The 61,797-nt window shown below is 56.0% G+C and overlaps 1 protein-coding gene across 2 annotated transcripts; it reads right to left on the bottom strand.

The window, feature by feature from the left end:
- Nucleotides 1–25,491: 25,491 nt before the first annotated feature.
- On the bottom strand, nt 25,492–59,101 carry GRM2 (glutamate metabotropic receptor 2). Of its 2 annotated transcripts, XM_063952327.1 has the most exons (7): nt 58,931–59,101; nt 49,758–49,903; nt 45,536–46,133; nt 32,823–33,660; nt 30,129–31,192; nt 28,092–28,260; nt 25,492–26,282 (listed from the first exon to the last, which is right to left on the bottom strand). In XM_063952327.1, exons 3-7 carry the CDS (start codon nt 45,983–45,985, stop codon nt 26,209–26,211), a joined length of 2,595 nt encoding a protein of 864 aa, XP_063808397.1. In that variant the 5' UTR covers nt 45,986–46,133; nt 49,758–49,903; nt 58,931–59,101; the 3' UTR covers nt 25,492–26,208. The 2 variants fall into 2 exon arrangements, with proteins under 2 accessions (XP_063808397.1, XP_063808398.1); XM_063952328.1 differs by lacking the exon at nt 49,758–49,903.
- Between the last annotated feature and the right edge of the window lie 2,696 nt (nt 59,102–61,797).

Raw genomic sequence — 61,797 nt, 5'->3', positions numbered from 1 at the left:
TCGCTGCTGGGCTCTATAATGTGGGGGGGGTGCTGTCGCTGCTGGGGTCTATAATGTGGGGGGGCACTGTCGCTGCTTGGCTCTATAATGTGGGGGGGGCTGTCGCTGCTGGGCTCTATAATGTGGGGGGGCGCTGTTGCTGCTGGGCTCTATAATGTGGGGGGGTGCTGTCGCTGCTGGGCTCTATAATGTGGGGGGGGCACTGTCGCTGCTGGGCTCTATAATGTGGGGGGGCGCTGTCGCTTCTGGGATCTATAATGTGGGGGGGGCGCTGTTGCTGCTGGGCTCTATAATGTGGGGGGGTGCTGTTGCTGCTGGGCTCTATAATGTGGGGGGGGGGCACTGTCGCTGCTGGGCTCTATAATGTGGGGGGGCGCTGTCGCTTCTGGGATCTATAATGTGGGGGGGGCGCTGTTGCTGCTGGGCTCTATAATGTGGGGGGGCACTGTCGCTGCTGGGCTCTATAATGTGGGGGGGCGCTGTCGCTGCTGGGCTCTATAATGTGGGGGGGCGCTGTCGCTGCTGGGCTCTATAATGTGGGAGGGGCACTGTCGCTGCTGGGCTCTATAATGTGGGGGGGGCACTGTCGCTGCTGGGCTCTATAATGTGGGGGGGCGCTGTCGCTGCTGGGATCTATAATGTGGGGGGGCGCTGTTGCTGCTGGGCTCTATAATGTGGGAGGGGCAGTGTCGCTGCTGGGGTCTATAATGTGGGGGGTCGCTGTTGGGGTCTATAATGTGGGGGGGCGCTGTCGCTGCTGGGGTCTATAATGTGGGGGGGCACTGTCGCTGCTTGGCTCTATAATGTGGGGGGGCGCTGTCGCTGCTGGGCTCTATAATGTGGGGGGGGTGCTGTCGCTGCTGGGCTCTATAATGTGGGGGGGGTGCTGTCGCTGCTGGGGTCTATAATGTGGGGGGGCACTGTCGCTGCTTGGCTCTATAATGTGGGGGGGGCTGTCGCTGCTGGGCTCTATAATGTGGGGGGGCGCTGTTGCTGCTGGGCTCTATAATGTGGGGGGGTGCTGTCGCTGCTGGGCTCTATAATGTGGGGGGGGCACTGTCGCTGCTGGGCTCTATAATGTGGGGGGGGCGCTGTCGCTTCTGGGATCTATAATGTGGGGGGGGCGCTGTTGCTGCTGGGCTCTATAATGTGGGGGGGGTGCTGTTGCTGCTGGGCTCTATAATGTGGGGGGGGGGCACTGTCGCTGCTGGGCTCTATAATGTGGGGGGGCGCTGTCGCTTCTGGGATCTATAATGTGGGGGGGGCGCTGTTGCTGCTGGGCTCTATAATGTGGGGGGGCACTGTCGCTGCTGGGCTCTATAATGTGGGGGGGCGCTGTCGCTGCTGGGCTCTATAATGTGGGAGGGGCGCTGTCGCTGCTGGGGTCTATAATGTGGGGGGGCACTGTCGCTGCTGGGCTCTATAATGTGGGGGGGCGCTGTCGCTGCTGGGGTCTATAATGTGGGAGGGGCGCTGTCGCTGCTGGGGTCTATAATGTGGGGGGGCACTGTCGCTGCTGGGCTCTATAATGTGGGGGGGCGCTGTCGCTGCTGGGCTCTATAATGTGGGGGGGCACTGTCGCTGCTGGGCTCTATAATGTGGGGGGGCACTGTCGCTGCTGGGCTCTATAATGTGGGGGGGCACTGTCGCTGCTGGGCTCTATAATGTGGGGGGGGCTGTCGCTGCTGGGCTCTATAATGTGGGGGGGGCGCTGTCGCTGCTGGGGTCTATAATGTGGGGAGGGCGCTGTCGCTGCTGGGATCTATAATGTGGGGAGGGCGCTGTCGCTGCTGGGATCTATAATGTGGGGAGGGCGCTGTCGCTGCTGGGCTCTATAATGTGGGGGGGCGCTGTCGCTGCTGGGATCTATAATGTGGGGAGGGCGCTGTCGCTGCTGGGATCTATAATGTGGGGGGGCGCTGTCGCTGCTGGGATCTATAATGTGGGGGGGCGCTGTCGCTGCTGGGCTCTATAATGTGGGGGGGCGCTGTCGCTTCTGGGATCTATAATGTGGGGGGTCGCTGTCGCTGCTGGGCTCTATAATGTGGGGGTCGCTGTCGCTGCTGGGCTCTATAATGTGGGGGGTCGCTGTCGCTGCTGGGCTCTATAATGTGGGGGTCGCTGTCGCTGCTGGGCTCTATAATGTGGGGGGGGCGCTGTCGCTGCTGGGCTCTATAATGTGGGGGGGGGCGCTGTCGCTGCTGGGATCTATAATGTGGGGGGGGGCGCTGTCGCTGCTGGGCTCTATAATGTGGGGGGGGGCGCTGTCGCTGCTGGGGTCTATAATGTGGGGAGGGCACTGTCGCTGCTGGGCTCTATAATGTGGGGGGGGCGCTGTTGCTGCTGGGCTCTATAATGTGGGGGGGGGCGCTGTCGCTGCTGGGCTCTATAATGTGGGGGTCGCTGTCGCTGCTGGGCTCTATAATGTGGGGGGTCGCTGTCGCTGCTGGGCTCTATAATGTGGGGGTCGCTGTCGCTGCTGGGCTCTATAATGTGGGGGGGGCGCTGTCGCTGCTGGGCTCTATAATGTGGGGGGGGCGCTGTCGCTGCTGGGATCTATAATGTGGGGGGGCGCTGTTGCTGCTGGGCTCTATAATGTGGGAGGGGCGCTGTCGCTGCTAGGCTCTATAATGTGGGAGGGGCGCTGTCGCTGCTGGGGTCTATAATGTGGGGGGGGCGCTGTTGCTGCTGGGCTCTATAATGTGGGGGGGCGCTGTCGCTGCTGGGCTCTATAATGTGGGAGGGGCGCTGTCGCTGCTGGGCTCTATAATGTGGGGGGGGGGGGCTGTCGCTGCTGGGCTCTATAATGTGGGGGGGGCGCTGTCGCTGCTGGGCTCTATAATGTGGGGGGGGGGTCGCTGTCGCTGCTGGGCTCTATAATGTGGGGGGGGCGCTGTCGCTGCTGGGCTCTATAATGTGGGGGGGGGGTCGCTGTCGCTGCTGGGCTCTATAATGTGGGGGGGGCGCTGTCGCTGCAGGGATCTATAATGTGGGAGGGCGCTGTCGCTGCTGGGATCTATAATGTGGGAGGGGCTGTGTCGCTGCTGGGATCTATAATGTGGGGGGGGGCACTGTCGCTGCTGGGATCTATAATGTGGGGGGGCGCTGTCACTGCTGGGATCTATAATGTGGGGGGGGGGGTCGCTGTCGCTGCTGGGCTCTATAATGTGGGGGGTCGCTGTCGCTGCTGGGCTCTATAATGTGGGGGGGCGCTGTCGCTGCTGGGCTCTATAATGTGGGGGGGGCGCTGTCGCTGCTGGGCTCTATAATGTGGGGGGGGCGCTGTCGCTGCTTGGCTCTATAATGTGGGGGGGGGCTGTCGCTGCTGGGCTCTATAATGTGGGGGGGTCGCTGTTGCTGCTGGGCTCTATAATGTGGGGGGGCGCTGTCGCTGCTGGGATCTATAATGTGGGGGGGGGCGCTGTCGCTGCTGGGCTCTATAAAGTGGGGGGGGGGCGCTGTCGCTGCTGGGGTCTATAATGTGGGGGGGGGCGCTGTCGCTGCTGGTGTCTATAATGTGGGGGGGGGCACTGTCGCTGCTGGGATCTATAATGTGGGGGGGGCACTGTCGCTGCTGGGATCTATAATGTGGGGGGGGCACTGTCGCTGCTGGGATCTATAATTTGGGGGGGCACTGTCGCTGCTGGGATCTATAATGTGGGGGGGGCACTGTCGCTGCTGGGATCTATAATGTGGAGGGGCGCTGTCGCTGTTGGGCTCTATAATGTGGGGGGGGTGCTGTCGCTGCTGGGATCTATAATGTGGGGGGGCACTGTCGCTGCTGGGCTCTATAATGTGGGGGGGGGCTGTCGCTGCTGGGCTCTATAATGTGGGGGGGGCGCTGTCGCTGCTGGGCTCTATAATGTGGGGGGGGGCGCTGTTGCTGCTGGGCTCTATAATGTGGGGGGGTGCTGTCGCTGCTGGGCTCTATAATGTGGGGGGGCACTGTCGCTGCTGGGCTCTATAATGTGGGGGGGCGCTGTCGCTTCTGGGATCTATAATGTGGGGGGGGCGCTGTTGCTGCTGGGCTCTATAATGTGGGGGGGGCGCTGTCGCTGCTGGGGTCTATAATGTGGGGGGGCGCTGTCGCTGCTGGGCTCTATAATGTGGGGGTCGCTGCTGGGCTCTATAATGTGGGGGGGGCACTGTCGCTGCTGGGCTCTATAATGTGGGGGGGCGCTGTCGCTGCTGGGGTCTATAATGTGGGGGGGCGCTGTCGCTGCTGGGCTCTATAATGTGGGGGTCGCTGCTGGGCTCTATAATGTGGGGGGGGGCGCTGTCGCTGCTGGGCTCTATAATGTGGGGGGGGGGCTGTCGCTGCTGGGCTCTATAATGTGGGGGTCGCTGTCGCTGCTGGGCTCTATAATGTGGGGAGGGCACTGTCGCTGCTGGGCTCTATAATGTGGGGGGGGCACTGTCGCTGCTGGGCTCTATAATGTGGGAGGGGCAGTGTCGCTGCTGGGCTCTATAATGTGGGGGGGGCACTGTCGCTGCTGGGCTCTATAATGTGGGAGGGGCAGTGTCACTGCTGGGCTCTATAATGTGGGGGGGCGCTGTCGCTGCTGGGATCTATAATGTGGAGGGGCGCTGTCGCTGCTGGGCTCTATAATGTGGGGGGGGGGTGCTGTCGCTGCTGGGCTCTATAATGTGGGGGGGCACTGTCGCTGCTTGGCTCTATAATGTGGGGGGGCGCTGTCGCTTCTGGGATCTATAATGTGGGGGGGCGCTGTTGCTGCTGGGCTCTATAATGTGGGGGGGGGCACTGTCGCTGCTGGGCTCTATAATGTGGGGGGGTCGCTGTCGCTGCTGGGCTCTATAATGTGGGGGGGGCTGTCGCTGCTGGGCTCTATAATGTGGGGGGGCGCTGTCGCTGCTGGGGTCTATAATGTGGGGAGGGCGCTGTCGCTGCTGGGATCTATAATGTGGGGAGGGCGCTGTCGCTGCTGGGCTCTAAAATGTGGGGAGGGCGCTGTCGCTGCTGGGATCTATAATGTGGGGAGGGCGCTGTCGCTACTGGGCTCTATAATGTGGGGAGGGCGCTGTCGCTGCTGGGATCTATAATGTGGGGAGGGCGCTGTCGCTGCTGGGCTCTATAATGTGGGGAGGGCGCTGTCGCTGCTGGGATCTATAATGTGGGGGGGCGCTGTCGCTGCTGGGATCTATAATGTGGGGGGGCGCTGTCGCTGCTGGGCTCTATAATTTGGGGAGGGCGCTGTCGCTGCTGGGATCTATAATGTGGGGGGGCGCTGTCGCTGCTGGGATCTATAATGTGGGGAGGGCGCTGTCGCTGCTGGGATCTATAATGTGGGGGGGCGCTGTCGCTGCTGGGATCTATAATGTGGGGGGGCGCTGTCGCTGCTGGGATCTATAATGTGGGGGGGCGCTGTCGCTGCTGGGCTCTATAATGTGGGGAGGGCGCTGTCGCTGCTGGGATCTATAATGTGGGGGGGCGCTGTCGCTGCTGGGCTCTATAATGTGGGGGGGGGGGCACTGTCGCTGCTGGGCTCTATAATGTGGGGGGGGGGCACTGTCGCTGCTGGGCTCTATAATGTGGGGGGGGGGGGCACTGTCGCTGCTGGGATCTATAATGTGGGGGGGGGTCGCTGTCGCTTCTGGGATCTATAATGTGGGGGGGGGCGCTGTTGCTGCTGGACTCTATAATGTGGGGGGGCACTGTCGCTGCTGGGCTCTATAATGTGGGGGGGCACTGTCGCTGCTGGGCTCTATAATGTGGGGGTCGCTGTCGCTGCTGGGCTCTATAATGTGGGGGGGGCGCTGTCGCTGCTGGGCTCTATAATGTGGAGGGGCAGTGTCGCTGCTGGGCTCTATAATGTGGAGGGGCAGTGTCGCTGCTGGGATCTATAATGTGGGGGGGGCGCTGTCGCTGCTGGGCTCTATAATGTGGAGGGGCAGTGTCGCTGCTGGGATCTATAATGTGGGGGGGGCGCTGTCGCTGCTGGGCTCTATAATGTGGGGGGGCACTGTCGCTGCTGGGCTCTATAATGTGGGGGGGGGGGCGCTGTCGCTGCTGGGCTCTATAATGTGGGGGTCGCTGTCGCTGCTGGGCTCTATAATGTGGGGGGGGCGCTGTCGCTGCTGGGGTCTATAATGTGGGGGGGTCGCTGTCGCTGCTGGGCTCTATAATGTGGGGGGGCGCTGTCGCTGCTGGGCTCTATAATGTGGGGGGGCGCTGTCGCTGCTGGGCTCTATAATGTGGGGGGGTCGCTGTCGCTGCTGGGCTCTATAATGTGGGGGGGCGCTGTCGCTGCTGGGCTCTATAATGTGGGGGGGCGCTGTCGCTGCTGGGCTCTATAATGTGGGGGGGCGCTGTCGCTGCTGGGCTCTATAATGTGGGGGGGCGCTGTCGCTGCTGGGCTCTATAATGTGGGGGGGCGCTGTCGCTGCTGGGCTCTATAATGTGGGGGGGGGGCACTGTCGCTGCTGGGCTCTATAATGTGGGGGGGGGGCACTGTCGCTGCTGGGATCTATAATGTGGGGGGGCACTGTCGCTGCTGGGGTCTATAATGTGGGGGTCGCTGTCGCTGCTGGGCTCTATAATGTGGGAGGGGCGTTGTCGCTGCTGGGCTCTATAATGTGGGGGGGGGCGCTGTTGCTGCTGGGATCTATAATGTGGGGGGGGGGCACTGTCGCTGCTGGGCTCTATAATGTGGGAGGGGCACTGTCGCTGCTGGGCTCTATAATGTGGGGGGGGGCACTGTCGCTGCTGGGATCTATAATGTGGGGGGGCACTGTCGCTGCTGGGCTCTATAATGTGGGGGGGGGGGCACTGTCGCTGCTGGGCTCTATAATGTGGGGGGGGGGGCACTGTCGCTGCTGGGATCTATAATGTGGGGGGTCGCTGTCGCTGCTGGGCTCTATAATGTGGGAGGGGCGTTGTCGCTGCTGGGCTCTATAATGTGGGGGGGCGCTGTCGCTGCTGGGGTCTATAATGTGGGGGGGCACTGTCGCTGCTGGGCTCTATAATGTGGGGGGTCGCTGTCGCTGCTGGGGTCTATAATGTGGGGGGCGCTGTTGCTGCTGGGATCTATAATGTGGGGGGGCACTGTCGCTGCTGGGATCTATAATGTGGGGGGGGCACTGTCGCTGCTGGGCTCTATAATGTGGGGGGGGGGCACTGTCGCTGCTGGGCTCTATAATGTGGGGGGGGCGCTGTTGCTGCTGGGATCTATAATGTGGGGGGGGCACTGTCGCTGCTGGGCTCTATAATGTGGGGGGGGGCACTGTCGCTGCTGGGCTCTATAATGTGGGGGGGCGCTGTTGCTGCTGGGATCTATAATGTGGGGGGGCACTGTCGCTGCTGGGCTCTATAATGTGGGGGGGGGCACTGTCGCTGCTGGGCTCTATAATGTGGGGGGGCGCTGTTGCTGCTGGGATCTATAATGTGGGGGGTCGCTGTCGCTGCTGGGCTCTATAATGTGGGGGGGGGGGTCGCTGTCGCTGCTGGGATCTATAATGTGGGAGGGGCTGTGTCGCTGCTGGGCTCTATAATGTGGGGGGGTCGCTGTCGCTGCTGGGCTCTATAATGTGGGGGGGGGCGCTGTCGCTGCTGGGCTCTATAATGTGGGAGGGGGGTCGCTGTCGCTGCTGGGCTCTATAATGTGGGGGGGGGCAGTGTCGCTGCTGGGCTCTATAATGTGGGGGGGGGGTCGCTGTCGCTGCTGGGCTCTATAATGTGGGGGGGCGCTGTTGCTGCTGGGATCTATAATGTGGGGGGGCGCTGTTGCTGCTGGGCTCTATAATGTGGGGGGGGGGGTCGCTGTCGCTGCTGGGATCTATAATGTGGGGGGGGCGCTGTTGCTGCTGGGATCTATAATGTGGGGGGGCACTGTTGCTGCTGGGATCTATAATGTGGGGGGGCACTGTCGCTGCTGGGATCTATAATGTGGGGGGGGCGCTGTCGCTGCTGGGCTCTATAATGTGGGGGGGGGGCACTGTCGCTGCTGGGATCTATAATGTGGGGGGGGCACTGTCGCTGCTGGGCTCTATAATGTGGGGGGGGGGGGCGCTGTCGCTGCTGGGCTCTATAATGTGGGGGGCGCTGTCGCTGCTGGGCTCTATAATGTGGGGGGGCACTGTCGCTGCTGGGATCTATAATGTGGGGGGGGCACTGTCGCTGCTGGGCTCTATAATGGGGAGGGCGCTGTCGCTGCTGGGCTCTATAATGTGGGGGGGGGGGCGCTGTCGCTGCTGGGCTCTATAATGTGGGGGGGGGCGCGCTGTCGCTGCTGGGCTCTATAATGTGGGGGGGGGGGCGCTGTCGCTGCTGGGCTCTATAATGTGGGGGTCGCTGCTGGGGTCTATAATGTGGGGAGGGCGCTGTCGCTGCTGGGCTCTATAATGTGGGGGGGGGGCGCTGTCGCTGCTGGGCTCTATAATGTGGGGGGGGGCGCGCTGTCGCTGCTGGGCTCTATAATGTGGGGGGGGGGCGCTGTCGCTGCTGGGCTCTATAATGTGGGGGTCGCTGCTGGGGTCTATAATGTGGGGGGGGGCACTGTCGCTGCTGGGATCTATAATGTGGGGGGGCGCTGTCGCTTCTGGGATCTATAATGTGGGGGGGGGGCGCTGTTGCTGCTGGGCTCTATAATGTGGGGGTCGCTGTCGGGCTCTATATTGTGGGGGGGGCGCTGTCGCGTCTGGGATCTATAATGTGGGGGGGGGGCTGTTGCTACTGGGGTCTATAATGTGGGGAGGGCGCTGTCACTGCTGGGGTCTATAATGTGGGGGGTCGCTGTCGCTGCTGGGCTCTATAATGTGGGGGGGGCGCTGTTGCTGCTGGGATCTATAATGTGGGGGGGGCTGTTGCTACTGGGGTCTATAATGTGGGGGGGCGCTGTCGCTGCTGGGCTCTATAATGTGGGGGGGCGCTGTTGCTGCTGGGATCTATAATGTGGGGGGGCGCTGTCGCTGCTGGGATCTATAATGTGGGGGGTCGCTGTGTCGCTGCTGGGCTCTATAATGTGGGGGGGGCGCTGTCGCTGCTGGGCTCTATAATGTGGGAGGGGCGCTGTCGCTGCTGGGATCTATAATGTGGGGGGGTGCTGTTGCTGCTGGGCTCTATAATGTGGAGGGGCGCTGTCGCTGCTGGGCTCTATAATGGGGGGGGCGCTGTCGCTGCTGGGCTCTATAATGGGGGGGGCGCTGTCGCTGCTGGGCTCTATAATGTGGGGAGGGCGCTGTCGCTGCTGGGATCTATAATGTGGGTAGGGCGCTGTCGCTGCTGGGCTCTATAATGTGGGGAGGGCGCTGTCGCTGCTGGGCTCTATAATGTGGGGGGGGGCGCTGTCGCTGCTGGGCTCTATAATGTGGGGAGGGCGCTGTCGCTTCTGGGATCTATAATGTGGGGGGGGCGCTGTCGCTGCTGGGCTCTATAATGTGGGGGGGGGGGCGCTGTCGCTGCTGGGATCTATAATGTGGGGGGGGGCGCTGTCGCTGCTGGGATCTATAATGTGGGGAGGGCGCTGTCGCTGCTGGGATCTATAATGTGGGGGGGGGGCGCTGTCGCTGCTGGGCTCTATAATGTGGGGAGGGCGCTGTCGCTTCTGGGATCTATAATGTGGGGGGGGGGCGCTGTCGCTGCTGGGATCTATAATGTGGGGGGGGGGGCGCTGTCGCTGCTGGGATCTATAATGTGGGGAGGGCGCTGTCGCTTCTGGGATCTATAATGTGGGGAGGGCGCTGTCGCTTCTGGGATCTATAATGTGGGAGGGGCGCTGTCGCTTCTGGGATCTATAATGTGGGGGGGCGCTGTCGCTGCTGGGATCTATAATGTGGGGAGGGGCGCTGTCGCTGCTGGGATCTATAATGTGGGGAGGGCGCTGTCGCTGCTGGGATCTATAATGTGGGGGGGGGGCGCTGTCGCTGCTGGGCTCTATAATGTGGGGAGGGCGCTGTCGCTTCTGGGATCTATAATGTGGGGGGGGGCGCTGTCGCTGCTGGGATCTATAATGTGGGGGGGGGGCGCTGTCGCTGCTGGGATCTATAATGTGGGGAGGGCGCTGTCGCTTCTGGGATCTATAATGTGGGAGGGGCGCTGTCGCTTCTGGGATCTATAATGTGGGAGGGGCGCTGTCGCTTCTGGGATCTATAATGTGGGGGGGCGCTGTCGCTGCTGGGATCTATAATGTGGGGAGGGGCGCTGTCGCTTCTGGGATCTATAATGTGGGGGGGGCTGTGTCGCTGCTGGGATCTATAATGTGGGGAGGGCGCTGTCGCTGCTGGGATCTATAATGTGGGGGGGGGGCGCTGTCGCTGCTGGGGTCTATAATGTGGGGGGGCAGTGTCGCTGCTGGGATCTATAATGTGGGGGGGGGCGCTGTCGCTGCTGGGATCTATAATGTGGGGGGGGGCGCTGTCGCTTCTGGGATCTATAATGTGGGGGGTCGCTGTCGCTGCTGGGGTCTATAATGTGGGGGGTCGCTGTCGCTGCTGGGATCTATAATGTGGGGGGGTCGCTGTCGCTGCTGGGCTCTATAATGTGGGGGGGGCGCTGTCGCTGCTGGGCTCTATAATGTGGGGGGGGCGCTGTCGCTGCTGGGGTCTATAATGTGGGGGGTCGCTGTCGCTTCTGGGATCTATAATGTGGGGGGGGCGCTGTCGCTGCTGGGATCTATAATGTGGGGGGGGCGCTGTCGCTGCAGGGATCTATAATGTGGGGGGGTCGCTGTCGCTGCTGGGATCTATAATGTGGGGAGGGGCGCTGTCGCTTCTGGGATCTATAATGTGGGGGGGCGCTGTCGCTGCTGGGCTCTATAATGTGGGGGGGGGCACTGTCGCTGCTGGGATCTATAATGTGGGGGGGGCGCTGTCGCTTCTGGGATCTATAATGTGGGGGGGGCGCTGTCGCTGCTGGGCTCTATAATGTGGGGGGGCGCTGTTGCTGCTGGGCTCTATAATGTGGGGAGGGCGCTGTTGCTGCTGGGGTCTATAATGTGGGGGGGCACTGTCGCTGCTGGGCTCTATAATGTGGGGGGGGGGCAGTTGCTGCTGGGATCTATAATGTGGGGGGGGCTGTCGCTGCTGGGCTCTATAATGTGGGGGGGGGGCAGTTGCTGCTGGGGTCTATAATGTGGGGAGGGCGCTGTCGCTGCTGGGCTCTATAATGTGGGGGGGCGCTGTTGCTGCTGGGCTCTATAATGTGGGGAGGCGCTGTCGCTGCTGGGCTCTATAATGTGGGGGGGGCAGTTGCTGCTGGGGTCTATAATGTGGGGGGGGGCTGTCGCTGCTGGGCTCTATAATGTGGGGGGGGTCGCTGTCGCTGCTGGGATCTATAATGTGGGGGGGGGCTGTCGCTGCTGGGCTCTATAATGTGGGGGGGTCGCTGTCGCTGCTGGGATCTATAATGTGGGGGGGCGCTGTCGCTGCTGGGCTCTATAATGTGGGGGGGGCGCTGTCGCTGCTGGGATCTATAATGTGGGGAGGGCGCTGTCGCTGCTGGGATCTATAATGTGGGGGGGGGCTGTCGCTGCTGGGCTCTATAATGTGGGGGGGGTCGCTGTCGCTGCTGGGATCTATAATGTGGGGGGGCGCTGTCGCTGCTGGGATCTATAATGTGGGGGGGTCGCTGTGTCGCTGCTGGGCTCTATAATGTGGGGGGGGCAGTTGCTGCTGGGATCTATAATGTGGGGGGGCGCTGTTGCTGCTGGGATCTATAATGTGGGGGGGCGCTGTTGCTGCTGGGATCTATAATGTGGGGGGGGCGCTGTTGCTGCTGGGATCTATAATGTGGGGGGGGGGCACTGTCGCTGCTGGGCTCTATAATGTGGGGGGGCGCTGTCGCTGCTGGGCTCTATAATGTGGGGGGGCGCTGTCGCTGCTGGGCTCTATAATGTGGGGGGGCGCTGTCGCTGCTGGGCTCTATAATGTGGGGGGGCGCTGTCGCTGCTGGGATCTATAATGTGGGGGGGCGCTGTCGCTGCTGGGATCTATAATGTGGGGGGGCGCTGTCGCTGCTGGGGTCTATAATGTGGGAGGGGCACTGTCGCTGCTGGGCTCTATAATGTGGGAGGGGCGCTGTCGCTGCTGGGGTCTATAATGTGGGGGGGGCGCTGTCGCTGCTGGGATCTATAATGTGGGGAGGGCACTGTCGCTGCTGGGCTCTATAATGTGGGGAGGGCACTGTCGCTGCTGGGCTCTATAATGTGGGGGGGCACTGTCGCTGCTGGGCTCTATAATGTGGGGGGGCGCTGTCGCTGCTGGGCTCTATAATGTGGGGAGGGTGCTGTCGCTGCTGGGATCTATAATGTGGGGGGGGCGCTGTCGCTGCTGGGCTCTATAATGTGGGGGGGCGCTGTCGCTGCTGGGCTCTATAATGTGGGGGGGCGCTGTCGCTGCTGGGCTCTATAATGTGGGAGGGCGCTGTCGCTGCTGGGCTCTATAATGTGGGGAGGGGCGCTGTCGCTGCTGGGATCTATAATGTGGGGGGGGCGCTGTAGCTGCTGGGATCTATAATGTGGGAGGGGCGCTGTCGCTGCTGGGCTCTATAATGTGGGGGGGCACTGTCGCTGCTGGGCTCTATAATGTGGGGAGGGGCGCTGTCGCTGCTGGGGTCTATAATGTGGGGGGTCGCTGTCGCTGCTGGGATCTATAATGTGGGGGGGGGGCGCTGTCGCTGCTGGGCTCTATAATGTGGGGAGGGTGCTGTCGCTGCTGGGATCTATAATGTGGGGGGGCGCTGTCGCTGCTGGGCTCTATAATGTGGGAGGGGCGCTGTTGCTACTGGGGTCTATAATGTGGGGGGGCACTGTCGCTGCTGGGGTCTATAATGTGGGGAGGGCGCTGTCGCTGCTGGGCTCTATAATGTGGGGGGGGCGCTGTCGCTGCTGGGCTCTATAATGTGGGGGGGGGGCGCTGTCGCTGCTGGGCTCTATAATGTGGGAGGGGCAGTGTCGCTGCTGGGCTCTATAATGTGGGGAGGGCGCTGTCGCTGCTGGGGTCTATAATGTGGGGAGGGCGCTGTCGCTGCTGGGCTCTATAATGTGGGAGGGGCGCTGTCGGTGCTGGGCTCTATAATGTGGGGGGTCGCTGTGTCGCTGCTGGGCTCTATAATGTGGGGAGGGCGCTGTCGCTGCTGGGCTCTATAATGTGGGGGGGGCGCTGTCGCTGCTGGGCTCTATAATGTGGGGGGGGGGCGCTGTCGCTGCTGGGCTCTATAATGTGTGGGAGGGGCTGTGTCGCTGCTGGGGTCTATAAAATGGGGGGGGGGGCCGCTGTCGCTTCTGGGATCTATAATGTGGGGAGGGCGCTGTCGCTGCTGGGCTCTATAATGTGGGGAGGGCGCTGTCGCTGCTGGGCTCTATAATGTGGGGGGGGGGCGCTGTCGCTGCTGGGATCTATAATGTGGGGGGGGCGCTGTCGCTTCTGGGATCTATAATGTGGGGGGGGGCGCTGTCGCTGCTGGGCTCTATAATGTGGGGGGGGGCGCTGTCGCTGCTGGGATCTATAATGTGGGGGGGGCGCTGTCGCTGCTGGGATCTATAATGTGGGGGGGGCGCTGTCGCTTCTGGGATCTATAATGTGGGGGGGGCACTGTCGCTGCTGGGATCTATAATGTGGGGGGGGGCGCTGTCGCTGCTGGGATCTATAATGTGGGGGGGGGCGCTGTCGCTGCTGGGATCTATAATGTGGGGAGGGGCGCTGTCGCTGCTGGGCTCTATAATGTGGGGAGGGCGCTGTCGCTGCTGGGCTCTATAATGTGGGGAGGGCGCTGTCGCTGCTTGGCTCTATAATGTGGGGGGGGCGCTGTTGCTGCTGGGATCTATAATGTGGGGGGGGCACTGTCGCTGCTGGGGTCTATAATGTGGGGGGGGCGCTGTCGCTGCTGGGATCTATAATGTGGGGAGGGGCGCTGTCGCTGCTGGGCTCTATAATGTGGGGAGGGCGCTGTCGCTGCTGGGCTCTATAATGTGGGGGGGGCGCTGTCGCTGCTGGGCTCTATAATGTGGGGAGGGCGCTGTCGCTGCTGGGCTCTATAATGTGGGGGGGGCGCTGTCGCTGCTGGGATCTATAATGTGGGGGGGGGCACTGTCGCTGCTGGGATCTATAATGGGGGGGGGGGCGCTGTCGCTGCTGGGCTCTATAATGTGGGGGGGGCGCTGTCGCTTCTGGGATCTATAATGTGGGGGGGCGCTGTCGCTGCTGGGCTCTATAATGTGGGGGGGGCGCTGTCGCTGCTGGGCTCTATAATGTGGGGGGGCGCTGTCGCTGCTGGGCTCTATAATGTGGGGGGGGCACTGTCGCTGCTGGGATCTATAATGTGGGGGGGCGCTGTCGCTGCTTGGCTCTATAATGTGGGGGGGGGGCACTGTCGCTGCTGGGCTCTATAATGTGGGGGCGCTGTCGCTTCTGGGATCTATAATGTGGGGAGGGCGCTGTCGCTGCTGGGCTCTATAATGTGGGGGGGCGCTGTCGCTGCTGGGCTCTATAATGTGGGGGGGGGCACTGTCGCTGCTGGGCTCTATAATGTGGGGGGGGCGCTGTCGCTTCTGGGGTCTATAATGTGGGGGGGCGCTGTCGCTGCTGGGGTCTATAATGTGGGAGGGGCACTGTCGCTGCTGGGCTCTATAATGTGGGGGGGGGCGCTGTCGCTTCTGGGATCTATAATGTGGGGGGGGGGGCTGTCGGTGCTGGGCTCTATAATGTGGGGGGGGCACTGTCGCTGCTGGGCTCTATAATGTGGGAGGGCGCTGTTGCTGCTGGGATCTATAATGTGTGGGAGGGGCTGTGTCGCTGCTGGGGTCTATAATGTGGGAGGGGCTGTGTCACTGCTGGGCTCTATAATGTGGGAGGGGCACTGTCGCTGCTGGGATCTATAATGTGGAGGGGCTGTGTCGCTGCTGGGGTCTATAATGTGGGAGGGGCTGTGTCGCTGCTGGGCTCTATAATGTGGGAGGGGCTGTGTCGCTGCTGGGCTCTATAATGTGGGAGGGCGCTGTCGCTGCTGGGATCTATAATGTGTGGGAGGGGCTGTGTCGCTGCTGGGGTCTATAATGTGGGGAGGGGCTGTGTCGCTGCTGGGCTCTATAATGTGGGAGGGCTGTGTCGCTGCTGGGATCTATAATGTGGGGGGGCGCTGTCGCTGCTGGGCTCTATAATGTGGGGGGGCGCTGTCGCTGCTGGGCTCTATAATGTGGGGAGGGCGCTGTCGCTGCTGGGCTCTATAATGTGGGGAGGGCGCTGTCGCTGCTGGGCTCTATAATGTGGGGGGGCGCTGTCGCTGCTGGGCTCTATAATGTGGGGAGGGCGCTGTCGCTGCTGGGCTCTATAATGTGGGGAGGGCGCTGTCGCTGCTGGGCTCTATAATGTGGGGAGGGCGCTGTCGCTGCTGGGGTCTATAATGTGGCGAGGGCGCTGTCGCTGCTGGGGTCTATAATGTGGGGGGGCGCTGTCGCTGCTGGGCTCTATAATGTGGGGGGGGGGCGCCGTCGCTGCTGGGATCTATAATGTGGGGGGGGCACTGTCGCTGCTGGGATCTATAATGTGGGGGGGGCACTGTCGCTGCTGGGCTCTATAATGTGGGGGGGTCGCTGTCGCTGCTGGGCTCTATAATGTGGGGGGGCACTGTCGCTGCTGGGATCTATAATGTGGGGGGGGGGGGGCACTGTCGCTGCTGGGCTCTAATGTGGGGGGGGGGCACTGTCGCTGCTGGGCTCTAATGTGGGGGGGGGGCACTGTCGCTGCTGGGCTCTAATGTGGGGGGGGCAGTGTCGCTGCTGGGCTCTATAATGTGGGAGGGGCTGTGTCGCTGCTGGGCTCTATAATGTGGGAGGGGCTGTGTCGCTGCTGGGATCTATAATGTGGGGGGGCGCTGTCGCTGCTGGGCTCTATAATGTGGGGGGTCGCTGTCGCTGCTGTGCTCTATAATGTGGGGGTCGCTGCTGGGCTCTATAATGTGGGGGGGGGGGGCCGTCGCTGCTGGGATCTATAATGTGGGGGGGGGGCACTGTCGCTGCTGGGGTCTATAATGTGGGAGGGGCAGTGTCGCTGCTGGGGTCTATAATGTGGGGGGGGGCAGTGTCGCTGCTGGGGTCTATAATGTGGGAGGGGCAGTGTCGCTGCTGGGGTCTATAATGTGGGAGGGGCTGTGTCGCTGCTGGGGTCTATAATGTGGGAGGGGCTGTGTCGCTGCTGGGGTCTATAATGTGGGAGGGGCAGTGTCGCTGCTGGGGTCTATAATGTGGGAGGGGCAGTGTCGCTGCTGGGGTCTATAATGTGGGAGGGGCAGTGTCGCTGCTGGGGTCTATAATGTGGGAGGGGCTGTGTCGCTGCTGGGGTCTATAATGTGGGAGGGGCTGTGTCGCTGCTGGGGTCTATAATGTGGGAGGGGCTGTGTCGCTGCTGGGGTCTATAATGTGGGAGGGTCGCTGTCGCTGCTGGGGTCTATAATGTGGGGGGGCGCTGTCGCTGCTGGGGTCTATAATGTGGGGGGGCGCTGTCGCTGCTGGGATCTATAATGTGGGGGGGCGCTGTCGCTGCTGGGCTCTATAATGTGGGGAGGGCACTGTCGCTGCTGGGGTCTATAATGTGGGGGGGGGCGCTGTCGCTGCTGGGATCTATAATGTGGGGGGGCACTGTCGCTGCTGGGATCTATAATGTGGGGGGGCGCTGTCGCTGCTGGGCTCTATAATGTGGGGGGGCACTGTCGCTGCTGGGATCTATAATGTGGGGGGGGCGCTGTCGCTGCTGGGCTCTATAATGTGGGGAGGGCACTATCGCTGCTGGGCTCTATAATGTGGGGGGCGCTGTCGCTGCTGGGCTCTATAATGTGGGGGGGGGGGCGCTGTCGCTGCTGGGCTCTATAATGGGGGGGGGGGGCGCTGTCGCTGCTGGGCTCTATAATGTGGGGGGGCGCTGTCGCTGCTGGGCTCTATAATGTGGGGGGGTCGCTGTCGCTGCTGGGCTCTATAATGTGGGGGGGCGCTGTCGCTGCTGGGCTCTATAATGTGGGAGTGTCGCTGCTGGGCTCTATAATGTGGGGGGGCGCTGTCGCTGCTGGGCTCTATAATGTGGGAGTGTCGCTGCTGGGCTCTATAATGTGGGGGGGCGCTGTCGCTGCTGGGCTCTATAATGTGGGGGGGCGCTGTTGCTGCTGGGATCTATAATGTGGGGGGGGCACTGTCACTGCTGGGCTCTATAATGTGGGGGGGCGCTGTCGCTGCTGGGCTCTATAATGTGGGGGGGCGCTGTCGCTGCTGGGCTCTATAATGTGGGGGGGGCGCTGTCGCTGCTGGGCTCTATAATGTGGGGGGGGCGCTGTCGCTGCTGGGATCTATAATGTGGGGGGGGGGGCACTGTCGCTGCTGGGCTCTAATGTGGGGGGGGGGGTCGCTGTCGCTGCTGGGCTCTATAATGTGGGGGGGGGGGCACTGTCACTGCTGGGCTCTATAATGTGGGGGGGCGCTGTCGCTGCTGGGCTCTATAATGTGGGGGGCGCTGTTGCTGCTGGGATCTATAATGTGGGGGGGGCGCTGTCGCTGCTGGGCTCTATAATGTGTGGGGGCGCTGTCGCTGCTGGGGTCTATAATGTGGGGGGCGCTGTCGCTGCTGGGGTCTATAATGTGGGGGGGGGGCGCTGTCGCTGCTGGGATCTATAATGTGGGGGGGGGCACTGTCGCTGCTGGGCTCTAATGTGGGGGGGGGGGTCGCTGTCGCTGCTGGGCTCTATAATGTGGGGGGGGGCACTGTCGCTGCTGGGCTCTAATGTGGGGGGGGGGGGGGGCACTGTCGCTGCTGGGCTCTAATGTGGGGGGGGGCACTGTCGCTGCTGGGCTCTATAATGTGGGAGGGGCAGTGTCGCTGCTGGGCTCTATAATGTGGGAGGGGCTGTGTCGCTGCTGGGATCTATAATGTGGGGGGGCGCTGTCGCTGCTGGGCTCTATAATGTGGGGGTCGCTGTCGCTGCTGGGCTCTATAATGTGGGGGGTCGCTGCTGGGGTCTATAATGTGGGGGGGGCGCTGTCGCTGCTGGGCTCTATAATGTGGGGGGGGCGCTGTCGCTGCTGGGGTCTATAATGTGGCGAGGGCGCTGTCGCTGCTGGGGTCTATAATGTGGGGGGGGCGCTGTCGCTGCTGGGCTCTATAATGTGGGGGGGCAGTGTCGCTGCTGGGGTCTATAATGTGGGAGGGGCAGTGTCGCTGCTGGGGTCTATAATGTGGGAGGGGCTGTGTCACTGCTGGGGTCTATAATGTGGGGGGGGCACTGTCGCTGCTGGGATCTATAATGTGGGGGGGGCACTGTCGCTGCTGGGCTCTATAATGTGGGGGGGGCAGTGTCGCTGCTGGGGTCTATAATGTGGGAGGGGCAGTGTCGCTGCTGGGGTCTATAATGTGGGAGGGGCTGTGTCACTGCTGGGGTCTATAATGTGGGAGGGGCTGTGTCGCTGCTGGGGTCTATAATGTGGGAGGGGCTGTGTCGCTGCTGGGGTCTATAATGTGGGAGGGGCAGTGTCGCTGCTGGGGTCTATAATGTGGGAGGGGCAGTGTCGCTGCTGGGGTCTATAATGTGGGAGGGGCTGTGTCGCTGCTGGGGTCTATAATGTGGGAGGGGCTGTGTCGCTGCTGGGGTCTATAATGTGGGAGGGGCAGTGTCGCTGCTGGGGTCTATAATGTGGGAGGGGCAGTGTCGCTGCTGGGGTCTATAATGTGGGAGGGGCAGTGTCGCTGCTGGGGTCTATAATGTGGGAGGGGCTGTGTCGCTGCTGGGGTCTATAATGTGGGAGGGGCTGTGTCGCTGCTGGGGTCTATAATGTGGGGAGGGCACTGTCGCTGCTGGGGTCTATAATGTGGGAGGGGCTGTGTCGCTGCTGGGGTCTATAATGTGGGAGGGGCAGTGTCGCTGCTGGGCTCTATAATGTGGGGAGGGCACTGTCGCTGCTGGGGTCTATAATGTGGGAGGGGCTGTGTCGCTGCTGGGGTCTATAATGTGGGAGGGGCACTGTCGCTGCTGGGCTCTATAATGTGGGGGGGGGGCACTGTCGCTGCTGGGGTCTATAATGTGGGAGGGGCGCTGTCGCTGCTGGGCTCTATAATGTGGGAGGGCGCTGTCGCTGCTGGGCTCTATAATGTGGGAGGGGCGCTGTCGCTGCTGGGCTCTATAATGTGGGAGGGGCACTGTTGCTGCCGGGCTCTATAATGTGGGGGGGGGGGGGCGCTTTCGCTGCTGGGATCTATAATGTGGGGGGGGGGGTCGCTGTCGCTGCTGGGCTCTATAATGTGGGGGGGGGGGCACTGTCGCTGCTGGGCTCTATAATGTGGGAGGGGCGCTGTCGCTGCTGGGCTCTATAATGTGGGGAGGGCGCTGTCGCTGCTGGGCTCTATAATGTGGGGGGGGGGCGCTGTCGCTGCTGGGCTCTATAATGTGGGGAGGGCGCTGTTGCTGCTGGGATCTATAATGTGGGGGGGGCGCTGTTGCTGCTGGGATCTATAATGTGGGAGGGCGCTGTCGCTGCTGGGCTCTATAATGTGGGGAGGGCACTGTCGCTGCTGGGCTCTATAATGTGGGGGGGGGGCACTGTCGCTGCTGGGCTCTATAATGTGGGAGGGCACTGTCGCTGCTGGGCTCTATAATGTGGGGGGGGGGCACTGTCGCTGCTGGGCTCTATAATGTGGGAGGGCGCTGTCGCTGCTGGGCTCTATAATGTGGGGAGGGCGCTGTCGCTGCTGGGGTCTATAATGTGGGGAGGGCACTGTCGCTGCTGGGCTCTATAATGTGGGGGGGGCACTGTCGCTGCTGGGCTCTATAATGTGGGAGGGGCGCTGTCGCTGCTGGGGTCTATAATGTGGGAGGTGCACTGTCGCTGCTGGGCTCTATAATGTGGGAGGGGCGCTGTCGCTGCTGGGGTCTATAATGTGGGGAGGGCAGTGTCGCTGCTGGGCTCTATAATGTGGGGGGGGCACTGTCGCTGCTGGACTCTATAATGTGGGGGGTCGCTGTCGCTGCTGGGCTCTATAATGTGGGGGGGCGCTGTCGCTGCTGGACTCTATAATGTGGGGGGTCGCTGTCGCTGCTGGGCTCTATAATGTGGGGAGGGCGCTGTCGCTGCTGGGCTCTATAATGTGGGGAGGGCACTGTCGCTGCTGGGGTCTATAATGTGGGGGTCGCTGCTGGGGTCTATAATGTGGGGGGGGGGCGCTGTCGCTGCTGGGCTCTATAATGTGGGGAGGGCGCTGTCGCTGCTGGGCTCTATAATGTGGGGAGGGCACTGTCGCTGCTGGGCTCTATAATGTGGGGAGGGCACTGTCGCTGCTGGGGTCTATAATGTGGGGGTCGCTGCTGGGGTCTATAATGTGGGGGGGGCGCTGTCGCTGCTGGGCTCTATAATGTGGGGAGGGCGCTGTCGCTGCTGGGCTCTATAATGTGGGGAGGGCGCTGTCGCTGCTGGGCTCTATAATGTGGGGGGGGTGCAGTGTCACTGCTGGGGTCTATAATGTGGGAGGGGCACTGTTGCTGCTGGGCTCTATAATGTGGGGGGGCACTGTTGCTGCTGGAGTCTATAATGTGGGGGGGTGCAGTGTTGCTGTCGGGCTCTATAATGTGGGGGGGCACTGTTGCTGCTGGGCTCTATAATGTGGGGAGGGCGCTGTCGCTGCTGGGGTCTATAATGTGGGGGGGCGCTGTCGCTGCTGGGCTCTATAATGTGGGGGTCGCTGCTGGGCTCTATAATGTGGGGAGGGCACTGTCGCTGCTGGGCTCTATAATGTGGGGGGGGGCACTGTTGCTGCTGGGCTCTATAATGTGGGGGGGGGGGCACTGTCGCTGCTGGGGTCTATAATGTGGGGAGGGCAGTGTCGCTGCTGGGCTCTATAATGTGGGGAGGGCACTGTCGCTGCTGGGGTCTATAATGTGGGAGGGGCGCTGTCGCTGCTGGGCTCTATAATGTGGGGAGGGCACTGTCGCTGCTGGGCTCTATAATGTGGGGGGGGGCACTGTCGCTGCTGGGGTCTATAATGTGGGGAGGGCAGTGTCGCTGCTGGGATCTATAATGTGGGGGGGGTGCAGTGTCGCTGCTGGGGTCTATAATGTGGGGGGGGTGCAGTGTCGCTGCTGGGGTCTATAATGTGGGGGGGGTGCAGTGTCGCTGCTGGGCTCTATAATGTGGGGGGGGTGCAGTGTCGCTGCTGGGGTCTATAATGTGGGGGTCGCTGTTGCTGCTGGGGTCTATAATGTGGGGGGGTCGCTGTCGGGCTCTATAATGTGGGGAGGGCACTGTCGCTGCTGGGCTCTATAATGTGGGGGGGGGCACTGTCGCTGCTGGGGTCTATAATGTGGGGAGGGCAGTGTCGCTGCTGGGATCTATAATGTGGGGGGGGTGCAGTGTCGCTGCTGGGGTCTATAATGTGGGGGGGGTGCAGTGTCGCTGCTGGGGTCTATAATGTGGGGGGGGTGCAGTGTCGCTGCTGGGCTCTATAATGTGGGGGGGGGGTGCAGTGTCGCTGCTGGGGTCTATAATGTGGGGGTCGCTGTTGCTGCTGGGGTCTATAATGTGGGGGGGTCGCTGTCGGGCTCTATAATGTGGGGGGGTGCAGTGTCGCTGCTGGGCTCTATAATGTGGGGGCGCTGTTGCTGCTGGGCTCTATAATGTGGGGAGGGCGCTGTCGCTGCTGGGATCTATAATGTGGGGGGGCACTGTCGCTGCTGGGCTCTAATGTGGGGGGGCGCTGTCGCTGCTGGGATCTATAATGTGGGGGGGCACTGTCGCTGCTGGGCTCTATAATGTGGGGAGGGCGCTGTTGCTGCTGGGCTCTATAATGTGGGGAGGGCGCTGTCGCTGCTGGGATCTATAATGTGGGGGGGCACTGTCGCTGCTGGGCTCTATAATGTGGGGGGGGTGCAGTGTCACTGCTGGGGTCTATAATGTGGGGGGGCACTGTTGCTGCTGGAGTCTATAATGTGGGGGGGTGCAGTGTTGCTGTCGGGCTCTATAATGTGGGGGGGCACTGTTGCTGCTGGGCTCTATAATGTGGGGGGGCGCTGTCGCTGCTGGGCTCTATAATGTGGGGGGGCGCTGTCGCTGCTGGGCTCTATAATGTGGGGAGGGCGCTGTCGCTGCTGGGATCTATAATGTGGGGGGGCACTGTCGCTGCTGGGCTCTATAATGTGGGGGGGGTGCAGTGTCACTGCTGGGGTCTATAATGTGGGGGGGCACTGTTGCTGCTGGAGTCTATAATGTGGGGGGGCACTGTTGCTGCTGGGCTCTATAATGTGGGGGGGGGTGCTGTCGCTGCTGGGCTCTATAATGTGGGGAGGGCACTGTCGCTGCTGGGCTCTATAATGTGGGGAGGGCACTGTCGCTGCTGGGGTCTATAATGTGGGGGGGGCACTGTCGCTGCTGGGGTCTATAATGTGGGGAGGGCGCTGTCGCTGCTGGGGTCTATAATGTGGGGGGGGCGCTGTCGCTGCTGGGGTCTATAATGTGGAAGGGGCAGTGTCGCTGCTGGGCTCTATAATGTGGGGAGGGCGCTGTCGCTGCTGGGGTCTATAATGTGGGGGTCGCTGTCGGGCTCTATAATGTGGGGAGGGCACTGTCGCTGCTGGGATCTATAATGTGGGGGGGGGCGCTGTCGCTGCTGGGGTCTATAATGTGGGGGTCGCTGTCGGGCTCTATAATGTGGGGAGGGCACTGTCGCTGCTGGGATCTATAATGTGGGGGGGGGGCGCTGTCGCTGCTGGGGTCTATAATGTGGGGGGGGCGCTGTCGCTGCTGGGGTCTATAATGTGGGGAGGGCGCTGTCGCTGCTGGGGTCTATAATGTGGGGAGGGCGCTGTCGCTGCTGGGATCTATAATGTGGGGGGGGGCGCTGTCGCTGCTGGGGTCTATAATGTGGGGAGGGCGCTGTCGCTGCTGGGGTCTATAATGTGGGGGGGGGCGCTGTCGCTGCTGGGGTCTATAATGTGGGGAGGGCGCTGTCGCTGCTGGGATCTATAATGTGGGGGGGTCGCTGTCGCTGCTGGGGTCTATAATGTGGGGAGGGCGCTGTCGCTGCTGGGCTCTATAATGTGGGGGGGGTGCAGTGTCGCTGCTGGGCTCTATAATGTGGGGAGGGCACTGTCGCTGCTGGGCTCTATAATGTGGGGAGGGCGCTGTCGCTGCTGGGGTCTATAATGTGGGGGGGGGGTGCAGTGTCGCTGCTGGGCTCTATAATGTGGGGGGTCGCTGTCGGGCTCTATAATGTGGGGAGGGCGCTGTCGCTGCTGGGATCTATAATGGGGGGGGGGGGGGCGCTGTCGCTGCTATGATCTATAATGTGGGGGGTCGCTGTCGGGCTCTATAATGTGGGGGGGGCGCTGTCGGCACTGGTCTCTATAATGTGGGGGGGGGCGCTGTCGGCACTGGTCTCTATAATGTGGGAGGGGGACTGTCGGCACTGGTCTCTATAATGTGGGGAGGGCGCTGTCGCTGCTGGGCTCTATAATGTGGGGGGGGCGCTGTCGCTGCTGGGGTCTATAATGTGGGGGGGCGCTGTCGCTGCTGGGCTCTATAATGTGGGGGGGTGCTGTCGCTGCTGGGGTCTATAATGTGGGGGGGCGCTGTCGCTGCTGGGGTCTATAATGTGGGGGGGGGGCGCTGTCGCTGCTGGGGTCTATAATGTGGGGGGGGGGCACTGTCGCTGCTGGGGTCTATAATGTGGGGGGGGCGCTGTCGCTGCTGGGGTCTATAATGTGGGGAGGGCGCTGTCGCTGCTGGGGTCTATAATGTGGGGGGGGCACTGTCGCTGCTGGGCTCTATAATGTGGGAGGGGCGCTGTCGCTGCTGGGGTCTATAATGTGGGGGGGCGCTGTCGCTGCTGGGGTCTATAATGTGGGGAGGGCGCTGTCGCTGCTGGGGTCTATAATGTGGGGAGGGCGCTGTCGCTGCTGGGATCTATAATGTGGGGGGGGCGCTGTCGCTGCTGGGCTCTATAATGTGGGAGGGGCGCTGTCGCTGGGGTCTATAATGTGGGGAGGGCGCTGTCGCTGCTGGGATCTATAATGTGGGGGGGGCGCTGTCGCTGCTGGGGTCTATAATGTGGGGAGGGCGCTGTCGCTGCTGGGATCTATAATGTGGGGGGGGCGCTGTCGCTGCTGGGGTCTATAATGTGGGGAGGGCGCTGTCGCTGCTGGGATCTATAATGTGGGGGGGGCGCTGTCGCTGCTGGGGTCTATAATGTGGGGGGGGCGCTGTCGCTGCTGGGGTCTATAATGTGGGGGGGGGGGCGCTGTCGCTGCTGGGGTCTATAATGTGGGGGGGACACGCTCTGTCACTGCTGGGCTCTATAATGTAGGGGGGGGGTCGCTGTTGCTGCTGGGGTCTATAATGTGGTGGGGTCCCTGTTGCTGCTGGGCTGTATAATGTGGGGGGGGGGGCTGTCGCTGCCGGGCTCTATAATGTGGGAGGGGGGGGGGGGGGGGCGCTGTCGCTGCTGGGCTCTAAAATGTGGGGGGGAGGTCGCTGTCGCTGCTGGGCTCTATAATGTGGGGGGGGGGGGCGCTGTCGCTGCTGGGCTCTAAAATGTGGGGGGGAGGTCGCTGTCGCTGCTGGGCTCTATTATGGGAAGGGGGGGCTCTGTCGCTGCTTGGCTCTATAATGATGGAGGGGCAGTGTCGCTGCTGGGCTCTATAATGTGGGAGGGGCACTGTCGGCGCTGGGCTGTAATGTGGGAGGGGCACTGTCGGCGCTGGGCTGTAATGTGGGAGGGGGACTTTTGGCACTGGGCTCTATAATGTGGGAGGGGGGCTGTCGGCGCTGGGCTCTATAATGTGGGAGGGGGACTGTCGGCGCTGGGCTGCAATGTAGGACAGGGGGGACTGTCTGCGCTGGGCTGTAATGTGGGAAAGATGGAATGTCGGCGCTGGGCTGTAATGTGGGAGATGGGGGACTGTCGGCGCTGGGCTGTAATGTGGGAGAGGAGGCTGTAATGTGGGAGAGGGGGAATGTCGGCGCTGGGCTGTAATGTTGGAGGGGCACTGTCGGCGCTGGGCTGTAATGTTGGAGGGGCACTGTCGGCGCTGGGCTGTAATGTTGGAGGGGCACTGTCGGCGCTGGGCTGTAATGGGGAGAGGGGGACTGTCGGCGCTGCGCTGTAATGGGGGAGAGGGGGACTGTCGGCGCTGGGCTGTAATGGGGGAGAGGGGGAATGTCGGCGCTGCGCTGTAATGGAGGAGAGGGGGAATGTCGGCGCTGGACTGTAATGGGGGAGGGGTACTGTCGGCGCTGGGCTGGAATGGGGGAAGAGCTGGCAGTTATGAATCCTAACACCCTCCTGTGTCGGCCTTTGCATGCAGTGTCTCCATTTTGAACTGGTGCAGTTCCAGGCTGGTGCCCGCTCACAGTGCGGTTATAATCTACCGCTGCCATGCGTCACGCGTGGGCCAGACCTTGTGCTGGAGTATAGATGGCAGGGCCTGCTCGCGCCCAGCGTTCCTCAGAACACCCTTTAGGTTTTATATAACGGCCAGCACCGAACGTAGGGGGTGGAGTAAGCTTACACCGTGACCACTCAAACTACAAACAGCTATTTTATTTACATAATACTAATATTAACAGCCTTTACCATAGAAATAAAAGTGCTTACATATTGGATTTGTTCGTACAGGTAACACTGTATCCGGGCTGCTAAATACTGCGCCTTTGGCGTGACAGAAACCTATTACCCACAATAATACTGGTTGCAGCATCTCCCTGTAGTCACCGTAGGTTCTCGCATCGCGTCCCTGCTGATTTTAGTGCAAATAAGTGAGACGGGAAGAAGGCTGTCACATTTCTCTATAGAAAATGCCCCTTATAACGCGTTTCGGCTTCTGCAATAGTCAGCGACAGCCGTGCGGCCCCCTCCCGTTACAGATCACACGGAGGTACATGTCCAACAATCCTACAATCGCGGTCGTGGCTGCGTCCTCTGCAGGTTTCAGCCACAGTCCTGCGTGGGCCGTAAATCCCTCCATTGTGCTTTTGGCAGTGAGACGCCTGTCGCCCCTGGGTGGGTGGGAATAACACCCGTCAGCCGCAGGGCCTGGAGCGTTTTAGGAGACACTGCAGCTGTCCCGTGCAATTAAATAAAAGTGGGCCATTTTGTTGAAGACTTGGGTCCATTCCTGATATTTCTGGGCAGATAATGTGGTCACGGTGCACTCTCCAGGCACGGCTCGTGGTATCCTGATGGGGTCTGTGCTTTTCAGCATCGCCTTCGCATCCCACCCACTGTCTGCTAGGCACATCACAGGGATGAGGTTGTAGAATCAACCACTTCTCGCCCATTGCACACAGTCGGGACATACTGCACGGTGGAACCTGCAAATACATGATTACAATGAATGTACAGATCAGAGCATGGTCCCCTGTAGGGGAAGGATGAGGGGGGGGGGGAGAGGTGTCTGTAGGTTGACTAAGGATTATGTTCTTAAAGGGCCACCATTAATCAGAAGCTGGCGCTCCTATAGTCCTTTGGAATCCGGCGTGTCACCGCTTTAGTGCAACTGTAGGGGGTAGTATTAATGAGCAGTTCGTTTAACTGCCTCGTTAGTGAGGATGCAGAGTCTTTGCAGGTTAATGGGCAGCCAGGGGTTCCTGTGAGGACAGGAATATTAAATCAACCCATTAAAAGTGTCCCTGGGGCAGTACGGTGGGGTGAAGATGAAATGACAAGGGGGGGGGGGGGGATTTTTATACTGTATTCTTCCCATCCGCAGCCAGTAACGTCTGTCATATCCCCCGTCCCCTTCCTCCCGCTGATAGCCCCCCCCCCCCCCCCCCCCCCCCCCGATGTGACACTGCCGCTCTGCCTGTTCCTCAGCACTTGCTGTTACTTTCCTCCTAGATGCTTCTGACTCATTATAACAAGCGTAGGTAGCCTGTGCTATGCTGGGATTTGTGGTTCCATAACAGCTGGAGAGAGAGATGTTGCCCCGGTTGTGCATTATAGACAGACAGGAGTAACGGTGACCAGCTCACACCCTGGCGCCTTTATTGTGCACCTCAGAGGCCGCACACGCTCTGATGAAAGCGATGATTAAAGACTCTACGACATGGTTTATTTATGAAGCAGTGAAAAGTGTGGAGTAGTGAGCCAGTGGAGAAGTTGCCCATAGCAACCAATCAGCTGAGAATTAAAGCTTGAGAGAGAGAATGTACCAAACAATCAGCTTCTAATTGTCAGTTTACAGACTGTGGGGGAGATTGGTTGCCATGGGCAACTTCTCCACTGGTTCACTTCTCTGCTCTTTTCACTGCATAGTTAGTACATCTCCCCCAGTATCTCTTATCCAGTATAACTTGCAGTGCAGGTTTAGCGTCTGTCTCTAGCTGTGCTGCTGACGATGATCGCAGAGCACCCACATCCTATAGGGAATGCCCAGTATGTCTCCTGTAGATGGCACGGAATGCGTCACAGCTCTCTTCCCTCTGCAGCAATTATCAGCATCAGCTCACACTGGCCTCTGTGCATGCCACACTGTCTTCCTGATCGACGCCACCGTCTCCAGCTCTGCATCTCGCTAGCCAACACTCAGTACTCCCTTACTGTCAGATGGGTACACTGCCTATGGGTAACTCTCACCACCTGGCTGGGAGCCATTATAACAATTATTTGTAGAGCAGAAAGTACTGAAATTATTGCCTGGGAGGTTCCGATCTCTACTATTACAGTCCAGGTTTTAAGGATAGCCACACTTGAGTCCAGATGGTTAAATCAAACTGACTGGGGTATTAATTAAGTCACCTGTGCTTAAGCATGGCTATCAATAAAACCTGGACTGTAATAGAGGAGTGTTTCCCAACGCCAGTCCTGAGGGACTCCCTATCAGTGCATGCTTTCCAGATCTCCCCAGTGACGCAACTGAAACAATTTGCACCACCTGTGGATCTTTACAAATGCGTCAGCCAGTAATGACTACCCCTGTGCACCAACTAGGAAATCTGGAAAACACCGTCATGAGTCCCTGAGGACTGGAGCTGGGAAATACGGTAACCAATAAGCTTCTACAGGTGGAGCTAATTATTCCTGTGAGGAGATCTGGAAAACATGTACTGTTAGGGGTCCTGAGGACCGAGCTTGAGAACCTGTGATATAGAGATAGATAGATAGAAAACGTGGTTACTCACTGTGTGAGCCGCCGGCTCCGGTGCCGCTGAATCGGTTGGTGGCTGTGCGGTGGCTGGTGACATTTTTCTGTGGTTGGAACATGATAATGTGAAGTTTTGGGGTGAAGAGGCAGCCGAGGACCACCGAGCCACTGAGACTGACAGAGACGCACAAGGTGGTGGTCTGTACCTGAGATAGAGAAACAGTGCATGAGACAGACATAGCTGGATATGGGGTCTATATACTAAGCCTTGGAGAGAGATAAAGTGGACGGAGCTAAAGTACTAACCAACTTCTGTGATTTTCAACGGTTCTACGGCCACAAACATGGAAAGATCGCAGAATATGGGATTTAAAGTTTGCCGCTCGCAATTCACCAGGATCACAGTCGCTGGCCATGCCAAAATTAGAGTTCTCACCTATCCCAATGTGCTTAATTCTGAATGGACTGGTGTCCGGAGTGATACAAAAAAATATAATAAGTTTCACTATTATTAATCTCCTGCTTTCAGGCAGTTTAGCACCTAATACAAAGAACAGAATGAGTAAGCATACTGCAGATAGTACTAGTTACCCATTACATGTCAGGTTGCATACTGACTATACACAATTTAGTTTAGTCATGTTTTTAACTTCATTTGATTATTATATGAGTGCTTTATTTTATATCTTTAGATATAAATATTTAATATAGGGGGATTATATATATATTTATTATAAACTGATGTGTTTCTCTGTGTCAGTGTTTCTGGCACAGGTATATTTTACAAGCAAGGGCAACGTCCATTGTCTGGTTATATGAGACCAAAACAAGACAAGTGTTTGGAGTTGGACATATGTCAACATTAGAATGTTTACGTCTTTATCGTAGGACATTGGCGTTTCTCCTTGTGTGTTAATCTATAAAATCTATGTTAAATATTGTATGTATGCTCTTTCTAACACTCAAAATTGAGGCAACACTGCCCCTACTGTTTCTTAGCAGTTATGTATATTTCCTAATTTGACCCTTGTACCCATGAAATTGCTTATTCAGGAGTTTTCCAGCCTATATAAGATAGAAATTGTCAATGTTAAATCAGCCCTGATCTGCCAGGATGAAACATTGACTGCAGAAGTGCCAGGATGATCTGAATATAACTCAGCCTCTAGACGCAGAGGGCGGGGCTCCTGAGTATGCTGTTGTGATTGCTGCATTGAATATCTGCTGAATTGATCAATAACCTCAGCAAAGTATACAATAAATTCATATTTATATATTCAAGTTATTTGTTGAAGTACTTTTCCGGGAATCCACCCATCTGGGTCTCCTCGAATTTAACCTACCTGTAACAACTGGTGTGAAATCTGGTAAACATGTTTTATTGAATTTTGTTTGAGAAGAGAGATGCGGCCATCACTAGTGCGCAGATATAGCTTAGCTGCCTCTAATAAGCTACACATCTACATGACTGTGCCCGGGCTCCGGTTACACGTCACACTTACATACCGCAACTGGCGCCTGTCACATGTGGGGGGATGAGCATTAATATGGTAATGCAGCAGGGTGCATCGCGCCTCCTGCATGCATTACTGTTCCGAGCTCCACCCTAGGACGCAGCACCAGATCACCTGCGACACCATCGGTCGGACGTGTGACACAAGCCAGCAGTCGCAGCTACAACAAAGAGGCCAGGAAATCACCATCCTCCGAGGGCAATCCTAGACTCATCCCTCACCCACAATGGCGGCCGTCGCCACCCCCTCCCCAACCCCCAAATGGCATCAATCACTGGCAGTCTGATGCCGTACTGCGTCCTCTGTCGCAGACCTGTACCGCACAAGCGCAGTACGGGTCCGGTGCATGCGCAAAGCACCAAACATTGGTACTTTGCGGCATGCAACGCAGCTCCGGCTACGTCTGAATAAGGTGATGTGTGTGGTGACTTATAAGATGTAGTGGTATATATACTAAAGCTTCTAAAAATTAAAAGTGATGTCGTTTCCCATAGCAACCAGATTCTATCCTTTTCTAGGATGCAACAGAAAAATAATTTCCCAGAGAGCCGCAGTCTCACCCTGTAATCGCTGGAGGTCACGTAGAAGATGGGCAGGAACGCCAGCCAGATGATGCAGGTGGTGTACATGGTGAAACCAATGAATTTGGCCTCATTGAAGTTCTCGGGACACTTTCGAGTCTTGAACGCGTACAGGGTGCAGAGCAGGACCAGCAGCACGTTATAGGACAGAGAGACCAGCATGCTGCCGTCGCCGCTGTTACACTTCAGCGTCACCACATAGCGTTTATCCGGCGCTGTGTCCTTGCGCGTCCCGGCTGGCTCCAGCAGCAGCCAGACCAGGACCACGAGGAGCTGGCAGGAGATAAGCGCCAGGCAGATTCCTACTTGAGAGGCCGGGCTTATAAAGCGCGGGCGCTGGACCCCATCCCACGCGCCGTTGAAGATGCGGGCAATGCGGTTAGTCTTTGTCAGCAGGGCCGAATAACAGATGGCGAAGGAGGTGCCAAGCCCGAGGCGCCGGAGGGTGCAGATGCCGGTGGACGGCTTGGCGATGAAGATGAACGTCATGGCGTAACAGAGGAGGACCCCACTCAGCAGGATGTAGCAGAGCTCACGCCCAGACGCCTTGACCACTGGGGTATTATTGTTCTGTACGAAGACCCAGAAGGCGAAGAGGGTGGAGAGTAGCCCCAGACACGACAGGCACACCGGGCCCAAAGCCCACGCATCACTCCAGCGGATATACTCCTGCGGGAGCTCAAAGCAGTCCTTCAGGTCCAGGTTGGGCCAGTACCCGAGGCCGCAGTCCTTGCAGGTGAACTCGTCCAGCAGATACTCGTGCGGTTGGCATGGGATGCAAATCCAGCAGCATACGTCGCCCGGCTGCATGCTCTTCACCTCGTTTTTCTTGCAGGGGTCGCTGCACTGAGACACAGGCACCGAGCTGCGGGCCCAAGGGATCCGGCTGGTGTTGAGCGTCAGTTCCTCGGCCCAGTAGCCGACTTTCTTGTAGTGGTAATGTCCGTCTGTGTTCTGGAAATTGAAGATGTTGTAGCGGCCAATTCCATCACCAAACTTGTCGAATCGCACGGTGCTGTGGGTGTCGGGGGGCGGGAACGGAGCTGGGGAAGGAGGCAGAAGGGGGAATCGGGTTAGTAGGGAGCAAATACAGCCGCTATCTGGTATATCATAGGCAGTGTGTCACAGCGCAATATACAGGAAGTGACTGGACTTCTTATACTTCTCTACGTCTCTGTACATATAACAGCTGCTGCAGCATATTGTCGCACTACCACTGCGTGCAAAGACGTAGACGCAACAGGATCTGTGCCCCCATTGACCAAAGCGAATAAGAGCCCCCTCTCTGTGGGCTAGAAATGGGTGGATGGTACAGGGAGCAAATGCTGGGGCAATAAAATACTTCTAACCTGCCCAGTAGACATTGCTGCGCATAGCGGAGACACGGGAACGGGTGACACATGAAATTCCATGCCCTGATCTTATTCGCTGATCTATTTGGGCGGCAAATTTCATGCGTTGCTCCAGTGGAATCTGACGCAAAGTTTTATAAATCCTCCATTTTTTTTCCCATCAGGAACTAATCCTTATTAAACCTAAATCCCACTGCAGGACAGAATGAATGGTCACCGCCATCGTCCCAGCCCTATCTATCGACTATAAACGCTGCAGAGTGCGGTATGCAGAATGCACAGCACAGAGAACAATGGCGAGGCAGAAGCAGAACTGTGTATAATGCCCACATGTATATAGTGCTGCACCTGTGTATAATGCCCACATGTATATACCGCTGCACCTGTGTATAATACCCTCATGTATATACCGCTGCACCTGTGTAAAATGTCCACATGTATATACTGCTGCACCTGTGTATAATGAGCACATGTATATACCGCTGCACCTGTGTATAATGCCCACATGTATATACTGCTGCACCTGTGTATAATGCCCACATGTATATACCGCTGCACCTGTGTATAATGCCCACGTGTATATACTGCTGCACCTGTGTATAATACCCACATGTATATACTGCTGCACCTGTGTATAATGCCCACATGTATATACCGCTGCACCTGTGTATAATGCCCACATGTATATACTGCTGCACCTGTGTATAATACCCACATGTATATACTGCTGCACCTGTGTATAATGAGCACATGTATATACTGCTGCACCTGTGTATAATGCCCACATGTATATACTGCTGCATCTGTGTATAATGCCCACATGTATATACTGCTGCACCTGTGTATAATGCCCACATGTATATACTGCTGCACCTGTGTATAATGCCCACATGTATATACCGCTGCACCTGTGTATAATGCCCACATGTATATACTGCTGCACCTGTGTATAATGCCCACATGTATATACCACTAGCCAGCACCTGTGTATAATGCCCACATGTATATACTGCTGCACCTGTGTATAATGCCCACATGTATATACCACTAGCCAGTGCCTACTGAGCCATTTACCTCACCGCACGTCCCTGATCTAGAGCGACCTTTATACTACGCCAGTTCTGGAGCTGCCACTTCCAGCATCTAATGTCTCCTGGGGCTGGCAGGGCATGCTGGTACTTGTAGTTCCAGTGCAGCTGTACGTGTCACTGACAGCCTATAGCTGCTGATACCCAACCTGCGTGACTGAAGACTCGGAGAGCTGGGCAGCACATACTATATCCTCGCCCATGTGTACTGTATGCCAGTCGCTGCCACTCACCATCAAACTTCACATTCAGGATGTATTCCCGGTAGAAGCGTCGCCCATTTATCGGGTTCATAGCGGGGCATAGATGGCTGGAATTGGGGCAGAGCGCCTGGTACATGTTGTGCAGGGCATTCGCCATGGCGTAGACGGCGTTGACTACAAACATGATTTTGGATTCCTGCTCAAACTTGACGTCTTGCAGCGAGTGCCGGGCGCAGTCGGACGCGTTCAGCCAGCAGTGGAACTTGTTCTCCCAGAATTCCCGGAACCACGGGTTGCGAGTGTTGTTGAATGGATGCAAGGCCTGGAAATACTTTGAGAAGTCCCAGAGCGGGTATGATGCCAGTTCCAGGGTGATGGCCCCTTCAGCCACCTCCTCGCTGCCCAACACCACGCTCTCCAGCGCCCCCCAGCCGTCGCTCGCCACCCACAGGAAGGAGACGTTGAGCTGCTGGGCCGCGGCCAGGAGCTCCCGAGCGTCCTCGATCTTGGTGAAGAGGACAATCACCCGGGCGCTGGGCTTCTGCTGAAGGGCTCGGATGACGCTGGTGAAGGTGTTCTTGTTCATGGAGCGCCCAACCTTCTCGGAGGTGGCGATGCAAATGTTACGAGCCCGGGCCTCTTGCTCAAATGCCTCAATGCCAGTTTCGCCGTAGTCGCCTTCAGATGCCACGGTGGACACGTAGGTCCAGTTGAAGAAGCGCAGGATATCTGCCATGGCTTTGGCTTGGTAGAAGTCTGGAGGCACGGTACGGGCAAAGAAGTCATAGCGAGACTTGTCGCTCAGCTTGGCGCTGGTGGAGGCGTAACTTATCTGTGGGATCTGGAAGAGCCTCAGCAGGTTGGCAACCTAGCGGGGTAAGCGAGGAAGAAAGTGTCAAGCAGTGAGGTGAGGGCGACACGGAGACACGGAGTGAGGTGAGAGGCACTGTAGGACAGAGGCAGGAACTGAAGGCAGACAGGCGTGTGTATAATGTGATGACTGGGAAAGACGACGCACAAGAGGACGTACGGCGACAACACAAAGACTTACTGCAACATACAGAGCTGTCCACAGGCGGCATGTGACAGGGGCAGCAGGAAGCCACAGACTGGGAGTTATATAGTGGGAGGAGCAGGGTCCCCAGCAGCACAGAGTATATCAGGAGATGAGTGATGTGTCAGTGAGGACAGGGCTGCATGTGACAGGGGCAGTGACATGATGTGAGGAGGGGAATGGAGGCAGCAGGAAGCCACAGACTGGGAGTTAAATAGTGGGAGGAGCAGGGTCCCCAGCAGCACAGAGTATATCAGGAGATGAGTGATGTGTCAGTGAGGACAGGGCTGCATGTGACAGGGGCAGTGACATGATGTGAGGAGGGGAATGGAGGCAGCAGGAAGCCACAGACTGAGAGTTATATAGTGGGAGGAGCAGGGTCCCCAGCAGCACAGAGTATATCAGGAGATGAGTGATGTGTCAGTGAGGACAAGGCTGCATGTGACAGGGGCAGTGACATGATGTGAGGAGGGGAATGGAGGCAGCAGGAAGTCACAGACTGAGAGATATATAGTGGGAGGAGCAGAGTCCCCAGCAGCACAGAGTATATCAGGAGATGAGTGAGGTGTCAGTGATGACAGGGCTGCATGTGACAGGGGCAGTGACATGATGTGAGGAGGGGAATGGAGGCAGCAGGAAGCCACAGACTGAGAGTTATATAGTGGGAGGAGCAGGGTCCCCAGCAGCACAGAGTATATCAGGAGATGAGTGATGTGTCAGTGAGGACAGGGCTGCATGTGACAGGGGCAGTGACATGATGTGAGGAGGGGAATGGAGGCAGCAGGAAGCCACAGACTGAGAGTTATATAGTGGGAGGAGCAGGGTCCCCCAGCAGCACAGAGAATATCAGGAGATGAGTGATGTGTCAGTGAGGACAGGGCTGCATGTGACAGGGGCAGTGACATGATGTGAGGAGGGGAATGGAGGCAGCAGGAAGCCACAGACTGAGAGTTATATAGTGGGAGGAGCAGGGTCCCCAGCAGCACAGAGTATATCAGGAGATGAGTGATGTATCAGTGAGGACAGGGATGCATGTGTCAGGGGCAGTGACATGATGTGAGGAGGGGAATGGAGGCAGCAGGAAGCCACAGACTGAGAGTTATATAGTGGGAGGAGCAGGGTCCCCAGCAGCACAGAGTATATCAGGAGATGAGTGATGTGTCAGTGAGGACAGGGCTGCATGTGACAGGGGCAGAGACATGATGTGAGGAGAGGAATGGGGGCAGCAGGAAGCCACAGACTGAGAGTTATATAGTGGGAGGAGCAGGGTCCCCAGCAGCACAGAGTATATCAGGAGATGAGTGATGTGTCAGTGAGGACAGGGCTGCATGTGACAGGGGCAGTGACATGATATGAGGAGGGGAATGGAGGCAGCAGGAAGCCACAGACTGAGAGTTATATAGTGGGAGGAGCAGGGTCCCCAGCAGCACAGAGTATATCAGGAGATGAGTGATGTGTCAGTGAGGACAGGGCTGCATGTGACAGGGGCAGTGACATGATATGAGGAGGGGAATGGGGCAGCAGGAAGCTACGGACTGAGGGGCATAGCCATTATGGAAAAATTGTGAAATGAGAAACTTTAGTTTTAATTCTCACACTTTCATGTCACAGATTAGATAATTAATGCCTCTTTAAGAAAAATATCAGTACTGAAAATTGGCTATTTTTGTGAAGCAGCTTCTCAGAAAAGTGAATGTTTCCCGCCTGCAACTGAGGTGTCCATAAGACCACCGGCGACTGTACCCCTTCCACTCCAGTGGTGCAAGTGTGCGGGTACGGGTGGGTACGGCGTACCCTTAAGAATTTAGCCGTGGGTACGCCGCACCCACACCGACGGGCCGCCGCACCTAGCCGCTCCCCGTCCCTCCCTCCCTCTGCACCTCCCCGCCGCTTCCCGCCGCACCGCCGCTGATGTGAGGGGAGGAGAGCGCAGCCTGTGCCTCTCCTGCCCCTCAGTGTCTTCGTTTAATTCAGCGCCGCCTGTGAGCCAATCAGAGCTCACGGACCGGCAGCCAAGGCTGCCGGACCGTGAGCTTTGATTGGCTCGGATCAGCGCTGAATTGAACTGAGCCACCTGCACCCACCGCCTGCCGGACACTGAGGGGAAGGAGAGGCGCAGGCTGCGCTCTCCTCCCCTCACACACAGGAGACATCAACTGCAGCAGCAACGGTGAGCAGCAGGGGGGGGGGGGGGGCTTCAAGGGGTCTACCTGGCACTGGGGGCATATGTGGCACTGCGGGGACATGTGTATCTGGCACTGGGGGCATATCTGACACTGAGGGCATATCTGGCACTGGGGGGACATGTGTATCTGGCACTGGGGGCATATCTGACACTGATTGCATATCTGGCACTGGGGGGACATGTGTATCTGGCACTGGGGGCATATCTGACACTGATTGCATATGTGGCACTGCAGGGACATGTGTATCTGGCACTGGGGGCATATGTGGCACTGCAGGGACATGTGTATCTGGCACTGGGGGGACATGTGTATCTGGCACTGGGGGGACATGTGTATCTGGCACTGGGGGGACATGTGTATCTGGCACTGGGGGGACATGTGTATCTGGCACTAGGGGGGACATGTGTATCTGGCACTAGGGGGGACATGTGTATCTGGCACTGGGGGGGACGTGTATCTGGCACTGGGGGGGACATGAGTATCTGGCACTGGGGGGGACATGTGTATCTGGCACTGGGGGCATATCTGGCACTGGGGGGACATATGTATCTGGCACTGGGGAGACGTGTATCTGGCACTGGGGGCAATTCTGTATCTGGCACTGGGGGCATATCTGGCACTGTGGGTGCATTTCTGTATCTGGCACTGGGGGGGGCAATGTAAATCTGACACAGTGGGGGCATTTGAGTATCTGGCACTGTGGAGCAATGTATATCTGGCACTGTGAGGCAATGTATATCTGGCACTGTGGAGCAATGTATATCTGGCACTGTGAGGCAATGCATATCTGGCACTCTGGGGGCATTTGTGTATCTGGCACTGTGGGGCAATGTGTATCTGGCACTGTGGGGCAACGTGTATCTGGCACTGTGAGGCAATGTGTATCTGGCACTCTGGGGGCATTTGTGTATCTGGCACAGTGAGGCAATGTATATCTGGCACTGTGAGGCAATGTATATCTGGCACTCTGGGGGCATTTGTGTATCTGGCACAGTGAGGCAATGTATATCTGGCACTGTGAGGAAATGTATATCTGGCACTGTGGGGCAATGTGTATCTGGCACTGTGGGGCAATGTGTATCTGGCACTCTGGGGGCATTTGTGTATCTGGCACAGTGAGGCAATGTATATCTGGCACTGTGGGGCAATATATATCTGGCACTGTGGGGCAATGTGTATCTGGCACTGTGAGGCAATGTGTATCTGGCACTCTGGGGGCATTTGTGTATCTGGCACAGTGAGGCAATATATATCTGGCACTGTGAGGCAATGTATATCTGGCACTCTGGGGGCATTTGTGTATCTGGCACAGTGAGGCAATGTATATCTGGCACTGTGGGGCAATATATATCTGGCACTGTAGGGCAATGTGTATCTGGCACTCTGGGGGCATTTGTGTATCTGGCACAGTGAGGCAATGTATCTGGCACTTTGGGGCAATATATATCTGGCACTGTGGGGCAACGTGTATCTGGCACTATTGGGGTCATATGTGTATCTGCTCCTCCCCCCATGTGTATCACCCCCCATTTTCATTGGCCACGCCCCATGTGGCATTTGGCCACACCCATTTTTTGGCGGCGCGCGCACACAGTACCCGTAAGACATTTTTTCTACTTGCACCACTGTTCCACTCCCACCTCTGCCCAGCTTCCATGTGAAGGCAAGGCGGGCGCTGTGGGTTGGTACAGTGGCGGATTTAGGGGGGGGCACCAAGGCACGTGCCCCCCCTGTCATTTTTAGTGCAGACTGACATGCGGACGAGTGTCCGCATGTCAGTCTGCGGTCTTGTTTCGTCCCCTGCTGTTAGGAGGGACACGGAGGGCACAGTGCGCGCCTCTCCTGTGTCCCTCCTGTGTCTCCGGCGGCCGCTGGTCTCATAAAGGAAGTGCCGTTCGTGAGCACTTCCTTTATTACAGTGACCCGCGGCCGCCGGAGACCCAGGAGGGACACAGGGAGGCGTGCACTGTGCCCTCCGTGTCCCTCCTAACAGCAGGGGAGCGGGGGGGAGCAGCGGCGGCGGCGGAGGAAGGGGGGGGGACGGGGGACGCACTGGGGGGGAATATCTGGCACTGGGGGCATATTTGCAGGGAGGGGGGGGGGCGAATATCTGGCACTGGGGACATATATGGCACTGGGGGGAATATCTGGCACTGGGGGCATATCTGGCACTGGGGGGGGGGATATCTGGCACTGGGGGCATATGTGGCACTGGGGGGGGGATATCTGGCACTGGGGGGAATAACTGGCAGGGAAGGGATATCTGGCACTGGGGCATTGTCTGGCACTGGGGGCATATGTGGCACTGGGGGGGGGAATATCTGGCACTGGGGCATATGTGGCAATGGGGGCATATATAGCACTGGGGGCATATGTGGCACTGTCGGGGAATATCTGGCACTGGGGGTATATGTGTACCTGGCACATGGGGGGGGCTATATTTGGCACTGGGGGCATGTGAGTACCTGGCACCGTGGGGGAATATCTGGCACTGGGGTCATATGTGGCACTGGGAGCACAGCCCTAGCAACAAGGACTACCTCCTAGCAACGAGCATGACACCCAGTGCATGAAACCCCTGGCAACGAGCATGACACCCAGTGCATGAAACCCCTGGCAACGAGCATGACACCCAGTGCATGAAACCCCTGGCAACGAGCATGACACCCTGAGCATGAAAACCCCTGGCACCGTGCATGGAACCAAGAGCATGAAACCCCTGGCAACGAGCATGACACCCAGTGCATGAAACCCCTGACAACGAGCAGGTATTTGAAAAGTAATTAGAAGCCTTACTGTAGGACTTAATGTGTAATGGGCATTACGGTGTGTGGCATAATGTATCACGGACATTGCGGTGTGTGTCATAATGTGTCGCAGGCATTACGGTGTATGGTATACTCTATCGCTGGCATTGTGATATGTGGTATAATGTCTCAGGGTCATTGCAGTGTGTGGCATAATGTATCACGGACATTGCGGTGTGTGTCATAATGTGTCAGGCATTGTGGTATGTGGTATAATGTCTCAGGGTTATTACAGTGTGGCATAATATATAACGGGCATTGCGGTGTGTGGCATAGGGTATAACGGGCATTGCGGTATGTGTCACAGGCATTACGGTGTATGGTATACTATATCACGGGCATTGTGGTATAATGTCTCAAGGTCATTGCAGTGTGTGGCATAATGTGTCCCAGACATTGTATGTGCTATAATGTATCAGGGGCAGTGCAGTGTGTAGCATAATGTATAACGGGCATTGCGATTCCTGTCATAATGTGTCACAGGCATTACGGTGTGTGGCATAATGTGTCTGGGGCATTACAGTGTGTGCATATTGTGTCATGTGCATTATTGTGTGTGGAATAATGTCTAAGGGCCATTGCAGTATGTGGAATAATGTATACTGGGCATTACTATAAGGAGGAAAAATGACAAATAATGTAAGGGGCATGAATCAGGATTATTTTTCTTTTCTGTGGTGGCCAACGTCTGGGCGTGCAGGTTGCAAAACTGGGGTATAAGGTAGTCTTTTCCTGCAATACCACGCCCATTCCAACGAAGCCACGCCCATTCCAACGAAGCCACGTCCCTTATGGTGCCCCCCCTGTATTTTTTTTCTGGATCCGCCCCTGGGTTGGTAGCAGGGACAGAGGGGAGGCAGCTGGAAATATCTCTTTTCTGCACAAGCGGCACCTTGTGGACACATTCATGAAACTGATCGTAATCTCAGGATGGCGGACAGTCTCACTATCAAACTCCAAATAATGCAAAAAAAATATCACAATTTCTACATCCCCATGCTGTAGTACGAGGAATGTGATAAATGATCGTGTCAAGGCTGAAAAGAGTGGAGAAGTTGCCCATGGCAACCAATCAGCTGCTCTGTATAATTGTATAGTATGCAAATAATAAATCTTACTTCAATGCGGATTGGTTGCCATGGGCAACTTCTCCATTGGTTCACTTCTCCACTTTTTTTCACTGCTTAGTACATCTCCCCCTTAGCGTGCGTGAATATGCCGCTGAGCGTTATGTGGTGGAAGGAGCTGGGTTACCGTGCAGCACAGAGCAGTGGTATGCGGCTTCTGTCACACTGATGCAGAATGATGTGGTGTCATACACACCGCTTTGTAAGATCACAATCAAGTGTGTAATAACTACCACAGGTGTAGTGGGTGCAGCTGCTATGGTGCCTAAACTGAGGGGCACTCTTGCTGCCCCATAGCAACTGCATGTAGTATTCCCTCCCAGCCAGCCATCTCCCTAGTGCCAGCGGCCCCTAGCTGTGATGACATGGGGGTGGGCTGGCACAGGGCAGCATCATACCTCACAACATTTTCAAATGATGATGCGGGACTCCCGCACACGCGGCCGAAAAGGGGCGTGGCCTATATGAAAGGGGCATGCAGCAGCAACGCAAACACGTGCCACGCCCCGATCTCCGTCACTGAGGGGGCATGCCCAGTGCTCTGTGAGCTGCTGGCATGCCCCCTGTCCGCCTGTGTCTATAGCAGAGCAGCGAGTGACAGAGAAGCCTCCCAATTGTGTCCCCCCACCCCCACCACGGGACACTGCAGCCCACGGATGGGACAGTGGGAAAGTCCCCAAAAAATGGGACTGTCCCACGAAAATCGGGACAGTTGGGAGGTATGCGGCACAGAGTGCTGCCCCGGCCCTGCGTTTCAGAACAGCTGCCACAGCACTGGAGCAATACTGACGCACACTATTGCCCCTGTGGCTGCTGCTGCGGCCAGCTACACACATAGGGGTCTATTTACTAAGCCTTGGAGAGAGATAAAGTGGACGGAGATAAAGTTCCAATCAACCAGCTCCTAACTGTTACTGCCTGTAACATAGGAGCTGATTGGCTGGTACTTTATCTGTGTATACTTTATCTCTCTCCAAGGCAATTATTCTAAATGTGACTCACAAACTGACAGGTTTCCCTATCCTGGTGCCCCTGAGATTATTACTGCCCCTCCTCTATCAGTCCTGGTGCCCCTGGGGTTATTGCTGCCCCCTCCTCTATCAGTCCTGGTGCCCCTGGGATTATTGCTGCCCCCTCTATCAGTCCTGGTGCCCCTGGGATTATTGCTGCCCCTCCTCTATCAGTCCTGGTGCCCCTGGGATTATTGCTGCCCCCTCTATCAATCCTGGTGCCCCTGGGATTATTGCTGCCCCTCCTCTATCAGTCCTGGTGCCCCTGGGATTATTGCTGCCCCTCCTCTATCAGTCCTGGTGCCCCTGGGATTATTGCTGCCCCCTCCTCTATCAGTCCTGGTGCCCCTGGGATTATTGCTGCCCCCTCCTCTATCAGTCCTGGTGCCCCTGGGATTATTGCTGCCCCTCCTCTATCAGTCCTGGTGCCCCTGGGATTATTGCTGCCCCTCCTCTATCAGTCCTGGTGCCCCTGGGATTATTGCTGCCCCCTCCTCTATCAGTCCTGGTGCCCCTGGGATTATTGCTGCCCCCTCCTCTATCAGTCCTGGTGCCCCTGGGATTATTGCTGCCCCCTCTATCAGTCCTGGTGCCCCTGGGATTATTGCTGCCCCTCCTCTATCAGTCCTGGTGCCCCTGGGATTATTGCTGCCCCCTCCTCTATCAATCCTGGTGCCCCTGGGATTATTGCTGCCCCTCCTCTATCAATCCTGGTGCCCCTGGGATTATTGCTGCCTCCTCTATCAGTCCTGATGCCCCTGGGATTATTGCTGCCCCTCCTCTATCAGTCCTGGTGCCCCTGGGATTATTGCTGCCCCCTCTATCAGTCCTGGTGCCCCTGGGATTATTGCTGCCCCCTCCTCTATCAATCCTGGTGCCGCTGGGATTATTGCTGCCCCCTCTATCAGTCCTGGTGCCCCTGGGATTATTGCTGCCCCTCCTCTATCAGTCCTGGTGCCCCTGGGATTATTGCTGCCCCCTCTATCAGTCCTGGTGCCCCTGGGATTATTGCTGCCCCCTCCTCTATCAGTCCTGGTGCCCCTGGGATTATTGCTGCCCCCTCCTCTATCAGTCCTGGTGCCCCTGGGATTATTGCTGCCCCTCCTCTATCAGTCCTGGTGCCCCTGGGATTATTGCTGCCCCTCCTCTATCAGTCCTGGTGCCCCTGGGATTATTGCTGCCCCCTCCTCTATCAGTCCTGGTGCCCCTGGGATTATTGCTGCCCCCTCTATCAGTCCTGGTGCCCCTGGGATTATTGCTGCCCCTCCTCTATCAATCCTGGTGCCCCTGGGATTATTGCTGCCTCCTCTATCAGTCCTGATGCCCCTGGGATTATTGCTGCCCCTCCTCTATCAGTCCTGGTGCCCCTGGGATTATTGCTGCCCCCTCCTCTATCAGTCCTGGTGCCCCTGGGATTATTGCTGCCCCTCCTCTATCAGTCCTGGTGCCCCTGGGATTATTGCTGCCCCCTCTATCAGTCCTGGTGCCCCTGGGATTATTGCTGCCCCTCCTCTATCAGTCCTGGTGCCCCTGGGATTATTGCTGCCCCCTCCTCTATCAATCCTGGTGCCCCTGGGATTATTGCTGCCCCTCCTCTATCAATCCTGGTGCCCCTGGGATTATTGCTGCCTCCTCTATCAGTCCTGGTGCCCCTGGGATTATTGCTGCCTCCTCTATCAGTCCTGATGCCCCTGGGATTATTGCTGCCTCCTCTATCAGTCCTGATGCCCCTGGGATTATTGCTGCCCCTCCTCTATCAGTCCTGGTGCCCCTGGGATTACTGCTGCCCCCTCTATCAGTCCTGGTGCCCCTGGGATTATTGCTGCCCCCTCCTCTATCAATCCTGGTGCCGCTGGGATTATTGCTGCCCCCTCTATCAGTCCTGGTGCCCCTGGGATTATTGCTGCCCCCTCCTCTATCAGTCCTGGTGCCCCTGGGATTATTGCTGCCCCCTCCTCTATCAGTCCTGGTGCCCCTGGGATTATTGCTGCCCCTCCTCTATCAGTCCTGGTGCCCCTGGGATTATTGCTGCCCCCTCTATCAGTCCTGGTGCCCCTGGGATTATTGCTGCCCCTCCTCTATCAGTCCTGGTGCCCCTGGGATTATTGCTGCCCCCTCCTCTATCAGTCCTGGTGCCGCTGGGATTATTGCTGCCCCTCCTCTATCAGTCCTGATGCCCCTGGGATTATTGCTGCCCCTCCTCTATCAGTCCTGGTGCCCCTGGGATTTTTGCTGCCCCTCCTCTATCAGTCCTGGTGCCGCTGGGATTATTGCTGCCCCTCCTCTATCAGTCCTGGTGCCCCTGGGATTATTGCTGCCCCCTCCTCTATCAATCCTGGTGCCCCTGGGATTATTGCTGCCCCTCCTCTATCAGTCCTGGTGCCCCTGGGATTATTGCTGCCCCCTCTATCAGTCCTGGTGCCCCTGGGATTATTGCTGCCCCTCCTCTATCAGTCCTGGTGCCCCTGGGATTATTGCTGCCCCCTCCTCTATCAGTCCTGGTGCCGCTGGGATTATTGCTGCCCCTCCTCTATCAGTCCTGATGCCCCTGGGATTATTGCTGCCCCTCCTCTATCAGTCCTGGTGCCCCTGGGATTTTTGCTGCCCCTCCTCTATCAGTCCTGGTGCCGCTGGGATTATTGCTGCCCCTCCTCTATCAGTCCTGGTGCCCCTGGGATTATTGCTGCCCCCTCCTCTATCAGTCCTGGTGTCCCTGGGATTATTGCTGCCCCTCCTCTATCAGTCCTGGTGCCGCTGGGATTATTGCTGCCCCTCCTCTATCAATCCTGATGCCCCTGGGATTATTGCTGCCCCTCCTCTATCAGTCCTGATGCCCCTGGGATTATTGCTGCCCCTCCTCTATCAGTCCTGATGCCCCTGGGATTATTGCTGCCCCTCCTCTATCAGTCCTGGTGCCCCTGGGATTATTGCTGCCCCTCCTCTATCAGTCCTGGTGCCGCTGGGATTATTGCTGCCCCTCCTCTATCAGTCCTGGTGCCCCTGGGATTATTGCTGCCCCTCCTCTATCAGTCCTGGTGCCCCTGGGATTATTGCTGCCCCTCCTCTATCAGTCCTGGTGCCGCTGGGATTATTGCTGCCCCTCCTCTATCAGTCCTGGTGCCCCTGGGATTATTGCTGCCCCCTCCTCTATCAGTCCTGGTGCCCCTGGGATTATTGCTGCCCCTCCTCTATCAGTCCTGGTGCCGCTGGGATTATTGCTGCCCCTCCTCTATCAGTCCTGATGCCCCTGGGATTATTGCTGCCCCTCCTCTATCAGTCCTGATGCCCCTGGGATTATTGCTGCCCCTCCTCTATCAGTCCTGATGCCCCTGGGATTATTGCTGCCCCTCCTCTATCAGTCCTGGTGCCCCTGGGATTATTGCTGCCCCTCCTCTATCAGTCCTGGTGCCCCTGGGATTATTGCTGCCCCTCCTCTATCAGTCCTTGTGCCCCTGGGATTATTGCTGCCCCTCCTCTATCAGTCCTGGTGCCCCTGGGATTATTGCTGCCCCCTCCTCTATCAGTCCTGCAATGTTCCACCTTCCCTTCATACCTCCACATATACCTCTACAATAATGTTCTAGGACATGTCAAGGACCTAGGCCTACTGACCTCCATGATTACCGTCTCCAGTATATATCCTTTGCACAAGGTTATCCTAACAGCATTATAAGCCCTGGACAAATCAATGCACTGAGGCCCCTACCCACCTGTTCACGGGAACCAATAGAAAACATGTATAACATGCCCCTCCTGCTGTCCTGCACCATCTCTCCACATGCTTCCATACAGTGACTGGCAATCAACACTCTGATTGGTAGATAGCTCCAGCTATCCACCAATTAGCATGCTGACAGCCATTCACTGTCTGGGTGCTGGCTTGGAGGCCGGTAGAGAATGCTGCACTCTGATTGTATGACCACCACTCACCCCCTGCTGGAAAGCCCCTCATATTGTGGGGCCCTGGGCAGCTGCCCAGTGTGCCTATACACCAAGAAGGTCCTGCCTATATCTACAGAATGCATGACACGTTCCACATCCCCTAAGAGTTCTAGGATCCCCTAAAACTTGTCCACTGCTCGTGTCCTCCAGCCTTACTGGCGCAATGTCCTCCGTAAGCGTTCTTTTTCCTCACCAGCTGCATGCTAGATACTGAGGATGAGTATATATATATATATATATATATATATATATATATATATATATAGTTAAAAAAACATTAATGTTATCACGGGTTAAAATGTTGACTTACAAGTTTCAGCTTCTGCTTCAAATATAATAAATTCGCTAAAAGCTTCCAATAAACGTTAAAATTGCGCACTGCGTGGGGACACGGGGTGAGTGAATGAGTAGACGAACTTGAGGATGGAACAAATGGATGAGATATATCTGGATGATTACGGTGATGCCAGGATAGGCAACATACAGGTGACTGGTGGGACAAACTGGTAATTGGACAAAGTCAACAAGCAGGGGTTCTGCAACAGTGGGAATGACTATGGGATACCAATGATAACCCGAAACTCCCCCATTCAGACCCTTCTACTCCTACTTTTTACCTGTATAGAGACATCACTGTAAGATCCACCGATGACCCCGCTGATGGCCGTAAGCGTCTCCCCATGAATTGCATAGGATCCATCTGGACACAGATATTGAGGTCCATCAGCTCGTGGCAAAGACCCTCGTACCAACTCTAAGGCTTGCTCCAGAGCATATGTGTCTTTGGAACATGTGTCCAGGATATGAGCTCCTAGCTGAAGCCCCGGAAGAATATGGGGGTCCCTGTTAATAGAATCCAAGGCAAAGAGCATGGCTTCCAGTCGCTGCAGACCACGGTGCTCATTCATCCGCCCACACTCAAACCCAGGTCCTCCTTTCTCATGGACCGGGAAGAGGCCTCCGATCACAAAGTCGCCTTCAACTCGAATCTCTGGCTTGGGGGGTTTGCTACTCTTATCAGTGGCAAAGACAGGGAGCAAGAACAGCGTCCAGAAGACGTGAGCCATCAGTACAGCCAATTGGATCAGGTGTCAGGGCCCGAGGCGAGTAGGTGGAGGTACTGAGTGAGAAGGAAAGGTGCAGGGCTGGAAGTCACCTAAAGCCCGGGATCCGGGAGGCACAGAGGCCTGGGGAAGTATATCCTATACCTGTGACCTGGGCGTAAAGAGAAAGAGAGAACGTCAGAATGAGGAATGGTGGAAGGTGGAGGATTTAGGAGGGTTTGGTGGGAGACAGAACATGGGAGATACAAGACGGAAGAGAACAGATGGGGAAATGGGAAGGATAACCTATGGGAAGAAGGTGGAAGAGATGAGAGAACGTCAGAATAAGGAATGGTGGAAGGTGGAGGATTTAGGAGGGTTTGGTGGGAGACAGAACACAGAGAATACGGAAGAGAACAGATGGGGAAATGGGAAGGATAACCTATGGGAAGAAGGTGGAAGAGATGAGAGAACGTCAGAATGAGGAATGGTGGAAGGTGGAGGATTTAGGAGGGTTTGGTGGGAGACAGAACACAGAGAATACGGAAGAGAACAGATGGGGACATGGGAATGATAACCTATGGGAAGAAGGTGGAAGAGATGAGAGAACGTCAGAATGAGGAATGGTGGAAGGTGGAGGATTTAGGAGGGTTTGGTGGGAGACAGAACACAGAGAATACGGAAGAGAACAGATGGGGACATGGGAAGGATAACCTATGGGAAGAAGGTGGAAGAGATGAGAGAACGTCAGAATGAGGAATGGTGGAAGGTGGAGGATTTAGGAGGGTTTGGTGGGAGACAGAACACAGAGAATACGGAAGAGAACAGATGGGGAAATGGGAAAGATAACCTATGGGAAGAAGGTGGAAGAGATGAGAGAACGTCAGAATGAGGAATGGTGGAAGGTGGAGGATTTAGGAGGGTTTGGTGGGAGACAGAACACAGAGAATACGGAAGAGAACAGATGGGGACATGGGAAGGATAACCTATGGGAAGAAGGTGGAAGAGATGAGAGAACGTCAGAATGAGGAATGGTGGAAGGTGGAGGATTTAGGAGGGTTTGGTGGGAGACAGAACACAGAGAATACGGAAGAGAACAGATGGGGAAATGGGAAAGATAACCTATGGGAAGAGGATGGGCAGAGGGTGGAAGAGAAAGAATACATTGACAAAAAGAAACAATCAATTGACGTTTATGCCATATGAAAGCATATCGCAGTTATTTGCCTGCTTGGAAGCCACTATAGTGACACATTCATACTGTTATCAAAGGGAATTCTCAGCCCTAGTTCAGCCATTCGGACTTACGATGTCTCTCTCAGCCAGGCGCAGCCCATTGCTAAGTGGACAGCACTGCCACTGCAGTCAATGGAGGGATTGTTCTCTAGAAGTTGAACGGCCGTCCAGTTCCCCTGAGCTCTGGATTATGTATTGGGTGACCTTTGTCACTTGTGTATTTATCTGCCTCCTGTCATTTCCTCTTGTAGGTTACTTGTTACCCGGCTTATGCTGCCCGTTGATTTCTCAGACATTTCAATGCTGATTAAATAGACAGCGTGGTTTTTATGTGCGCTAGACGGAGAGCGGAGGAGAAAGCGGAGATTTCACCATTCCGTCCCCTTTGTGCTGCAGATAAACAGGTTTTGTTGACTGCTGTTCAACCATAAAGGAGCCATCTGCAACCTGACAGCCAATTAGACTGTTTACAGAGCGCGGGAAGACGTCTGATGCGTGACCCGGTGCCCAGGCCTCGCCGCACAGAGCGACTGGGGTGTGTGTTTACTAAGCCTTGGATGGAGATAAAGTACCAGCCAATCAGCTCCTAACTGTCATTTTTCAAACACAGCCTGTGACATGGCAGCGAGGAGCTGAGCTGCTGGTACTTTATCTACATCTGAGGCTTAGTAAATAGACCCCAAACCGACTACATAGGCCGCCTGTATACTCACCACTCAGCAAGGGGGGCACACAGATAGGTGTGGTATGTTAGATAGACTAGACTTAGGTCAGAAGTGTATAGGTCGACCACTATTGGTCGACAGTAAGTATGTCGACATGATTTCTAGGTCAACAGGGACTCCAGGTCGACATGACAAAAGGTCGACATGAGTTTTTCCACTTTTTTGAGTGTCGTTTTCTCCGTACAATGGCCCTCATTCCGAGTTGTTCGCTCGCTAGCAGATTTTAGCAGCATTGCACACGCTAGGCCGCCGCCCTCTGGGAGTGAATCTTCGCTTAGCAGAATTGCGAACGAAAGATTAGCAGAATTGCGAATAGAAAATTCTTAGCAGTTTCTGAGTAGCTCGAGACTTACTCCTACACTGCGATCAGTTCAGGCCGTTTCGTTCCTGGTTTGACGTCACAAACACGCCCTGCGTTCGGACAGCCACTCCCCCATTTCTCCAGACACTCCCGCGTTTTATCCTGGCACGCCTGCGTTTTTCCGCACACTCCCAGAAAACGGTCAGTTTCCGCCCAGAAACACCCACTTCCTGTCAATCACACTCCGATCACTTCAACGATTAAAAATCTTCGTTCGGACGTGAGTAAATCTACTAAGTTTTGAGCTAAAATACTTAGCGCATTTTCGCATTAATAGCTCCGTTGCGAAAATCGGCAACGAGCTAACAACTCGGAATGACCCCCAATGATGGGGAACCCCAATTAGTGCACCGTGTCCCTGCGCATGGCTCACTTCGCGCGCCATGCTTCAGGTGGTCGACCTAGACATTGGGGGTCATTTTGAGTTGATCGCTCGCTAGCAGTTTTTAGCAGCCGTGCAAACACTATGCCGCCGCCCACTAAGGAGTGTATTTTAGCTTAGCCGAAGTGCGAACGCATGTGCAGCCGAGCTCTACAAAAACAGTGCAGTTTCTGAGTAGCTCTGAACCTACTCGGCGTTTGCGATCACTTCAGCCTATTCGTGTCCGGATTTGACGTCACACACCCGCCCAGCATTCGCCCAGCCACGCCTGCGTTTTCCCTGACACGCCTGCGTTTTTCCAAACACTCCCTGAAAACGGTCTGGTTACACCCAGAAACTTCATGTCAATCCCTTTGCGGTTGTCAGTGCGACTTAAATCTTCGCTAGAGCCTGTGCAAAACCACATCGTTCGTTGTACACGTATGCCGCGCGTGCGCATTGCGGGGCACACGCACGCGCAGAAATGCCATTTTTGCCCTCACTGCTGCGCTGCGAAAATCGGCAGCGAGCGATCAACTCGGAATGACCCCCATTGTCGGCCTAAGTCTTGACGACCTAAAGACCGTATCCCCACACAGATATGGCCGGAGTTCCCCTTTGATCAGGCATGTCCAAACTGCGGCCCTCCAGCTGTTGTGAAACTACATATCCCAGCATACCCTGACACAGTTTTGCTGTCAGAGAATGCTAAAGCTGTGTCAGGGCATGCTGGGATGTGTAGTTTCTCAACAGCTGGAGGGCCGCAGTTTGGACATGCCTGCCTTTGATGCTATAACAAAGCCATTAGGACAAGCAGAGACCCTATAGAGTGTTACTGTTGCACAGGGCTCCGGTCGCAGTGACATATTATTATTTCCTAATGCAGAACGCTGGGAACAGGCTACTAAGTAAATCCACGTCTTGGCACGAATCCGGCGATGTAAGGGGTGAGGTATAGAACAGTAGCAGCTCCTCACTCCCACTCACAGAAACCCCGGGTTCAGCCGCACTGCAATCTGCATTAGCTCTGGACGCCTTTGTGCTGTACAGTGTGAGACAGACCGCAACAGAAATCTTTATATACAAACCTAATAATGCGCTGTGTCTATTTACCTCACATCCATCTGTCTAACGCTCATGTTCTTCCACTCCTCCTCACCCCCTTCCAGGCACACTTCCCCTGTGTATAGCCCATCCTGCCTGCAATGTGCAGCCTGGAACCTCGGTTCTCTCACCTGAAGCCACAGATCAGTCTGCTTCTATAGAGATGGATGATATATAGAGAGAGAGGAATGATAAATAGATAGATGCAATGACTTCCTTACTGCAAGTAACACCATAACTGGCCGCACAGTGCAACTTCCCTGCCTTCACCGTCTCACACTCCGGGGCTTATAGCTATACATTATTTATTATGGATAATGACCATGCAATGCTACACAATGGTACTGTCACTGGCTTTATCGCATGGGGCATTATACTGCATTACCGCCTGATGACACGCACCCACCGGCAGCCGAGTGTTCCTGCAAATTCTCCTCTAATGTTTGTAATTATACAGTTGTATTGTAGGTAATAGAAATATTATACCCTGGGGCTGAGAGCGCATTGTCACCGTGCTATACACAGACACACAATCCCCTCCTAATGTGTAGTGTTATTATAATGCGTTACCCTTACACAGAATAGCATCCCGGCGACAGAGCACAGACTGCCTATATACTGAAGGTAAGTATCGAGGTCACTGTTAGGGTTAAGGTCTGGGGAAATTGGGGTCTGAAGGAGAGGGGGGGGGGGGGGGGTTCCGGTCGGACTGTATAGGACGTATCTCCCAGCATGCTCTCTGGCTGTCACCTGTGACACTCCGGTGGTCGATCCGTAACACAATTATATGCAGCCTCCTTACAGTCAGCGCAGGAGTTGTATCATTCAGATGTTATTGTGTCACATAAACCGTAACACTCACATCTGTGCTGCCCAATTCTCCTCCGCTAGTAACAGGTTAATATGAAATATCCACGGTCCGAACACAGCACCCCACATCTAGCATTTCTTATGTCAACATTAGCCATAGTATGTCATTATTGGCCAATCTCTTGATCAGAGCTCAAAACATACAGTGTGATAGCAAGAAAGCATACTTATACACAAAGAACATAATTATCTGTATGATTCTTTGTGACATATATATATATATATATGTATATATATATATATATATATATATATTATTACATGCATATAACACACTTGTAAATCACACACACACACACACACACACACACACACACACACACACACACACACACACACATATCCCTGGGTAAGGCTGGATCGGGGGGGGGGGGGGGGGGGGGATATGGAGTAACCATGGAAACCGGATCTTGGGAACAACATACAAGGAGGGGATATATTTTGTAATACAGATGAAGAGAAGATAGGGGCGGGGAGAGCAATGTCTTCAGTAGATGCCCCTTAGGATGTTTGTATATATATGATATTGCGGAGATAACAGTTTAATACCGGTCAACAAGTGAGAAAGTTCTAGAAGAAAGTCTTAAAGAAAGAAGTAAAAAAATATGTCAAGTATCGGCAATCTTGTAGAACTACAAGTCCCTGCATAGCCTGTAGCCATCTAGGCAGCTATATATAGACTGACTACCTGGTGAAATGCAGACTTGAAGTCAGCCAGCCGCAGGGCCTGTGTAATTATGTGTCGCTGATTACAGGGTGACGCTAAGTAGGAGGAAACGCTCTAAACTGCCCTAAAACATTAACTGGAAGAAATGACCCCTGAACTTATAAAAAAAATCATATTTCAAACTGAAATGAGGACACATTTATCAACAAGTGATAAAACTCCTTGTAGGTGATAAAATTCCAGCCAATCAGCTCCCATCTGTCAGGTGTTCAGCTTCTATCATATAATTTTAAAAACGTCAGTTAGGAGCTGACTGGCTGGAGTTATATCACTGGTTGATAATTGAGTGGCTGAGTGTCAGCTCCTGGGGGCACAGTCAGATCAGGTGAGGGCACGCTGTATGACACACCTGAGGGCACGTTGTATGACACACCTGAGGGTGCAGCCCATGTGAGGGCACGCTGTATGACACACCTGAGGGTGCAGCCCATGTGAGGGCACGTTGTATGACACACCTGAGGGTGCAGCCCATGTGAGGGCACACTGTATAACACACCTGAGGGCGCAGCCCATGTGAGGGCATGCTGTATGACACACCTGAGGGTGCAGCCCATGTGAGGACACGCTGTATGACACACCTGAGGGTGCAGCCCATGTGAGGGCACGCTGTATGACACACCTGAGGGTGCAGCCCATGTGAGGACACGCTGTATGACACACCTGAGGGTGCAGCCCATGTGAGGACACGCTGTATGACACACCTGAGGGTGCAGCCCACGTGAGGGCACGCTGTATGACACACCTGAGGGTGCAGCACATGTGAGGGCACGCTGTATGACACACCTGAGGGTGCAGCACATGTGAGGACACGCTGTATGACACACCTGAGGGTGCAGCCCATGTGAGGGCACGCTGTATGACACACCTGAGGGTGCAGCACATGTGAGGGCACGCTGTATGACACACCTGAGGGTGCAGCCCATGTGAGGACACGCTGTATGACACACCTGAGGGTGCAGCACATGTGAGGACACGCTGTATGACACACCTGAGGGTGCAGCACATGTGAGGGCATGCTGTATGACACACCTGAGGGTGCAGCACATGTGAGGACACGCTGTATGACACACCCGAGGGTGCAGCACATGTGAGGACACGCTGTATGACACACCTGAGGGTGCAGCCCACGTGAGGGCATGCTGTATGACACACCTGAGGGTGCAGCACATGTGAGGGCACGCTGTATGACACACCTGAGGGGGCAGCCCACGTGAGGGCACGCTGTATGACACACCTGAGGGTGCAGCACATGTGAGGGCACGCTGTATGACACATCTGAGGGTGCAGCACATGTGAGGACACGCTGTATGTCACACCTGAGGGGGCAGCCCATGTGAGGGCACGCTGTATGACACACCTGAGGGTGCAGCCCATGTTAGGGCACGCTGTATGACACACCTGAGGGCGCAGCACATGTGAGGGCGCTGTATGACACACCTGAGGGCGCAGCACATGTGAGGGCACGCTGTATGTCACACCTGAGGGGGCAGCCCACGTGAGGGCACGCTGTATGACACACCTGAGGGGGCAGCCCACGTGGGGGCACGCTGTATGACACACCTGGGGGGGCAGCCCACGTGAGGGCACGCAGGTAGACACACATCTCTTACCTCTTACCATTGCTGTACGCATTCTTAATAAATGGAAGAGTAAAATATGGTTTTAGAAAGTGAATTACAGGAGCTTACGCAGACAATCATTAATAAGCAGGAAACCCCCAATTCTGGATACATTGTAGAGACATGGAAGATACATGTCTGTGTAATAGCACAACGTCCTCATATTTCACTAAGACACAACTTTTCCATGTACAGAAACACAGAGCTACACAACCAGATGTGTTGTGTCCCATAGAGATCTCACTAACGCGTCTGTATGAGGGAGACAGATGGCAGCCATCTACTGTATACATCAGCCCCTGTACTCTGCATTGGGTGTGGGGACACAGCCCCTGTACTCTGCATAGGATGTGGGGACACAGCCCCTGTACTCTGCATAGGGTGTGGGGACACAGCCTCTGTACTCTGCATTGGGTGTGGGGACACAGCCCCTGTACTCTGCATAGGGTGTGGGGACACAGCCCCTGTACTCTGCACAGGGTGTGGGGACACAGCCCCTGTACTCTGCATAGGGTGTGGGGACACAGCCCTGTACTCTGCATAGGATGTGGGGACACAGCCTCTGTACTCTGCATTGGGTGTGGGGACACAGCCCCTGTACTCTGCATAGGGTGTGGGGACACAGCCTCTGTACTCTGCATTGGGTGGGGGGACACAGCATCTGTACTCTGCATTGGGTGGGGGGACACAGCCTCTGTCCTCTGCATAGTGTGGGGACACAGCCCCTGTACTATGCAAAGTGTGGGGTCACAGCCCCTTTACTCTGCATAGGGTGTGGGGACACAGCCCATGTACTCTGCATAGGGTGTGGGGACACAGCCCCTGTACTCTGCATAGGGTGTGGGGACACACAGCCCCTGTACTCTGCATAGGATGTGGGGACACACAGCCCCTGTACTCTGCATAGGGTGTGGGGACACACAGCCCCTGTACTCTGCATAGGGTGTGGGGACACACAGCCCCTGTACTCTGCATAGGATGTGGGGACACACAGCCCCTGTAATCTGCATTGGGTGTGGGGACACACAGCCTCTGTACTCTGCATAGGGTGTGGGGGGACACAGCCCCTGTACTCTGCATAGGATGTGTGGACACAACAGCCCCTGTACTCTGCATAGGATGTGGGGACACACAGCCCCTGTACTCTGCATCGGGTGTGGGGACACACAGCCTCTGTACTCTGCATCAGGTGTGGGGACATACAGCCCCTGTACTCTGCATAGGATGTGGGGACACAGCCTCTGTACTCTGCATCAGGTGTGAGGACATACAGCCCCTGTACTCTGCATAGGATGTGTGGACACAACAGCCCCTGTACTCTGCATAGGGTGTGGGGACACACAGCCTCTGTACTCTGCATAGGGTGTGGGGACACACAGCCTTTGTACTCTGCATAGGGTGTGGGGACACACAGCCTCTGTACTCTGCATAGGGTGAGGGGACACACAGGCCCTGTACTCTGCATAGGGTGTGGGGACACACAGCCTCTGTACTCTGCATAGGGTGAGGGGACACACAGCCCCTGTACTCTGCATAGGGTGTAGGGACACACAGCCCCTGTACTCTGCATAGGGTGGGGGGGACACAGCCTCTGTACTCTGCATAGGGTGAGGGGACACACAGCCTCTGTACTGTGCATAGGGTGTGGGGGGGGGGGACAGCCCCTGTACTCTGCATAGGGTGTGGGGGGACACAGCCCCTGTACTCTGCACAGGGTGTGAGGACACACGGCCCACTGTACTCTGCATTGGGTGCGGGGACACAGCCCCCGTACTCTGCATCGGGTGTGGGGGACACAGCCCCTGTACTCTGTATAGGGTGTGGGGACACAGCCCCTGTACTCTGCATAGGGTGTGGGGACACAGCCCCTGTACTCTGCATAGGATGTGGGGACATAGCCGCTGTACTCTGCATAGGGTGTGGGGACACAGCCCCTGTACTCTGCATAGGATGTGGGGACACAGCCCCTGTACTCTGCATGGGATGTGGGGACATACATCCCCTGTACTCTGCATCGGGTGTGGGGACACAGCCCCTGTACTCTGCATAGGATGTGGGGACATAGCCCCTGTACTCTGCATGGGATGTGGAGACATACATCCCCTGTACTCTGCATCGGGTGTTGGGACACAGCCCCTGTACTCTGCATAGGGTGTGGGGACGGGGACACAGCCCCTGTACTCTGCATAGGGGGGGGGGGACACAGCCCCTGTACTTTGCATAGGGTGGGGGGACACAGCCTCTGTACTCTGCATAGGGTGGAGGGGACACAGCCCCTGTACTCTGCATAGGATGTAAGGACACAACCCCTGTACTCTGCATAGGGTGTGGGGACACAGCCCCTGTACTCTGCATTGGGTGCGGGGACACAGCCTCTGTACTCTGCATAGGGTGGAGGGACACAGCCCCTGTACTCTGCATAGGATGTAAGGACACAACCCCTGTACTCTGCACAGGGTGTGAGGACACACGGCCCACTGTACTCTGCATTGGGTGCGGGGACACAGCCCCTGTACTCTGCATCGGGTGTGGGGACACAGCCCCTGTACTCTGTATAGGGTGTGGGGGACACAGCCCCTGTACTCTGCATAGGGTGTGGGGACACAGCCCCTGTACTCTGCATAGGATGTGGGGACATAGCCGCTGTACTCTGCATAGGGTGTGGGGACACAGCCCCTGTACTCTGCATAGGATGTGGGGACACAGCCCCTGTACTCTGCATAGGATGTGGGGACATAGCCGCTGTACTCTGCATAGGGTGTGGGGACACAGCCCCTGTACTCTGCATAGGATGTGGGGACACAGCCCCTGTACTCTGCATGGGATGTGGGGACATACATCCCCTGTACTCTGCATCGGGTGTGGGGACACAGCCCCTGTACTCTGCATATGAAGTGGGGACATAGCCCCTGTACTCTGCATGGGATGTGGAGACATACATCCCCTGTACTCTGCATCGGGTGTTGGGACACAGCCCCTGTACTCTGCATAGGGTGTGGGGACGGGGACACAGCCCCTGTACTCTGCATAGGGGGGGGGGACACAGCCCCTGTACTTTGCATAGGGTGGGGGGACACAGCCTCTGTACTCTGCATAGGGTGGAGGGACACAGCCCCTGTACTCTGCATAGGATGTAAGGACACAACCCCTGTACTCTGCATAGGGTGTGGGGACACAGCCCCTGTACTCTGCATTGGGTGCGGGGACACAGCCTCTGTACTCTGCATAGGGTGGAGGGACACAGCCCCTGTACTCTGCATAGGATGTAAGGACACAACCCCTGTACTCTGCACAGGGTGTGAGGACACACGGCCCACTGTACTCTGCATTGGGTGCGGGGACACAGCCCCTGTACTCTGCATCGGGTGTGGGGACACAGCCCCTGTACTCTGTATAGGGTGTGGGGACACAGCCCCTGTACTCTGCATAGGGTGTGGGGACACAGCCCCTGTACTCTGCATAGGATGTGGGGACATAGCCGCTGTACTCTGCATAGGGTGTGGGGACACAGCCCCTGTACTCTGCATAGGATGTGGGGACACAGCCCCTGTACTCTGCATGGGATGTGGGGACACAGCCCCTGTACTCTGCATAGGATGTGGGGACACAGCCCCTGTACTCTGCATGGGATGTGGGGACATACATCCCCTGTACTCTGCATCGGGTGTGGGGACACAGCCCCTGTACTCTGCATAGGATGTGGGGACATAGCCCCTGTACTCTGCATGGGATGTGGAGACATACATCCCCTGTACTCTGCATCGGGTGTTGGGACACAGCCCCTGTACTCTGCATAGGGTGTGGGGACGGGGACACAGCCCCTGTACTCTGCATAGGGGGGGGGGGGGGACACAGCCCCTGTACCTTGCATAGGGTGGGGGGACACAGCCTCTGTACTCTGCATAGGGTGGAGGGACACAGCCCCTGTACTCTGCATAGGATGTAAGGACACAACCCCTGTACTCTGCATAGGGTGTGGGGACACAGCCCCTGTACTCTGCATAGGGTGTGGGGACACAGAGCCCCTGTATTCTGCACTGGTGGGGGTTCTGCACAGGATGCGGGGGGCACTGATGGGGGTTCTGCACAGGATGCGGGGGGCACTGATGGGGGCTCTGCACACAATGCGGGGGGCACTGATGGGGGTTCTGCACAGAATGCGGGATGCACTGATGGGGGCTCTGCACAGGATGCGGGGGGCACTGTACAGGATGCGGGGGGCACTGATGGGGGCTCTGCACAGGATGCGGGGGGCACTGTACAGGATGCAGGGGGCACTGTACAGGATGCAGGGGGCACTGATGGGGGCACTGTACAGGATGCAGGGGGCACTGATGGGGGCTCTGCACAGGATGCGGGGGGCACTGATGGGGTCTCTGCACAGGATGCGGGGGCACTGATGGGGGTTCTGCACAGGATGCGGGGGGCACTGATAGGGGCTCTGCACAGGACGTGGGGGGCACTGATGGGGGCTCTGCACAAGGTGCGGGGGGCACTGATGGGGACACTGCACAGGATGCGGGGGGGGGCACTGATGGGGGTTCTGCACAGGATGCGGGGCACTGATGGGGGTTCTGCACAGGATGTGGGGGGCACTGATGGGGGCTCTGTACAGGATGTGGGGGGCACTGATGGGGACACTGCACAGGATGCAGGGGGCACTGATGGGGGTTCTGCACAGGATGCGGGGGGCACTGATGGGGTCTCTGCACAGGATGCGGGGGCACTGATGGGGGTTCTGCACAGGATGCGGGGGGCACTGATAGGGGCTCTGCACAGGACGTGGGGGGCACTGATGGGGGCTCTGCACAAGGTGCGGGGGGCACTGATGGGGACACTGCACAGGATGCGGGGGGGGGGGCACTGATGGGGGTTCTGCACAGGATGTGGGGGGCACTGATGGGGACACTGCACAGGATGTGGGGGGCACTGATGGGGGCTCTGTACAGGATGTGGGGGGGCACTGATGGGGGCTCTGTACAGGATGTGGGGGGCACTGATGGGGGCTCTGTACAGGATGTGGGGGGCACTGATGGGGGCTCTGTACAGGATGTGGGGGGCACTGATGGGGGACACTGCACAGGATGTGGGGGGCACTGATGGGGGGCTCTGTACAGGATGTGGGGGGCACTGATGGGGCTCTGTACAGGATGTGGGGGGGCACTGATGGGGGCTCTGTACAGGATGTGGGGGGCACTGATGGGGGCTCTGCACAGTATGCGGGGGGCACTGATGGGGGCTCTGTACAGGATGTGGGGGGCACTGATGGGGGCTCTGCACAGGATGCGGGGGGCACTGATGGGGGCTCTGCACAGGATGCGGGGGGCACTGATGGGGGCTCTGCACAGGATGTGGGGGGCACTGATGGGGGCTCTGCACAGGATGTGGGGGGCACTGATGGGGGCTCTGCACAGGATGTGGGGGGCACTGATGGGGGCTCTGTACAGGATGTGGGGGGCACTGATGGGGACTCTGCACAGGATGTGGGGGGCACTGATGGGGGGCTTTGCACAGGATGTGGGGGGCACTGATGGGGACATACTGCCAGTAAGTGCACTGTGTATAGACATCACCTGAGGAGACCCCGCTATCACACCGCACAGCGTATACATATACTGTACATACATACATCGATCTCTATATCTCCTGTATATCTCTACAGTACGCACTATCCGCCCCAGTCCTTCCAGGGTAACAACAGCTGCCGCACTCCCCAAACTCCCCCACCTGTGCATCACCCCCTGCGCCGCACTCCCCAAACTCCCCCACCTGTGCATCACCCCCTGCGCCGCACTCCCCAAACTCCCCCACCTGTGCATCACCCCCTGCGCCGCACTCCCCAAACTCCCCCACCTGTGCATCACCCCCTGCGCCGCACTCCCCAAACTCCCCCACCTGTGCATCACCCCCTGCGCTGTAACTTTCTCCCCTGCCCCGTATTACCCCCCTACTCCGCCGGCTCTTACCGCTGTCCGAGGTGCTGATCTCCGGCGCTGCACACTGTACCGGGCACTGGGAGAGGAGTGATGATCGGAGAGAGAGAGAGAGAGAGGGGAAGAGAGACAGGGATAGAGAGGGAGAGGCTGAGACAGGGAGAGTGAGAGAGGTAGAGTGGGAGAGAGGGAGAGAGTGGTGATCCGTCTCATTCCAGCAGCTAGTCCCTGGGGAAGGGGGCAGCACTGAGAGCCGGGATACAATGTATTACAGGGAAGGAAGGGGGGCTTCTATGATAGATAGACAGACAGACACACACACACACACACACACACACACACACACACACACACACACACACACACACACACACACATAGATATATATATATATATATATATCTATATATATCTATATATATATATATATATAGATATAGCTATACAGATCTATCACCTATCTATCTAGATGTATAGATATATTTAGATACACTGTAGACAGACACACACGGGTATCTATATGTATCTGCCGACTCTGTGCAGACAGATGTGAAACTATCTCTGAAAGTGCCTCATGAAGTCTATATGATATCACCAACATATTCTTATATTGTGTCTATCTATCTATCTATCTATCTATCTATCTATCTATCTATCTATCTGTCTGTCTGTCTGTCTGTCTGTCTGTCTGTCTGTCTGTCTGTCTGTCTGTCTGTCTACAGTACCTATCTATCTATCTATCTATCTATCTATCTATCTATCTATCTATCTATCTATCTATCTATCTACCTCATATCTATCTATATATCTCATATCTATCTATCTATCAATATATCTCATATCTATCTATCTATCTATCTATCTATCTATCTATCTATCTATCTATCTATCTATCTATCTATCTGTCTATCTATCTATCTATCTAATATCTATCTATCTATCTATCTCATATCTATCTATCTCATATCTATCTATCTTTTTTGTCTGGCCCTGAGGACGGAGAAGCTATCTCCGAAACATGTCGGCCTTTAGCCAATAAAGTCACTACGTTTATTCAGCCTGATGAGTGCCGCCTGTTTATCTCGCTTTCTATCTATCTATCTATCTATCTATCTATCTATCTATCTATCTGTCTATCATTTAATATCTATCTATATCAATCATCAAATATATATCTATACATCTATCAACTATCTATCTATCTATCTATCTATCTATCTATCTATCTATCTATCTATCTATCTATCTATCTATCTAATATCTATCTACAGTATCTATCTATCTATCTATCTATCTATCTATCAAACTATCTATACATCTATCAACTATCTGTCTATCTAATATCTATCTACAGTATATATCTATCTATCTATCTATCTATCTATCTATCTATACAATCTATCAACTATCTATCTATCTATCTATCTATCTATCTATCTATCTATCTATCTATCTGTCTGTCTGTCTGTCTGTCTGTCTATCTATCTATCTATCTATCTATCTATCTATCTATCTATCTATCTATCATTTAATATCTATATCAATCATCAAATATATATCTATACATCTATCAACTATCTATCTATCTATCTATCTATCTATCTATCTATCTATCTATCTATCTATCTATATATCTATCTATCTCTCTGTCTATCATTTAATATCTATCTATATCAATCATCAAATATATATCTATACATCTATAAACTATCTATCTATCTAATATCTATCTACAGTATCTATCTATCAATCTATCTATACATCTATCAACTATCTGTCTATCTAATATTTATCTACAGTATCTATCTATCTATCTATCTATCTATCCATCTATCAACTATCTATCTATCTATCTATCTGTCTATCTATCTATCTATCTGTCTATCATTTAATATCTATCTATATCAATCATCAAATATATATCTATACATCTATCAACTATCTATCTATCTATCTAATATCTATCTACAGTATCTATATATCTATCTATCTATCAATCTATCTATACATCTATCAACTATCTGTCTATCTAATATCTATCTACAGTATCTATCTATCTATACATCTATCAACTATCTATCTATCTATCTATCTATCTATCTATCTATCTATCTATCTATCTATCTATCTATCTATCTAATATCTAACTACAGTATCTACCTACCTATCTATCTATCTATCTATCTATCTATCTATCTATCTATCTATCTATCTATCCATCTCATATCTATCTCTTACCCATAGTACTTATACAAAGACAGGTATTCCGGAACATAGGTGTGTTTTCTATCTATCTTCTATCTATCTATCTATCTATCTATCTATCTATCTATCTATCTATCTATCTGTCTATTTATCTATCTATCTATCCATCAATCTATCACCTAATATATCTCTATCATTTAATATCTATCTATATCAATCATCAAATATATATCTATACATCTATCAACTATCTATCTCATATCTATCTATCTATCTATCTATCTATCTATCTATCTATCTATTCTATCTATCTATCTATCTATCTCTGTACATCTGGCTCATAGCTATACATCTCTCTCTCTCTCATTCTGTAATGTTATCAGTAACATCTGTCTCTCTCTCTCCCTCTCTCTCTCCCCTCCACTCTCCCTCTCCCTCTCTCTCTCTCTCCTCTCTCTTTCCCCTCCTCTCTCTCCCTCTCCCTCTCTCTCTCTCTCTCCCTCTCTCTTTCCCTCTCTCTCTTTCACTCTCTCTCTCTCCCTATCCCCTCTCTCTCTCTCTCTCTTTCTCTCTCTCCCTATCCCCCCTCTCTCTCCCTCTCTCTCTCTCTCTCTCTCCCTCTTTCCCTCTCTCTCTCTCTCACTCTCTCTCTCCCCCTATCCCCTCCTCTCTCTCTCTCTCCCTATCCCCTCTCT

The sequence above is a fragment of the Pseudophryne corroboree genome, unplaced genomic scaffold (genome assembly GCF_028390025.1).
Source record: "Pseudophryne corroboree isolate aPseCor3 unplaced genomic scaffold, aPseCor3.hap2 scaffold_2288, whole genome shotgun sequence".
In the NCBI taxonomy this organism is placed as follows: domain Eukaryota; kingdom Metazoa; phylum Chordata; class Amphibia; order Anura; family Myobatrachidae; genus Pseudophryne; species Pseudophryne corroboree.
The sequence above is the reverse complement of the archived record's forward strand: the minus strand, read 5'-3'. Positions and strand labels throughout refer to the sequence as shown.

Excerpts from the sequence above, each read along its gene's own strand:
- GRM2 (XM_063952327.1), bottom strand. The coding sequence starts at position 45,985 with ATGGCTCACGTCTTCTGGACGCTGTTCTTGCTCCCTGTCTTTGCCACT. Across the intron at positions 33,661-45,535 it reads ACAGTGATGTCTCTATACAG|GTTGCCAACCTGCTGAGGCT; the intron begins GTAAAAAGTAGG and ends TTACCCCGCTAG. Across the intron at positions 28,261-30,128 it reads TGACCTCCAGCGATTACAGG|GTACAGACCACCACCTTGTG; the intron begins GTGAGACTGCGG and ends TCTCTATCTCAG.